Consider the following 60,463-nt stretch of genomic DNA (forward strand, 5'->3'; position numbering starts at 1 on the left):
CCCAGATTCATTGTCCTGACATTCCAAGTCGCAATCTTCAATGTTGATTTCCAGAGGTTACGTCTGGCATTCTCCTTGGGATTATCAGCTTTCACGCCTCCTTGCGGCTTTAACGTGACAGCGTCATTGATGCCCAGGCAGATGCCATCTGTTCTCTCTTCCCCAGTAGCTTTTGAGACACCTTCAGGCCTGGGGGTCTCACTATCCAGTGTCATATCTCTCTTTACGTTAGTTGTACTCATCATCATAGGTTTACTTGGCAATTAGTCGGTGGTGGTTTGCCGTTGCCTTCCACCATTGCGCAGTAGAAAGGAGACCATTCCCTAGACTCCAGCTAGTAGCTCTCCAATCTCTAGAAAAACCTGCCAGTAAGACCAGTCATTGACTTCATCTTCTGCCTAGTATCTCCTAATGAAATCTGCTGCTGCCCAGATCCAGTTGTGGATGCCGGTGGGCTATTCCCCAAGAAAAGCTCATTTGGCTCTAGCTGACATTTCCTTCATCAGGGGTCCCACTACCCCATAACAATGTAAATACGAGCAAAGTCTGGATTTGGCCTCCTATCAGCTTTACTGATAAGATGGCTAATTGAAAATTGCTATTAATGAAATAATTAATATATTAAACATATATTTTGTTTTGTCAGCAATGAAAATCCGTCCACAAATAAGGTTTTTAGGAACCATTCGACATTAAACATTTTGAAAAATTTTGCTCAACGAAAAAGGATACCCCTGCTGATCCAGACTTCTGATAAGCTGTCAACAAGCATTGACAAGTAAAGTGTGACCACTAATTCAACAATAATAATGAGCATTATCTGACCATTCCCTGATCTGACCAGAGCTGGGGATAAATAGTGCAGGTGCCTACTACCAACACTAATTGATGTTGGGAGTGACACTAGTCGTCGGGGGGGGTACCAGTAAATTGGGGTAGATAGTGGCTTTGGTTGAGTAATCAGTCTTTTTGGTTTAATATAATGTGATTGTAACTACCAGTAAACTATACATTGCGAATAAATATATCTAAAATTAATTACCATGCTTTTAATGGATTTTATACTAAATATTGGTAAATGGTAAAACACAGAAAAGGTAAAAGGACAGAAATTTGGAGTAATATATGAATAAAATATTTGAGAGGAATTCGAAGGAGTTAGATTGTTATGAACATGGTGGGTTAGTAAGCGGAAAATGTTGAAGGTCAGGTCAAGGTCATCCGAGGTGAATTGAGTATAGATTGTCAGATTGTGGATAACAATTCTGCCCAAAATTGTTAAAGGTCATTTGAGGTCGACTAAGTATATATTGTGTTGGATTGTCAGAATGTTCAAAGTGGTGTCAAGCGCATTTTATGTCAACTGAGCATCGATAGTCTGATTTTCATAAAACGTGGTGCATGTAATCACAATTAGGCCCTAAGCGTCAAAACCATCAAGGTCATATCAAGGTTAACAGTTACTGATAATAGATAGTTGAATTGTCATGAAACTTGGTTGATATGAAATCCCTTAAGCAGCAAACATTCTGAAGGTTATCTGAATATAGATTGTTGGATTGTTGTAAAACTCAGAGGATGTGATTTCAATTTGTTTGTTTGTTTGTTACAAGTATGAATTAAATGTAGACCTATTTAGCACACATTTTCCAATTCAGCTTTCGACATAAAAATTTTGAGTATTTCCTAGTATGTCATTGGTGGTATTTACCAATAAATGCCAATATTTCGCATCCGGTTAGTTGTGCCAAACATTCAAATTTACTAACATTCCAAGTACTTGCAATGCAAAATTATGAAACATGATCTTCATCCATGGCGTTGTCTTTTTAAAGACATTTCTTGTTCTATGATCAAATCTTATTTACAATTTACCAGGCTATTCTCACTAGCCTAACCCTAACCATCAATCAATATGAAAGTTTGTCATAAACATGATAAAAGGGTTTATTTATGGCTGATTGGTGACAGTAGAGAGCTTGCGATTAGCCAGTTTTGAAGATTTTGCACGTACAAAATGTGCCCATTTAAAAATATATTAAAGAGAGTCAAGGATTATGAACAAAACGATTAACATGATCCTTTTGTTTGTAAGAAATCATTATAATAAAGCAATATTAAGGTGTGAAAATTGATTTCATTCATACCCGCGGTTTATAAGTACAGATTGTTCATTAAAATGCGTTTGAGATTGGCCTTATTGAAACTAGTAATACGCACGGTCCACGTTGATATTGATGTTTTTACGGTGTCACGACAGTTCATGCAACGCGCCCAACATTCTCCACGAAAAAGTCTCATTTTGAAAGTAAAGTCAAGATATATGGATCGATGCAGTGGTCCTTAATCTAACAAAATATTTGATTTTGGCAACATTAATATTTGGTAAGCACTAAAATACAATTAATTTTAAGCAGCATGTTAACCTTGGTTTTTAGTCAAAATAAAAAGCATGCTGTATTGAAGAAGACATAAGACCTGATGACCATTACATTTCAAGCACTTCGCCCTCTAGTGACCAGATCAGACGTTAGTTGTTTGTTCACCTTGTTCTCCTTCGTGATGAATGAGCACAATCCAGAGTTTTTCGGAACTAGAGATAGATGCCGTTGGTGGCGTCTGGCCAGATGAAGGGGGCTATACCCGGCTGCGATAATTTTTTTCGTACATCATTTTTGTAAATTTTGATTTTTTTTTCCCGGTTTTCATAATCAAACACGGAATAAAGCAAAACTAACTGAAACAAATAATATTTTCTGAAAAATCAATTGATTTTACACGTATGCGTTACAAATATGATGTACGAACAAATTAATCGCTACCCGGCTACCTGTACATGTATAGATCCGTGACGTCACGCGCTACAATGTCAAAATTGTGGCTACATCATAGATATCTCGGGCATCTCAGAGCATTACCTGGTTTTTCCATATGAAAGTAATTGAGGTGTTCCATCAAACCTTTTGTCGTGTGCTGCCACCTAGCGGTGGTTCCGGGAAGGTTGCGTCCAGCCGTTTTGTACGCCGTATAACGCACGGTTCATTTATGGAACATCGCAATCTCTCTAGGAAAAATATACAACACTTGTACATTGAACTTTAAGGCCCGGTCACACTGTGACGAATAGGGGTGAACGGCAAGCGACGTTAAGCTGCGAATTGCAATTTTGAATTTACCGCCACTCATCGTGTGTTGCCGTTAGTTGTCGCTGACGAATCCGTTAGCGACCGCAGACGGCCGAAATTATTCGTCGAGTTCGTCGGCAAATTTTCAACATGTTGACAATTTTGTGACAGCAAAATAAGTAGTTGTGATTCCGTTCAGATTTCGTTGGAGACCGCAACCCTCATTTCTTTGACGTCTCCATACCGTGCGAAGCCGTCTTTAGTCGTTTTGAGGTCGTCACAATTTCGTTGGTAGTCGTTGTCAACGACCATTGACGAAAAAACAACGGCAAGTGACTTCACATCTCGAACCCTGACGACACATTGTGGCAAGTAACGAAATTGTAACGTTCTTGGTGCGGCAGTGACTTGCGAATTTTGTCCGGAGGGTGACGGATGTTGACTGTTGATGGCGGGTCATTTGCGAGTACCTGCGGCATTGAAACGGTGGTCTGCGATGGGTTACGATTTTTAAACGATGGTCCACGATTTAAAACTTTTGTGCCATTTTTTATACATTTTTGACGTCAGTCCGATTTCAATAGACTGTCCGGCACGATGCAATTTTGAATTTCATATCAAAGAAATATCAATAATAATAAAAAATATTAATATTTTTTATTGTTATTGATATTGATGTTAATATTTTTTATTATTATTGATATTGATATTTTATTATTATTGATATTGATATTTTATTATTATTGATATTGATGATAATATTTTTTATTATTGATATGTTGATGTTAATATTTTTGATTATTATTGATATTGATATAACAGTGTGGATTTTTAATGATATTGATTTTAATATTTTGATTATTATTGATATTTATATTTATATCTTTGATTATGATAATTGATATTGATGTTAATATTTTTGATTATTATTGATATAGATATTAATAGTTTAGATTATTATTGATATTGATTTTACTATTTTGATTATTATTGATATTTATATTATTTTTATTGTTATTATTGATATGTATAATATTTTTGATTATTATTGATATTGATGTTAATTTTTTTGATTATTATTGATATAGATATTAATAGTTTGGATTATTATTGATATTGATTTTAATATTTTTGATTATTGTTGATATTGATGCTAATAATTATTTTTGATTATTATTGATATTGAGGTAAATATTTTTTATTATTATTGATATTGATATTTTTGAGTGGATAACCAGAACGCTGTAAATAGTGGGAACGCTAAAGTGGACTATACGACCCGCACACACACAGGCTTTGATGTCGGCCGCTGTCAGCTGCCGTTCCTTGCCGCAAGCAAATCCGCTGCCAGCCGTCTGACCTCGTTGCTTGTTGTCGGGCTCCGTCGAGACATCGTCACTCGCCGCCCAGACAACGTCCGGTTTCGGTCGATAGTCTCCGTTTCCTGTCGCAGCCTTTCGTCCCATGCCGTCGTGTTGTCGCTGAAGGTCGTTCCCACTCGTCGGCGAATCTTGTTTTTCCTCTTTTTGTCGTCGCTTTGCCGTCAACATTTTGTGATTTTCACGTTCGTCACCTTTCGTTGGTTATCGTCCGTCATAGTGTGACCGGGCCTTAAAGTACATATGTTACGTTCCTTAACACGCTTTCCCTTCCATTTACTTCCGTATAAAATAGAGTAGGTGTTGTTGTGTTGGGGGTGTTTACAAAGTGAACTGAATCTGAACAGGGTTAATACGAAGAGATACCTGGTTATTCAAGATATTTATACTGATAATCAGAGATCTACTGCACACAATTTGCTGGACCAGATCAACGAGTATAAATAAGTGAATTTGATTGCAATAGTTATAATGCTTATTTATATATGATTTAATAAATGACTATCCCTGATCCTCGACTACTCGTGTAGTTCCATGTGAACCATTTTCGTACGTACTATTACCCAACCTTCATATTAAATATCAGATTCTGCCTTTATTAAATCTTGTGTGACAATTGCACGGTTTCATGTAAGATTTTAAGTAAAAAACTACTTTTCTGATTAAAGCTAATGTGAAAAAATCTATATAATAATAATTGATGGTTTTTCATGCAATGTTTCCTTCAAATTGGAGAATTATTAGAATAGAATGCATATATGCACATGAATGTTATGTAAAGGATATGCCAATCATTTGCGGCAGTGTGAATTATATTGTTTTAATTTTTACTAATTAATACGACATAAAGAAGCATGCCAAAAGGAAATCTCAAGATTAAAGTAGTAAATGTTTGTGACAAACGAAATGAAAGAAATAAGATATGACCGTTTATATTAAAGGAAGGTGACCTGATATATTTGGAAAATCAAAAACTTATGTATAACATAAAATACTGTCCCTTTCAAGCATTCATGCAACAAGTTCATGTAAATGTTCCTTGTAAATGTGACTAATTCTTTATGGAATTACTAACTTTTTTATACAACGTAAAACTGGTAGTCTATAGTGCACACAAACATCGCCTGGTTAATAATTACATTGTACAGCAGAGACACTAAAATGAATACCCGGGATCGATACATGTGAATGTGCTATGCACGATTTGATATTCTGACGATAAATCTTTGGACACCGGGGTAGAAAATGATGAATATCTCCCGTAATTTATTTATTCTAAAGAAGCCATATTTGTATGCTTGCACTTGAATATATGTGTTGAAAGGATATGATAGTCGTTAGCTTGCGTATTGAGAAAGAACCGTGCGTATTGAGCTCAAAAACTGACAAAAATGCTGATTTTATATGTGCCGAACTATAGCGCAGCGTAGGCAACTCGTGGAGGCAGTCTAAAAACAGATGACCTCATGGCGTATACCATGCTCACTGACCGTACAGAGGTCAGTCACCAGGCTATTCAATAGCCTTAGTCGGATGTCCCTCGGCCCATTATGCGTCTGAAAACTATTAAACAGGTCGGAACAAAATGGCCATGCGTGGCTGTGGATTCAACCTACCATGGCGATTTCTGCCATGAATATATCGGGGCGATGACACTGTGCAGTGTTTACATTATCATGTAATAAATTGATATCAAATGAGAGATCATATTTTTCTCATTAACATACTGAAATTAGGGTTCCAAATCGGTGTATTTCGAAGATATCATCAAAAATGCTGAATTAGTCGAAAACGTGGTATACCACAGTTGAGACTAATTCGACAGTTTTGATGATTTCTTCGGAAATATCGATTTGGAACACCTAATTTCAATATGTTATCTGCATTTTTATAGGGTCAAGTTGGAGATGAGTCTGTCAATATGCAATCAGGTTACCTACCTTTACGTCTAGACTTCTGTGTAATATAATATAAATATCTGTTTTTTACTCAGTGGCCATTGTGGTTCTTTACTTGTGAGTTTACAACGAGAAATCGACCAAAAAGTTTGATTGGTAATCATCATGCTTTTGTGTATTTAATGATGGAAAAAAATGGCCGTTGTTGGCCGAAAATTTGGTTAAAGATCGGTAGTGTGCAGGTTCATTAGTCCACAAACCCAATGACTTGGTTATAAACCCTAAGCCTTGCCCTAACCCTAATGCTAACCCTAAACTTCACCCTAAACCTAACCTATAACTCAACCCTAATGCTAACCTAATGCTAAACCTAACCTTATCCCTAACCCAACTCCTAACCTAAAACGCCTAATCCCTAACTTTGACCCTGTACGAACTACGAACTAATTTTGGATCAATGGGCTGTTCCCGAAAATTCGTATAACCTTTTTCCGACTAATGGGCTATATCTTCAATTATACACTCTGATATCAATTATTTTTCTCATTATGCTTTATAACGATTTAATGTACTGTTTACTCTCAGAAATACATTTATTAAAACGTGATACAAGATGTTAGTTATAAAACAATATCTTAATATGAAACAATGTTTTTCGGACATGTGGATTAACAAAAATGTTATGTTCTCAGTACATGTATACTTTTTGAGAACCTGGTAATCATACATAATTATCTTTATTTTTATCCATGACCATTTTGTTTAAAAATACATTTCACCATTGATGGCGCTATTTGTTTAAAGACTTCTAGCATTGGTGTTATGTCCAGTATAATGCCAAAGGGTGACGGAAAGGCTTAGGGCATTGACCAAATCTATAGCTGGACGTGTTTATTAAAAATGGCAAACCAAAGCTCTTATTAGAATCCGTATATTGCGCCATCTATTGGCATGTAAAGAACATTGAGTTGGAACCACAGCGGCATTCGCCATGTACATAAATTCGCCCAGTCCCATTTCCCAAATATGAAATTTTTAAAAAAAAGGGAATTTCAGTTTGGCAGAAGTAGGCCTCGAACCCACGCCCGCAGCTACATATAGAATCTCCAAGTCCAGCGCGCTAATCCATTGGACCACATGAGTTGTTGGTAGCCGGATTGAATTCGGGTATAGAATAGAAATACAAAAATACATAATATCGATTTTGACTGCATCGTGCATGGTATATCGGTCCGTACAATGTATAGGTGATTCTGCCATTTTCTTGTAGGCCTATAGGTTAAATACCACTAATTATGGATTACATGGGTTTCAATGGGAAAATGCCTAATTTCGGGTGGAATTTTCTCATATTCAGAACTCTCACAGTTCAATGCCACTAATATCAGGTGAAACTATATGATTTAGATGCCAAATGATCAAAAAATTCAACATAGGTTGACCTGAGACTTTTCTTGTTTTAACGCACTGAACCGTAAACACCTTAAAAATGACAGTGCGCCCTCGAAGCTGAAAGTTACAATATGATAGGGCGAATATTTACTAAAAACCGAAGCCGTGCGTATGAATCTTGGTACTATTACAACAAAAATGTCATATAATGAGAGAAAATGTACCATTTTGAAGCATCAAACTTTTTTGGCTATATAACTTGATCAATTTCAGCGATTTTAATGCAGTCTTTTCGAATTCCATGAAAACAAATAGTTACTCGTCGTATTTCAATGTATCGCCCAGGCCTATTAGTGGTATTTAACCTATAGTCCCCGGAGTATAGACGTTGGGTCCCCCCCAGTTTATTTAAGATTTTCACATAGAACCCCCAAGATGTTTTTAGAAAATGGAAGATTAGATTACCATAAAACGATACAGTAATCTTTATCACGGGGTTCTATGTAAAAAATTATAATAGAGTAAGTTCAAAAAATATTTTGACGTATTTTGAAATAAAATTCTCTCCCCTCCTAAACAACATAACACAACTGTACAATCATTTTTTTATTCCTATATTTCTTCTATACATGAATGCTTCAGTTTTTACACAAAAAAATATTTCCTAGAACATGCAATAATTAGAGCGCAAAATTTGAGTTGGAACTTGATTACAATTCTCAAGACCGATTAAAACAATCTCAAAAGTATGCAAATTGCAAGCCTCAGTAAATTCAGTAATCTTTACAAAAAATAGATTTCCCTCATCATGTATTGAGCTGTCTATTTTCAGTAAATTCTAAAAAATATTTTGACGTATATAAAATTGAAATAAAATTCTCCCTCCTAAACAACACCAACTGTACCATAATTGGGTATCACGAATCGTTCTATATGTTGTGCAGTTAATATTCCTATATTCCTTTATACATAGAATGCTTCAGTTTTTACACAAAAAATATTTCCTAGAACATGCAATAATTAGTAAAAAACCAAGTTGTTTTTTACGCATTTTAAAAACACTTTGCCTGATGTAAAAGCGAAGGCCGCTGTGAGTTGGAAATTGTTGCTTGGTTTAATAGTGTGTGCAATCTAAATAAGGGACCGTTTAATATTTACAACCGAGGTCAAAAGTATGCAAATTCAGAAGTCATAATCATGAACGTTGTACAATTATCATCATGCGGTGTTGGTTTTGTTTGCTACTTATAGCTTACTTGGTTTTGATTGCTTTCAAGATAGTTTCATTTCGTACATTAATAGCCTATGTGGCGAATTTTATATGTTTATGAGTTAAATATTATCATTTTGATTGAACGGATTGAATGGGGTTTTTGTTCCGTGTTAACGATATGCTCAGATTGGATCAATACACCCAGTACCCCCTCATTTTATCCTGTTTGTAAACTTAGAATTGTGAATGATAAAGAGATAAAGAGGTAAAATCGGGGTGCCTCTCGTAACTAGGTTGTCAAATTTTGCATTGGATTTTGAGGTTCATTGTGTAAACCAAAAAATATTTTGACGTATAAATAATTGAAATAAAATTCTCCCCTCCTAAACAACACCAACCAAGCGGAAACGAGAGTTGCTAAGTACCATTCATACCATTGATCAGACAACAAGTGGTACATTCCCACCGCACATGTCAGTCGAAATGGCTAACATGTTGGTTTGTTTGTGCTCCAAGTTATAGCATTATTCACCTTTGTTGAACATTGCATACGTGGGAATCACTGTAATAACTCAAAGTTTAACTGTGATCATCATTTCAAATTTCCCCACTCTCATCTGCATACTACTAATTAAAGCATTAAACAACCAATTGGAGGTATTTTTGCATGAGCAATCACATTTTAAAATACTTTGGCCTGCATTTAAAGGCCAGGCTTCATGTAGCAGAGACAAAAATCACCTGATCAGTTTAGTCTTTGGAATATCAAATTTAATTCTACAATTCCTAAATCACAATGGCCAGATCAGTTCATTGTACTCTTACGATCTGTATTCAAAAAGTTATTGGATATTGGGAAGTCATCCAGCAAAGTACATGAATCGCATACAATTATCATCATGGTCCCCAACAAGCTAATTTTCTTACTTGGTTTTGATTGCGTGTTTCTACACCAAGTAGTTTCATTTAATTTATACAATAATAGCCTGGATGTGGCGAAAGATATATTTATGATTTATTTTATCATTTTAAATTGAACAGGATTGAATGGGGTTTTTTTCGTTTGCTGTCTTTCTGCATCCCAATAAAAGTAAATCAGTTAATTTTTTAAGAGTTGAAGTGAATTGTAAGCTATAAGAATGTCTGAAGAATGCAAACACATCACGAGGCATAAATATAATTATTGTCTATTCTTGCAAAATTGCATTCTCTGACAAAAAATATAATTGCAATTAGAGCCCAAGAATTGTGATTATGTAATTAAGTAAATATCAAAAACTATGTTTTTCCAAACTTTGATACAAAAAGTGTTTCAGTTAACAAAAAGTTTTACTGAATTTCCCCCAAGTCTTCCACAAAATATATCAAATTTAATTCTACTAATTTGCCAGCATTCAGTATAGACAGTTCTCTTTGTTTGTCTACTGGATATGCATTCAGCTAAAAAGACCATCCTCAAGTTCATAACGTTGTCCGAACTTTCTGATATACGTTGTCCAACTAATGGATTCTACCACTTGTTTGTTGCCAGTAATGCCAGTTTGTCCCACAACATGCCATTTAACAACTGTTTTTTATTGCGTAGTTTTAACTATGCCTGGTTCAGCTATTATATCAAGGAATAGTCGCATGAGTCAAGATAGAGTAGATATTGATTTATTTTCAATACAGTATGTATGGCTTTTTGATTGTTTAGACTGTCTTTTGCATCAATAAAAGTAAATCAGTTAATCATTTGAATTGTAAGCTATGAATGTCTGAAAATGCAAAACACATAGTGTTTCCATAAATATAATTAATCCATCTATTGTAAAATTGCATTCTCAGGATCAACTTCTGGAAGAATTAATAATGATAACAGGTTATTATCTTCTCGAAATAACCCATGGTTGGACTTTTGATTCATGTATTCCGCTTATTGTTACATACAAAAGCTATGTCCAAATTGCATTAGGCATTGGGAATTTTAACGATTAAAACCTTCTTTGAACCAATTATTTGTGATTATGTATTTCTAAAAGTTTAAAAAGCCACAGTCCATACTTTGGCCAAATTGACGGCTGTTTTCAATGCAATCAGCTCAACTTCCTAAAAGAACAGGAAGAAAATCTCAAATCATTGGGCAGTGAAAATAGCATGTATGAAAGAATTACCCAATTCCATGATTTGAGCTCAGTCAATTATTGAAATCATCCCTGATTTTCTGTAACACATTTGATGATATTTTTGAATATCATAAAATGGGTCATATTTTTCTCATTACCATTGCAATGGCAGAATGCTTTCAAAGGACTCTGTGTGCTTTTCGTGACATTTTACAGTAGATATCTCACGTTAACAAAGTTTCAGTTGATTCCGTTTTTAAAAAAAACCACGTTTGCAAAAGTTCTGCATGATTATGTGTGTTACTAACTGCTCCACAGGGCCACTGTTTTCACGTCGTTCCATATTGTATACCAGTAAAACGAAATTAAATTTTGACGATATTTTTTGCAAGAATATTAATTTGCAAGAATTTTTTGGTACATAAACATTATTGTAGCCAGAGGTAGGTTTTCCAGTGGTATAAAACAATCTCAATTTTTGTGAATTTAAAGAAAAGTTCTTTGGGGAGGATCACGAAATGCCCTTACATTTTTTTAAATCAAGTTACACACGGCACCAGTTTCTAAGACTAATCTTTTTTAAAATGCATGTTGGTGGTTACTGGTTGTAACACTTTATCAAAAATTTGTCTACGGGGAGTTTCTGGGCAGTCTAAGAATGAAAATAAAATCGGTATGATTTGAAGATTGTTTCACTCTAATTGCCAGTTCGCATGCAAAAATACATCAAACTATAAATAAAATCATTAGATAAAAGATAAATTGATGGATTTATAAAGCGCCTTCTCCAGATCATTAGAGGACTAAAGCTCTGTAATTTCGCTGCAATGGTGAATCATCACAATCAGATCGACATCAACTATAGATTTCGCTATCATGATATAAAAAAAAATTAAAGAAATGCATGTTATTCCTTCATGTAATTTTACTTACGAAATTAGGGTTAGGTTAGTTGCAAAGGTTAGGGGTTAGTTTAGGGTTAGGTTAGGGTTCAAGCAGGATTAGGGTTAGGGTTAGGATTAGTTGTTGGTTATGATTAGGATTAGGCTTAGTTCGCCTGGTTAGGGTTAGATTTAAAAGGTTAGGATTAGGGTTGATGGTTAGGATTAGTTTAATGCACGAAATAATTACATGAAGGATCGACCGAAATGCATAAGGGCAAAATAAACATTTTTATGAAATTAATCGTACATGAACTATATTGTCAAGCATGATACGAGGAACATGAAAACAAATATTTAAGAGTAATCCCATACTAAAGAATTAGTAAAAATGAAAATAAGAAAAATCATAAAAATATGAAAATGTGCATGATACCCAAAAAATAAAGAAATACCGTTTTTCTCACAACATTGATGCATAAAGGAGACAAGATTTGTCATTGTATGTAAGTTTAAAAACAATCCATATCTTAAACCGATAGCCCCCTCCCCTTTAACCTTTTTATTAAAATATATTCGTTTAGGCTCATTTAAAGACGAGATGGAGCGGGTTCCCCAAAAATGTGCATGTGGAGTCCAACATGTACGAATAGGATATTCTTAGATTGTGAATTTCATAAAACGCAGCGTCAGGCTTTTTTTTTTTAAATGTGTTTATTTAATAATATGCTCTGTAGCCATTTGAGAACAGTAAAACCATCTGAGAAAATGCGGCTCTAATATGTAGCCACCAGAGTTCGCACTGATTGCAATTATGTGGAAATTTGCCAAATGCCTACTGAAAATCACTGATAACGGATCAATGAAATAAATTAAATAAATAAATAAATAAATAAATAAATAAATAAATAAATAAATAAATAAATAACAATCTGCAACTGTTGCGCAGGTACTGTCAGCCGATTTATAATGTGTTTACCCTTAACAGCTCCCAATTTACAACTGAGTGGAGTGAACTAATTTAGAATTAAGCCGTTTTGCCCATGAACGCAGCATATTGGCCGTGGCAGGGCTCGAATTAGCCACAACCTTTCGATTTATGAAGCGCCCGCCCTAGCTACAGGGTGAGTCAAAAAAAGTGCAATAGAGAAAAGAATCCATTTTTATTTAAGAACCGGTTTAAACCTTACAGGTTTTAAAACATTTTATGAATGATATATCCATTAGTGACCTTGTGTGAAAAACCAAGGAATTAGCATTTACCGTTTTGTTTTTATGACACATTTTATAGCGATAAATAATTTTAATGTTTGTCCAAGAAACATCTAAAATTTGAAAGTCAGCCCACTCTGTGTAAGGTAGATTTCACAAACAACTGCTACTTTTAACATCACTGGCATTGAAATAAAATGGAGCACCCAAATTGTTATTGTCCTTGGTCTTGTTTAAGGAAAAGAAACATTATTTGTTGTTATTTTCATTTTACCTTTACTTTAAAGATGTTTATCTCTAAAAAAAACATACAAATTTGCAGGCGGATTTTTTCAAATGTCGAAATGAAATGCGCGTCAATTGAAGTGGAGTGAATTATAAAATATCCACTAAGTTGGTCATACTGGGATTAAAAAACCTGCAGTTGGAGGCGAGTGAGGTATGAAGAACTTAAAGTAATGTTAAAAGTTTGATTGAATGTAGCCACCAGAGAAAAAGAAATGAAAATAACGCCTAAAAATCAACCTTATTTAAGTTAAAGTAAATTTCAGAGCTGGTGCCTTTATAAATGCATAAATGTGCTCTCATTCAAAATACATGGTACCTCGTGGACAAATAATGAAATTGGGTATCGTAGCAAAAGGACTCATAAAAATTAAACGGTAGATGTGATTGACTTCAGTTTTTCACAGAAAGTGCCTATTGAGTGTGGCATTTATAGAAACTTTCAATAATTGGAAAGTTCAAAGTAATTCTTACGTAATTATCGATTCTTTGCTCTATTGCACTTTTTTTTTGACTCACCCTGTATTAATAGGCCACCGTGTTTTAAGGTAGCATACTGTATCCAAGCTTATGGAATGCTGACCAGCCTAAGATTATACGCCTTACCTCGGACGTCTGAGATGCATCTTATATAGATGACCAAGAAATTTGTTGTACACTTAATTCGTCGAATCACGAATCACATGGCCAGAAATCACAAACAGCTTGGTCAATGAAATCTTAAACGCCTAAGATTTTCTTGGACGTCTAAGATTGTCAATTGCCATTTTATTAAGATGGATGACATTACCCTTGTGAGAGTTCGATGACATCTTGACGACTGTTAGCCTCTTCCTTAGGCTATCTCAAGTAATCTACAAACAGGTGACTGGTTATTATCAGTACTATGGAACTGGGTTTATTCAGCACCAAATTTTCAATGTGTAAATGGTCCGGAAATTATTAGCCTACTGAATTGAACTGCATAGAACTACAGGGAGCACGGTGGTCGAGCGGAACGAGCTCCGACTCATAATCGGAAGGTTGCGGGTTCGAGCCCCGGCGACGCCATCGTGTTGTGCCCTTGGGTAAGGCACTTTATCTCCATTACTCCTCTCCACCCAGGTGTATAAATGGGTACCGGCATTCTTAAATGCTGGGAAGGTAACAGACTCGCTGTGGAGGAGGTGTAGCGATCCCCTATAGCAACATTACATGGAGGAGTCTGGCCCAATCGCCAATGAAAGAGAGATGGGCACTCCGATTACTGTTTATACAGGATCGTCTCCTTTACCTTTACCTTTACCTAGAACTACAGAAAAAATTAACATCCCACATATGTCCCAACCAAGCAATTTTACTTGAGCCTTATATAACTGTCTATTGCACACTGTGTATAGTTGTATATATTTTGATAGAAAATTTCGATACCGTCCATCACTAAGTTTTGGTAAATGGTTAATCTTGGATGTCCAAGAAATCCGAGGCGTCTAAGATTTCATTGGTCAATTATTGAGTACGCTTAAAGGGCATATATTGCACGGACAACATCATATCATTGGCTAGCTAATATTATGAGGACAATTAAAATGACTCCTTTTTTGAGAAAATAAAATTGACATTTTGCAAAAACCAACTGTAAGCGGTGAGTTCCTTCGAACGAAACAGATTTGACCTAGCAACTACAGTGATGTCATGGAATGAATATTGCCAGCTTTGAGATAATGGACTGTCAACACTCTTAATGCACAGAACGTATACTGTTTTTTGTTATCAGAAAAAAACACATATGGATAAAATCAAGCCGCTTCTTTATTATATATTTGTAAATTGTGATATTCATATGTATATCAATTTGATGAGAAGTACTTGGACTAAAATAAAGAAAAACAAGAATAGTCTTTAAAAAAAGACAATCATCGCTAAGGCAGCTGTAATGTGAAGTGGAGTGGGGAGTCATGAAGGTCGTCACAAGTGTGACAAGAAGATCTGGTGTCACGAAATCATCTGAAATAGGATGTGTACAGGCGGAAGACACAGTAAGGCAATAAAGATATACAGACTAGTATTAGGGCCTATCATTTTACTAGCCCTCCATACATTCATTCTTGCCACACTTACGAGGAAGATCGACGAAGTCCTATAAACGTAATTTCGTTTTTCGGCCGACCCCCGTCCAGAAACAATCCTGAAATATTGAAATATTTTACACCAAAATGGAATCTGCCAAATTTGTTGTGTTTGTAGGTCAACAGGGCAATTTTGACAAAGTCATAATTATGACTTTAAGTCGGTTCAGGCTCTTTGATCCGCAATTTGACGTTTCATTGTTGTTTTCCTTTGATGTTATGTCGAAATAACAAAATAATGTAGATTTGTTAAGATCTGTAAATTTCCCGTTAAAAATGGACAGGAACTCTTCCCGGCGGTTAGGCCTATTACTATAAATATTATTTCAGCATTTGGGGGTAAACAATAACAAAATTGCGTCATGATTAGGACTTTAAGTCGGTCATAGAACTCCATTTTAAACATGTTAAACGGACAAAATAGCCAGTGGGTTTCTTTCACTTTACCTTGTTATTCCCGTTAGTTAAGCTTATTACTATAAATATTTGGATAAACAATAACAAAATTACGTAAATCGTACATTAAGGCTTTAAGCTGCCCGACCCCGACCCGGCTAAACAACGATGAACCATGAGTCAAAATAATCGCCTAATTGGGTGACCAAATCGCGGGTTGGCAACCTTGGTTGAAGCTATACACTTCGAATCTTCAACAGCTAGTGTCTTCCGAATTATCCCTTTCTTTGCTGACCAAAATTGAATAACTCACGACAAATCGACCAATCACAGCTGTCGATAGTTTCTATAGTTCCGCCACTTCTTATTCGCCACATCGTGAAGTCTAATTACACTGTCGTACACTGTCATAGCTCTGCTGAACTGAATCACGATTTCTATGCATGAGACAATTACTCGAAAAGAACAGACTCTGTAACTGGTGATGAGACATCACTACAGTGTAACATGACGGTAAACAGTGAGTGCCATTCACGCACCGGGCATATCATTGAAATGAAAGAATTCATCTTGCGATGAAAAATTAGATCAATTTCGCCGTACTACGAGCTTAGAATTTGAGCTTGACATTTCAATATTGTATTTATTATGAAAATAACCACTTTCCATGGCTTTTGTTGTCCCTTCCTAATTTCTTGTGTACAAGGTCGCGCATTAGGCATTTATCAATGAGCTCTCTCTGAGAGCTAATGTGTATACTGCTTTTGAACATAAAGTGTACCACCTTGGTCTGGGGCGGACATTTTAAAAATGAATTTAGAAGAGCAGCAACGACATCACTTGCATTACATTCCAGATGTTAAATCTACATCATATGCAAAATTTGAGGAAATTCGCACGAGTCAGTTTTATTTTAGGGCCATTTGTCTACTGGTCTTTACATGTAGCCCTATGGAGAGAGTGCCCGTTGAGGGGCTATAACCCCATTTTAGGAACAAAATGATTTAAAAAAACGGACTCGTGCGAATTTTCTAAAATTTTCAGAGTATGTAGTATAAACATGTAGAAATATAATCAAGTACTCTCTAAATGTAAAAGAGTGAAAATTTCACTCGGAACTTGGAGTGATTTCATTCTCACTCTATTCGAGTGGTTAGTCATTCTTTTAGAGTGAAAAAGCTTCTACTCGGTCAATCTAGATTCACTCCTTACAGAGTGATCCAAAATTACCGCTCAATTTCAGAGTGAAATCAGAATCACTCTTTGCGGAGTGAATCCACAGTTCGTACAGCCAATCAGAAAGCCGGAAAAAAAAAAGAAAAAATTGTGATTATTCATTCGGCGAATTAATCGTTGCAGCAATGGCGGTGGAGTTGTCAGTAGTCAGGAATGGGCGAGGCAGTTTGGTGAAGAAATAGCCAATATTTTCGTCGGTAAGTATACTTTGAACTATTTTATTTATATGTTGAATCATTGCAGATTGTAATCGACAACTAAAAATCTGATGTTACTGTCTCAAAGGTGATAATTGTACCCATGAAGCTTCTTCATTTGTTGAACACATTGATTCACATTGTCCGTCCGGCATTACGGTGGCACACTCTTGTACTGCTATGCATACCTGGTACATGTATTACTTCATAAACCTGTAAATGATTGAGTGTACTTGTGTAATAATTGTAATGTTTGTTATACTGCGTCAGCCTTTTTATTGTTAGTATGTACCCGATCACATCTCCGAGTCCGATGCGCTAGTCATGCTATACATACCAGTAGCCACAGGATCACATGCAGCAAGGCCAGGCCATACCTAGCTAGGCTTAGGCCATAGGGCCAGGCATGTTATCTCTGACCAGTCTCTAATTTATCATGTTTATACTGCAGCATGTTATATATATCTGCATGTGTGATGCCAAAAGTCACAGAGGACTATAGGCCTCTATGTCTGACCAGTCTCCAAAAGGCTTTACTATAGTACAGCACGTCTACCTGCATGTGTGATGCTAGGCCTATATAGTCCTACATCACTAAGCTTTTAAGCATGCCAAAATTACCATTTTAATCTTAATAACATGTAAAAATACTTATTGTGTTGTAATTCCTTTGCTCACAAAAATACATGAATGAATGAACATTTTGTGCCTATTTCTGTGATTATTTTTTTGTCAGTCTCATTCACTTCTTTATTTCAGAGCTATTAACTCAAAAGAGGTTTTTCCCTCCTCTTTGGAGCTGTATGAGTGACCACTCCTTTTGGAGTGAAATTCACTCTCCCTAAAGAGTGATTTTATTCACTCTTTTTTTTCGAGTGAATTTCCTCACTCTTTTTGAAGAGTGAATTTCACTCTAAAAGGAGTGGTCACTCATACAGCTCAAGGAGGAGTGGAAAACCACTCTTTGAGCTGTTTTTCACTCTTTCACATTTAGAGAGTAGTTGCCCTACCTGTTCTTCTCCGAAAAAATAAAAAGTCCTATACCTCAATGATAATGAAACCTATGTGTGTCCTATACAGCCAGTTTGGTTACGCGTGCAGAGGAGACTATTCTTCATATTGTACGTCATCAGTCTGCTGCATTTGAAATCGATTTCGCTTGGAACGGGGGGGAGGACCGTACGAGCCAGCATTTTACCCACACAATTTGTCTTTTTTTCAAAAGAAATACGAATAAAAAAATTGCAACGAGTGTCAACTTGTAATGTAATAATTATTCTCTTCGAATGGAGTTAAACTTGTTTTTGCAATAGATGTGCCCTTTAAGATGATTGGCTGATCGTAATTTCTGGCTCTGTGATTCGTCAAATCAAGTCTAACGCAAAATTATTGGACATCTTTAATGTTTTTCTCGTATCCTATGACAATCCAGTCCAAAGACCTGTACAAAGATTAATTTCAATTTATGCATTTTAATCTTTGGAAAACGCATTTTCTAATCTCCATATAACGTTATCAAAGTTAACAAAAGTACAATTTCGAGCAAACTCTTAGCTTACACTCAATATTTTGCATGCTTAGATTTACTCCACGTTTTTGAATTTTGTTACTACAATTGACTCATTGTTAGGTAAAAGTATTGAAAGTTTACTATCATTGCCAGTTAGTACTAAACTGAAGGATTCAGATTTAGGTATGATTCACAAAACCTTTTTTGAATTGAAAGTATTTTGATATTTCAAATATACAAGAATGCCGCAAAACATGGACCAGGAATAGAGAAGTATTTCTCAACAAATACATAACGCCATGAACATCCACCGTGAATTTAGAGAGTGTGCCAAATGACCTGCATACCTCGATATCATCCGCCAACTGTCACCATGAAACAGGATTTACAGTTCAGTTGCTCGCTATAAGTGCTTTGGGCGATGATCTATATAGATAATATTTTCCATAGAATTAGACGCCAGCGATCTATCGCTTTTGGTAGCGATTGAATCATATATATATCCAGCATAATATTTTATCTTGTGTCATCATAAATATGTTGTCACAACATATGTACTTTATTTTTATTTTTTATCCAATGTTTCTCTTATGTTTACAGGAGGAGGGAGGGGGTCAGCTACCTATCAAACTGACTTCCTAATTAACACGTATTTAAGTATAAAAGTAAATAAACAGGCTAATTTATGTCATGTCAAGTGAATGCAAATATTCTGTACTCCGGGGTACAACTCCCCGTTATAAAACATACATGTATATAGTATCCGTAGAGAGTATACAATCAATTATGAAATCATGGAATGGGTGTGTCCATTCCATGTAGATTATCGTATCCTTCTACCTTTCACAGGTTACTCTACAATCAACATGTCAATACACAGTTAAAGTATGAAATGTTTTTGTTGGCGTTGTATTATTGCTGATAATGTCTTTCAGTCATAAAACTCATTCAACATTGTTTCTTCCGCATTCTTGTCACTTTTGTTTTCTTTTATATTTACACCTCAAATGAAATCATATGGAAAACAAAATTGCTGATGAAATTTGTACACGAAATCTTAAATAATCCCATAGAATTTCTTTGTAAAATTCCAATGTGTAATAAAAACAGATAATAATGATTATTATCTGTTTTTATTACATATTCTATATTCAGGTATAGTCTGTATATCTACCTCGAGTCACCGGCGCTAGCTTTGAATTTCAGCGTGTTATGCATTACTTGGTGCGTATACATACTTTTACGCGAAAGTCACCGGCACTAGCTTTGAATTTCAGCGTGTTATGCGTTACTTGGTACGTATACATGCTTTTACCTTGCGATCAACGTGCTGCATATGTACACGCAAGAAACTACGCCATGCCAACGCAGCACACGATAAACTTCAAAGCTAGTGCTGGTGGATATACAGACTATAGTGTCTGTTTATGCAGCAGATAGTAGTGTAGAACCACTGGCTTTTTAAGGACCACAACTGCTACTGCTGTTCCTACAGCACCTACTGCGACAACACCTGCAACCACGCCCGCAATAGCCCCACCTGACATTCCAGATGCCTCGTAGTTCTGACCTGCCATAATACCGACCTCTGCTCCACCTGATGCAACTGGTTCTGCATTTGGAGCAGCACCGGCTCCGGCACCGGCTCCGGCTCCAGGTCCGGCTCCATTGTTGACATTGCCACCTGATGGATAGGCACCTGCAGCTTGATTTACAGAATTTGTACTGTCCCCTGCTCCAGCAGCTGCTTGATTACCTCCTCCCCTTGTCCTCCAAATGGAGAACCTGCGTTTTGTTGACCTCCTGACTGTGGGGGAATAGCGCCAAATCCAGTGTTTCCCCCTGCAGATGGGTAGGCACCTGCAGCTTGATCTACAGAATTGGAACTGTCCCCTGCTCCTGCAGCTGCTTGATTACCTCCTGCGTTCTGTTGACCTCCAGACTGTGGAGGTACAGCGCCAAAGCCAGTGTTATCTACAGAATTTGAACTGTCCCCTGCTCCTGCAGCTGCTTGATTACCTCCTGCGTTCTGTTGACCTCCAGACTGTGGAGGTACAGCGCCAAAGCCAGTGTTATCTACAGAATTTGAACTGTCCCCTGCTCCTGCACCTGCCTGATTACCTCCTCCACCTGCGGTTTGCTGACCACCTGATTGTGGAGGCACGTGGCCAAAGAGACTCTTAATATTATAGTCTTGTTCATTGGAATCATCACCGCTTGGAATAATCCGAGGGATTAGGTTATGGGCGAATCGTCCTCCAGCATCAAAATCATCATCCATCAGACTCAAAGCAATGCCTGGGGTCAAAGATAAAATCAACAAGTTTTTTATATATTTGTAAATCTATATATTAATATGCAAATATAAATAAACAAATAAAGACAAACGCTTAATGGTTGACCTCAATGTTTATCAACAAAGGCAAGTAACTGGTATATAGATATGCTTGAGTAAACCCCATGCAACCATTACACTGTTCAATAGCCTTATTGAGATGTGACAGGACTTTTAAAAACACGAGCCCTGAACAAAATACGATGCGCGCGCCATTGGCCAGGCAAAAAAAATGGAAATTGTGATGTTGCGTGCGCATACGCCAAACACTGACGTAAGAAGTCAACTCATCTATACCGTGCCTGGGTAAGTATACTTTATTTTGAAATATCGTGGGCACATGGAGTACTTAGGGCTTCCCTACTAGCTTTGATCTTGATTTAATGCATGCATTAAATGAGTTTTAAAGAAATTTATTTAGTTCACTTTTTATTTCATTCTTTAATTTAAATCTTTGTTCAAGGCGTCCCATCTTTATGTGGCTAATATAGCCTACATTATTAACCTTGATCGCTATCCAATAAAACAGTTTAAGCTCTGTTTTTGTTGGAGCGTAGGTGGCTAGGTACTACGCCCAACTGCGTGTACGCCATTCTATGCCAATCCAAAATGGTACGAGTCTTGCCATGTATACGTTTAACAAAGTATACGGAGCACCTTACAGAATAAAACTAGCCTATAAGACTTACCTGAGAATCAATAAAACACATTGTGGTCTCAAAAATGAGAAATGCATTAAATATTAATTATATATATGCAATAAAGACGAGTGTCTATCAGGTCAATCAACATGATCAATATCTTTGTGTAAATTACATTTACTTTATATATATCTGATATATCTATGAATATGACATAACAAAATGTATCTTTACCCTTGCTCTGTATATAGAACCTCTCATTATGCATACATAATAATTCTCCAAACTCACACAAACAATCTACAAACTTACCAAATATGGCAGGCAAAACTAGCAGTACACGCATTTTGGCTTTGTAGCTCCTTCAGACCGTGATGGTTTGCAACGAATACGAGACAGAAATGCACAGAAACCTTCGGAAACGAGCCAAATTTATAAGCTGTCTGACGTGACGTTCAAATCCACAACATTTGAATCCTATATTAAAGGTACATTCGTTATGACTCAGAGATTTCTCCAAAGACACGGCTGCTAGATTTGAATATATGTTCATCTAGATGATATTGTGTGACGCCCTTGTGTGTTCGGTTCAAAGATATAGATGGTAATAAACGAGGTTTTCGATTCAGATGCTGACAATTCGTATAGACATATTAGCATTTCCTTATGTGTGACAAGAATCTCAACTACTATTTGAAGAAGAAACATAATCACGCGGTCGTTGTTATTTCAAAATATTCAGATTTACATGTTGTTCTCCCAGCTTTGAAGTAAAAACATAAAAGAGCAGACCAGAAATTTCAAGGCCTTTTCGACTTTCGAAAATCCGGGCTTTGGGCATTATAAAGATCCCAGGATCTTTGGTCATTAGCAAATAGAAAATCAACTAGAAGGCTATATATTTGTACACAAATACGGCTATACCCGCATGTTATCGGTGTACCCAAACTTACAGTCCTTATTTGCTGAGGACTTAAAATAAAGAAATTGTAAAAGTCGCCCACAGAAAATGTGTAAAAAGTGCAAGTCACAAGCTTTAATTGAATGTAGGTTGCACTGTCGTAGCACTTGAAATAAAGAAATTGTAAAAAGTCCCCTCCCAGGGGAGTCGTCTCTCTTACTCTCCATAGGTTGCTGTTGTCAGTCTCTCTTACTCACAGTGAGGCTATGCAATATGATTAGGGGGAAATTATTCCAGATGGAGTATGTAAATTAAATGGAACAGCCATTTATGGGGAGTATGTAAATTAAACGGAACAGCCTTTTGGGGGGGCCATTTCAGAGGGAGTATGTAAATTAAATGGAACAGCCAAGGGGTATGTAATTTAACTGGAACAGCCTTAACGCTTCACGCTGGTATTTCCAATTATGATATAATACGATATGTCTGTTTAGTCCTACGTGTGTGGGGTGGATGTGTGTGGGTGTTAGTAACAATATAATTCTCAGGTGCTATCTGTGTACAAATTCTGAGCCCAGAAGCTGCTTTCTTAGATGAGAAACGGCCCGCCCTTGGTTTTAACATTTGGGGCCCTGGGGCCCATAATATTTGACTTATGAGGCCCATGTACATAATTATGTTGAAGTATAATACTCTAGTGCTATCCGTAGACTAAAGCTGGCCACTGTAGCTATTTTATTTACTGAGTAACGACCGGCCCTATGTTTTAGCGTTTGGGGCCCTCACCTTGGTCTGGGGCGGACATTTTAAAAATGAATTTAGAAGAGCAGCAACGACATCACTTGCATTACATTCCAGATGTTAAATCTACATCATATGCAAAATTTGAGGAAATTCGCACGAGTCCGTTTTATTTTAGGGCCATTTGTCTATAACTGGTCTTTACATGTATCCCTATAGAGAGAGTGCCCGTTGAGGGCGCTATAACCCCCATTTTAGGAATAAATATGTGATTTAAAAAAAACGGACTCGTGCGAATTTTCTTAAATTTTCAGAGTATGTAGTATGAACATGTAGAAATATAATCAAGTAGTTGCCTTACCTGCTCTTCTCCGAAAAAATAAAAAGTCCTATACCTCAATGATAATGAAACCTAGGGGCCAATATTATGTGATATATTGGGCTCATATGTACATATAACAATGTAATTCTCAGGTGCAATCTGTGTACAAACTCTGAGCCATAAAGCTGGTTTATATGATGAGAAACGGCCGGCCTTTTGTTTTAATATTTGGGGCCCTGGGGCCCAATATATATGACTTATGGGGCTCATGTATATATGTTGAAGTATGATTCTCAAGTGCTATCAGTAGACTCAAGCTGGGCATTGTAGCTGCTTTATTTACTGAGTAACGGTCGGCCCTATGTTTTAGCGTTTGGGGCTCTGGGGCCCATATTATGTGACATATAGGGGTTTATATATACATACGACAATATAATACTAAAGACATATCTGTGTACCAAATCTGAACCATGTAGCTACTTTATTTGCTGAGAAACGGCCGGCCATTTGTTTTAACATTTTGGCCCCTGGGGCCCCAGCCTAGTACATCTGGGGCCAAAATTTGCAAAAGGCACATCTACAACTTAGGGCCCATACATATGCCACATATGAGCCCTAGTGATCTTGTACTTTTAGAGCTAGGCTTGTCAATCTGTTGCACCATATCTTAACATTTGGGCCCCTGGGGCCCATAATATATAACATATGGGGCTCTTTTATATTTGTAAATATAGAGCACCCCTAGGGCTATCAGTGTACCAACTCAGGGCCCTGAGGCTGCTTCATGTGATGAGAAATGGCGTGCTTTGTATTTTCACATTTGGGCCCCTGGGGCCCGTGACCTTTGACCTCTGGGGCCAAGATGGGCAAAAGGCACTTCTACGGGGTAGGGCCCATAAGTGTCCCACATATGGGCCCTGGGGCCCTTGTAGTTTTAGCGCTAGCCTTGACAGAATGATGTGTTTGATGGAGAAGGAGGAGGAGGAGAAGGAGGAGGAGGAGGAGAAGAAACCCGAGGATAAGAAGATACCCTGCATGCTCTGCATGCGGGTATAAAAGTAATGATTCTTGTGTAGTAATGTGTAAATTCGCCTTTTTCCTGCGCTATTAGTAGAGTCCGGACTCTTTGAAAGGAGTTTTTGTGATTTTAGCATTCTCTTTAAAGGGCAGGTCTATTGCAAAAACAACATCATATCATTGGCAAGCTAATATTATAAGGACAATGAAAATGACTCCTTTTTTGAGAAAATAAGAAATTACAGAGGCATCTGCTTATCATCCATAGTGGCAAAGACCTACAACAGACTACTACTCAACAGAATTCGTCCCTTCCTGGATCCTGTACCACGAGTGAATCAAAATGGCTTCCGCCCTGGAAGGTCTACAGTGTCACAAATACTGGCCTTGAGAAGAATTATTGAAGAGATAAACAACAACACTCTGCAAGCAGCACTGGTTTTCATCGATTTTAAAAATGCATTTGACATCATACATCGAAGGAAAATGTTAGACATTCTAAGAGCATATGGAGTACCAGAGAAACTCGTTGCGGCTATTGGAAACACCTATGAGAACACTGTTGCCCATGTTACCACACCAGATGGAATCACCGACGACTTCGTAATTCAGGCAGGAGTTACTGCAGGGGACACACTTGCACCAATCCTATTTGTAACAGTCCTCGACTATGCTCTCAGGAAAGCACTCCATGGAATGAAGATCGTCTAGGGCTCACACTAAAAACAAGAAAAAGTCGGAGGATAGGACCCCAAACAATTACAGACCTCGACTTCGCTGACGACATAGCATTATTGGCCGACAGTCTCAGTGATGCCGAAGAGCTACTCCATCTTGTTGAGACTGCAGCACTAACAGTCGGTCTCCACGGTTGTTGATGTGATCATTTATTATTTATTCTCACAAAACATTATATAATGTTCAATTCTAGACCTGAATAATGCCAGCATTTATCACACTAATAAACTGTATATACACATGTATTTTGTAGCAATTTTTAACATAGATTTTTGTTTCTATATCATATTATTCATCTTTTTCTGTTTTTTTGTGGTAATTTTTATTCTATAAACTGTACATTTTTGTGTAAATTGAGGGCGCTATTTACATGCATTTTAAATTTAAATTAGCCAAATAATATAAGTTATACCTTACATTTCATGATTTTAAGTTTTTGAAAATTCCCATGTCATTTGGAAGTCTTTTTGCTGATGTTCTAATACCATTTTACAATTGTCTACCCCTTCTAAAGATGCAAACAGGATTTAAGATAAATGGCGCCATCATTGTTCAACTTTTCTTAAAAATGATTCCGTTTTACATGCCATCAAACAACCGTGTCTCAGCATAAACGCCAAGAAAACCAAGGCAATGGTTTGCAATATAGCCGCATCCCCAATCCAAACACTTGATGGAAGTGAGCTTGAAGTAGTTGACGATTTCAAATACCTTGGGGCCTGGATTGGCAGCGGTGAAAAGGATTTTAGCATCAGGAAAGGCCAGGCATGGAGGGCCTGCAACAGCATGAACAAGATGTGGAAGACCAGCCTGTCTAGAAATCTTAAAACCAAGCTATTCACTACCACAGTCGAATCAGTTCTGATGTATGGCGCAGAAACCTGGACAATTACATCAAAGTTTAGAAAGGCGCTTGATGGTTGCTACACCAGACTACTGAGAAAGGCACTCAATGTTACCTGGCAGTCGCACACCACCAATAAGGAGCTGTGCGGCAATCTCTCCCCAATTTCCGAAAGGCTGAAAGCTAAAAGGATGAGATTTGCTGGACACTGTGCCAGAAGTGAAACAGAGACAGCTTCCAGAGTTCTGCTGTGGCAGCCTACGCATGGCAAAGGATCAAGAGGACAACCACGGAAAGATTACATTAAGCAACTAATCGAGGACACTGGGATAGAGAGACAAGACATTAGGAACTGCATGCAGAACAGAGTTGCGTGGAGGGCCATCAGCGGAGTCCGACTAGACAAGTCGACATAAGCAAGTAAGTAAGCAATGTCTCATTTTCGTAATATAACATGGTTTCAACTTTGAGATAATACTACTCTTTGGTCTCAATCGTCATTTCACTGATTTCAACCCATCTACATTCCATCTATATTAAAGGCAGAATTCGCGAATCCTCTTTGAATATATAGCAGCTAAAGCACGGGTAGTTCTGACCTTGGCCGATGGGCTGCATAGTGAGCAACTCTGTGCTAAGTGTGAATAGCTACGAGGTGGGTGGGGGGCAATAAGTTCATAGAACAAGGTACTTGAAAGAGTACTAGCCAAATTCTTTCTATATCAATCTTGAACATGATCATTGCATACCTCTGTGCACCTGTCGCAATTTTTCTTGAAACCTCCTATATCAACAAAATTGTCTTCCGATTGCTCCATGAGCCACTCTTCAGTGAAGCCTTACCAGTGTGTGACTAATCTATTGGGAATCAAGGGAATAATCTAAAGCAATTGTACATTGGTACATTTCATGTGAGTTTTCCCCACCATCGGAAGACATTTCCATGATGACCATGTGTTCACTTATGGTAGTACCTGTGAATTCAAGGAGGTAGGCTTCCTCTGCAGAGTGTCCTGCCCATATACGGTGATGCAGAATTTCTGCTGATTTTTTTCGCAGTAATCTTTTGAAGGAACAAGCTTTCAAATGAGATCAAATCCATTACCGTGCGATAAAGTAGCATACCTTGTTCTACTTTTTGACCGCCCCTCTTGTTTGATTACTTTTTCTAAATCACTAAATTGGAAAACTGTGCAATGTGTCCAGTAGGATTAGTTTCTTATGACCATCCTTTAAAGGAAGGTAGTTTGGTTTATTTTCATTTGCCCAATAGATGATGTGACACCAATGTTATAAACCCCAGCAAGGGACTAATCTATCGATGGAATAGACAGAATGAAACAGCAAACGACCATATCAGTATTTTTGCCCTTTGTCTGATTTTGTGCTAATTTTGTTTAAAACCATACCAATGTCTTGCTCTCATCATAAGGATTCAGAAAAAGTATAGATTGACCAGTCTCCGACATCCAGTTCTTGAGTTGTGGGCAAAAAAGTCAAAGGTCAAATTTTAGGTTCCACGGTCGTTTACAATTGAAATATTCTCTAATTTTAATCCAACTGGTCTCAAATTGTTTCTTTAGCAAAAATAAATCAAAACGAGAAAATTGCATTGTTATTGATGTTTTGTTACATCACAAAATAGGTCAAGGTGAACAGGGCTCAATTCTTCTTTGCCCTGTTACCAAGGAAGGTAACAAACCACCTGAGATATTCTTTTTTTTTAATGTTTCTGCAAGCGGAGCAAAATGAAACCATTTTGTCCCCCTGTGGAATCTAAATTTTGACATTTGACCTTTTCCCCATACCTCAAGAAATGTATATCGGAGATAGGTTAAACTATACTTTTTTTAATCCTTCTGACGAAACAATTGACCAAATTTAAGATTTCACCCCTGCATAAGCGGCCATTTTGGATTTATGCAAATTAGGCACTGTTCCACAACTTGGATTTTTTGGGGGGACTTTTAATATGTTCTTTAATACACATTTCTGAAATGAATGGTAATTAATTGGGTTCTGTTACAATTAGTGGTGATTGATTGGCGCAACGCTCTGCAGGGTCTATTGTTCTATTGTTTCCGAATAGAGCGCTGACATATTGGAAAATGTTGCCAATCAATATTCATGAGAGTGTACATTCAACGTCCAGTTTGCGAAATTGGGTGAGTTGTGTTTGGTAGGTGTGAAATACATCTGACTGGGCGTTTTAATTACGTAACGAATAAAGGCATTGACATCATCGAATGGCTGCCCAGTGCTGTAATGTGTTTAGTTATTATATAGGCCTAATACTTATTATTAAATGTATTCATCATTCTTTTCCCTTCTCTGTACTTATTCTTTCCTAGGTCTACAGTTTATCACTCCCTCGCTCTCATTGTCCCCTCTCACCCTCCCTCTCTCATTCCCATAATTGTCCTTATATTTCTATGTATCTACTTGTCTTTATTATATCTTTTTATTTCTACCTTCCTCCAGCCCTCTCTCATTCTCCATATCCCCTCCGCCCCCTCTTCCTCCCTCCTCCCCTCCCAAGACTTCTCACAGAGGTGAATCTGCCCCTCGATCCCCAACCCCTCCCCTCTTTGGGTACGCCACTATTTCTATACCAATCTCCTTCTTAAAATAAAATTAAATGGACATTTCTTAAAAACAACCTTTATAGGCCTATACTTACATGTATACGTATAGCGATTACCATTATAGTGTAATATAGATATATGGACTGTACATGGCAGCCTCATACATTCTAATGTGTAATGGATCAGCAAGAGCATTCAATTTATTTAAATGAAACGCCTAACGTCAGGTGGGTGGTAAAGATGATTGCATCGACAGCTAAAGCCTCCTTTTGACTTCAGACCCACACAAGCACACATTTGGGATACGCGAGTACAATGGTACCACTTTACACATGACTGCCCTTACACATGACTGTAGTGTGGTCACTTATTGATACTCGCCTGTTGTGTAGAGCGTTAATATGATGCCGGATCAGTGACCAATTTAATGGCGGAACCCCTTTATTCGAAACAATGGTACCACTTTTATGAATAGCCTGTCGCAACCAACGCTCTGCAGGGTCTATTGTTCTATTGTTTCCGAATAGAGCGCTGACATATTGGAAAATGTTGCCAATCAATATTCATGAGAGTGTACATTCAACGTCCAGTTTGCGAAATTGGGTGAGTTGTGTTTGGTAGGTGTGAAATACATCTGACTGGGCGTTTTAATTACGTAACGAATAAAGGCATTGACATCATCGAATGGCTGCCCAGTGCTGTTATGTGTTTAGTTATTATATAGGCCTAATAATTATTATTAATTGTATTCATCATTCCTTTCTTTTCCCTTCTCTGTACTTATTCTTTCCTAGGCCTACACTTTATCACTCCCTCGCTCTCGTTGTCCCCTCTCACCCTCCCTCTCTCATTCCCATCATTTTCCTTATATTTCTATTTATCTACTTGTCTTTATTATATCTTTTTATTTCTCCCTTCCTCCAGCCCTCTCTCATTCTCCATATCCCCTGCTCCCCTCTTCCTCCCCCCTCCCCTCCCCAGACTTCTCACAGAGGTGAATCTGCCCCTCCCCAACCCCCTCCCCTCTTTGGGTACGCCACTTTTTCTATACCAATCTCCTTCTTAAAATAAAATTAAATGGAATTTTTTTTAAACAACCTTTATAGGCCTATACTTATACTTACATGTATACGTATAGCGATTACCATTATAGTGTAATATAGATATATGGACTGGACATGGCAGCCTTCATACATTCTAATGTGTAATCGACCAGCAAGAGCATTCAATTTATTTAAATGAAACGCCTAACGTCAGGTGGGTGGTAAAGATGATTGCATCGACAGATAAAGCCTCCTTATAGATTTCAGACCCACACAAGCACACATTTGGGATACGTGAATACAATGGTACCACTTTACACATGACTGCCCTTACACATGACTGTAGTGTGGTCACTTATTGATACTCGCCTGTTGTGTAGAGCGTTAATATGATGCCGGATCAGTGACCAATTTAATGGCGGAACCCTTTATTCGAAACAATGGTACCACTTTTATGAATAGCCTGTCGCAACTTCTAATCGGCATCAAACGAACAAAAGATTATATAATCTATTGCGACTCTATTTCTATATAAAAGCTCTTTGGTCGCAACTTCTAATCGGCATCAAACGAACAAAAGATTATATAATCTATTGCGACTCTATTTCTATTTAAAAGCTCTTTGGTAGTGGATATATTAGAAAATGACATCGACTGAAGTTGTATCATTTTATACAAGATGCCAAAATATGGGCCAAGAATAGAGCAATTGACATGATAATACAAAACGCTATAGATATCCACCGAGAATTTTGAGAAAGTGACAAATGACCTGCACCCCTCGATGTCAATCTGCCATGCGTCACCTTGAAACGGGATCTATAGTTCAATTGCATTGCTCACTGTAAGTGCGTTTGCGCCGATGATCTGGATAGATCTAATTATAGGCCAGCGATATATCACTATAATTTAAGAAGAAACAATTTGAGATCATTTTATTCAAATCGGAGGATTCTCTATTTTGTACCACCGCAGATCCTAAAATCTGATATTTAACAGATATTTGAAGGTTTCTATGTACAAATCCAAATATTTGGGTTGATGTTACGTACCTCAATGACAGTTTCGTGCTACGACTTAGCACTTTTTCTCAAATTGATGACCAATTTGCACATCGTCGGCTGCTACCGGATGGAGCTGGCGTAGATGGCGCTGTTAGGACTTGGTCGTAAATATGCGGCAGAAAGTAATTCCCCTCGTCTCTGTTGAGTGTCTTGGCCCCCTCTTTCTAATCAAGATGGCTTCTTTTATGTGTCTCCTCTTCCTGTTCTGTTCTCTGTCTTTGATTTGGGACTCCTCCCAACCGATTACATGGTTATGATCGGCCACGTGATCTGTGATAGCAGATTTATTCTCCTCCCCCGTAACGGAGGCCTGTCTTTGCGCTCTGGTATAAGCTTTCTTGGAAGCTTTGTCGGCTTCTGTTTTGTGTTCTTTGAGCCGTGTACCAAAGAGTCTCGATGTTTCTCCACTCAACAGAGACGAGGGGAATTACTTTCTGCCGCATATTTACGACCAAGTCCTAACAGCGCCATCTACGCCAGCTCCATCCGGTAGCAGCCGACGATGTGCAGGAATTGGTCAGTCAATTTGAGAAAGTGCTAAGTCGTAGCACGAAACTGTCATTGAGGTACGTAACATCAACCCAAATATTTGGATTTGTACAAAGAAACCTTCAAATATCTATTTTACCAACAATCCTGATGAACTTATTTGCGGATCTGATATTTAACCTTTTGTATATAACTCGAAAAGAGAGATATGTCAAACTATACTTTTTTCTGAATACTTATGACTTGGGGAATAAGTTGGTGTGATTTTTAACACAATCTATTTTTTGATAGACAAGGCATATATGAACAGATCAATAATAATTTTTTCTAACAAAGGCTACAACGTCCACTAAATTTAAGTATAAAAATAAACAAAAACATTTAATTTATCTCATGCCAAGTGAATGCAAATATCCTGCACGTTGGAGTACAACACCCCGTTGTAAAGTATAGTTTATACCATATAGAGTATAGAATCAATCGTGCAATCATGCGATGGTTGTGTCCATTCCATGTAGATTATCGTATCCTTCACATGCCTTGGATGTCACAGGTCTTGAGTATAAAATGGTTTTTGTTTGCGTTTTATTATGCTCATAATGTGTGTCAGTCGTAAAACTTATTCAACAATTTATCAGCAATGGTTATTTTAGTTTTCTTTTACATTTACACCTAAAATGAAATCAGGTCGAAAAGCAAATTAACTTCGTTTGTAATACACATTTAATGTTCACAAATTCTTTAATAATCTCAATCCTGTAGAATTTCATGATTATAGTTGGGTAGTGTTTGACTATGCAACAGATAGTGTAAAAGCACTCATAGCACCAACGGCGATAACACCCACAACCACACCAACTGCTCGAGCTGCATTCGCCAACTGAGCAGCAGGAGATTTAACAGCGGCTCCGGTTCCAGCTTGATCTACAGAGTTTGAACTATCCCCTGCGCCTGCAGCTCCTGGATTACCTCCTCCAACTGCGTTCTGATTAGCACCTACAGCTTGATCTACTTGATCTACAGAATTTGAACTATCCCCTGCTCCTGCAGCTCCTGGATTACCTCCTCCAATTTGTCCAGCACCTGCTGCCTGCTGGCCGCCTGACTGTGGAGGCACATGACCATAGAGAGCCTTATCATTATAGTCTTGATCATTGGAATCACCACCACTTGGAATAATTGGAGGGTTCAGGTTGGTGGCAAGTTGTCCTCCAGCATCATCATCATCATTCGAAAGACTCAAAGCAATGCCTGGGGTTAATGGGAAAATCAACAGTTTTATATAATTTTTTTGTAAATGTATTATGGAAATAAATAAATAAATAAATAAATAAATAAATAAATAAATAAATAAATAAATAAATAAATAAATAAATAAATAAATAAATAAATAAATAAATAAATAAATAAATAAATAAATTAATTAATTAATAATAATTTGATTATTTAATTAATCAATTAATTAATTAATCATTCATTCATTTATTAACTATTAATTAATCAATTAATTAATTAATTAATTAGTAAACAAACAAATAAAATAAATAAATAAATAAATAAATAAATAAATAAATAAATAAATAAATAAATAAATACAAAATACCTTCCTCCCTCCTCACTTTTCCAAAACTGTGAGGACGTGAAACGATTTTACCTAAGGGGTGTCAGGAATTAAAATGACACGTGTTTTTTTTCGAATATTCAAACAAGTATGTTGCAAATAGATTTAAAAGTAAGAGACATACAATACCCTCCTTTTGCCCAAATCTTGTTACTGCGTGCATCAACAAAATGCAAACTATCGCCCGCATAAATTCACCAGTCACACACTATACCAACGCGCAATTAGCATATATTGCTATAATAGGTAGCCTATAGCGCCCAAATGCGTGAACGCTATGACGTTATGAGTCTTGCCATTAAAGGTTGAACATAATATACAAGAGTACCTTACGGATGAGTCCTAAAACGAAGACTTATGTAAATCGAACACAGTGTTGAATCTCAAAAATGAGAAATGCATCAAATATTTCCTACGATTTTATAATGCGCATTTACGACAAGTGTCTATCAAACCTGATCAAAATTGGTAATTTTCACAACTTACTCTTATTATGTATGAATATTACACAACAGAATGTATACGTATCCTTGCGCTATCATTACTTCTCATTATGTCTATTATGCCTAAAAAACCTAAAGACATACACAACCAATCAAATAAACTTACCAAATATGGCCGGCAATATTAGCAGCATACGCATCTTGGGTTTGTTTCTCTTAGCTCCTTTGGACCGTGGTGTTATTCAACGAATACAAGTCAAATTATGTTCTGAAATATTCGGAAATGTGTCATATGTATGAATAAGTCTCACGTGACTTTTATTCTACATCATCTGACATCATGTACATTAAAGTTACAATTGCAGGGATGTCATCAAAAAGACGGCTGTTTGATTTGAATAGTGGGTTCATGCCAAATTGTGTGTTAATAACGTCCTTGGTATTTGGTTCAAAGATATTGAGGGTAACAAATGATGTTGTTACGTAGTCTTTCGATTCATGTCCTGAAAATTCATAAGACAGATTTTACTTGTTTTGTTATCTGAAATACAACTACCTTTGTCAGCATTTCCGTGTGTTGACAAGAATCTCAACTACATATATCATGAATTGAAGTGCTCTAATCATTCGGATCAGTATTATTTTAAGAAATTCAGAACTACAAAACCATCTTGTTATCACAGCAATGAAGTAAAAGATCAAAAGAACAGATTAGAAAGTAATATCGAAATTTTGAAAATCCGGGCTTTTGGTCATTAAAGAAAAAGCGAAATGCCATGCGTGATGCACAGTAATTGTCTTTGCTACAATAGTGTCCCCACTCCTTGAACTCTTTCAAGGGGTATTTCGTGATTTTAGCATCCTCTTTGAAGGTTGTGTTGTATAGATTCACGAAAAAGGTTATTTCTAAAAATTCATTTGATCGGCATGGCCGGATTTACCATAGGGCCAGAGGGGTCAGGCCCAGAGCTCGTTATAGAGCAAAATTTACCTTCATTTTGGGTTAAAATAGTTTGAAATTGACAGGTTTTCCCGAGCTTTGCGCACAAATGTCCTAAAAAAATCTATGCTTGTATCCCTCTAAATTGTAATACTCTAGCCGCCATGTCAATCTTTTATCTAAACCAAAACTTAGCCACTTGAGTGCACATGCCTTCCTCAAGGTGAGTTTGGGGGCCTCCAAATTTTGGCGGGGCCCAGGGCCTCCAAAATGGTAAATCCGGCCCTGTTGATCGGACATTGAATTTGCGAGTTACAGTGCGCCACATGAGCCATTGCGTTACAAATTCTCTCTATCGACAGACAGAAACTACAAAGTTATCATCTTTGTGAAACAACCGAATCTACAGGAATGGTTATCCATCCAAACATTATGTATTCCTAAGTTTTGGATCTAAAATTCTAAACCTAAGTATCTCAAATTTTGTAAGTAAGTAGGGGAGATTATTCTGTGGATCATTATAAAGTGTTTCTTTCAATCAGCCTCTTTAATAATTTGGCACCAGTAACGTGGACGGAATATAACGGACATTATTTTGATATAACAAAAACTCGGCAAAATGTGATGGAAAACACGGTATTGGGGAAACGATATTTTTGGTATTAGATATTCATATTTTTCATCCAGGAGATACTAATTGAGTTGCTGCCAAGAATCGTGAAGCCATTCTTAAAAGAATGGTGGTTTGATTAATATAACCTTATTTGCATTTGAAGCTTTTTTTAATATATGATGTGACACTAACTAGCTCATCAGCTAATTCTTATTCAGAATTTGCTACAAAATTCAAAAATTATTTCTTACTCGCCATGTTGGCCATGGGGTTATAATTTCACTTTTTACCAAAAATCTCCATTTTAAATGGAAAATCCTAAAATTAGTATTTTGATCATTTTATCGGTATTTGGTAAGCTATTGATGACTTTTGGTGTCAAATAAAAGTATACATAATAGTTCCTGACAATCAATTTGTAATCGTTTTTATATAAAGTAATTTTAATGTTGAAAAAGGACAAAACTTACCTTTTTTTTTTTAATTATTGGTTTTTCAAATGTTCTGTATGGTCGGTCTAAGAGACCATATTCTTCCGATTACAAACATGTCTTTTGTTTATGAAAATAGTAAATTTAAAGGTAAGAAATGCATTTTTGCACTCATGACCTGTGTATGGAACCTGGTCTCCCCCCACTAAACTGCCGTATATAGTCAGTTTACAAATGATCTTAAACTGATCGTATGCGGCAGTTTATGATACCTAAAGAGTGGTAGCGCTCTCTGTTGTTGTTAATTACTTTTAGTTTGTATACGAAACATTTTGAAGCTAAATTGACTCCAAAGGTCTGCGGAGGTTGCGGAGGTATTGGCCGTAAAAACAACGGCGTTCAAAGACAATTCGAATTATGGGAAGGGAATTGGAATTATGTCACGATTTAAGAACATGTATCCTTGGTCTACACAATAGGCGCCATTAGCGGCCATTTTGGTTCCTACATGATGTTATTTACGTTCATAAGTTGTGCATACATTATATTCGGTAGTAAATCGATGGAATATGACGGTGATCAACGCACAGAATGGTCTATTGTTCTATTGTGTCCGATTTGAGCGCTGACATATTGGAAAATGTTGCCAATCAATATTCATGAGAGTGTACATTCAACGTTCAATTTTCGAAATTGGGTGACTTGTGCTTGGCAGATGTAAAATACATCTGACTGGGCGTTTTAAATACGTAACGCATAAAGGCATTGACATCATCGAATGGCTGCCTATAGTGCTGTTAGTGTTAGGCCTATGTGGGGGCTGTGTTTAGTTTCTATAATAATTATCATAAGGCCTACATTTACTTGTCATTCCTTTCTTTTCCATTCTCTGTACTTATTCTTTCCTTGCTAAAGTATCGCTCCCTCTTCTTATCTCCCTTCCCTTCTCCACGCCCTCTTACTTTTTGTCCCCTCTCATTCCTATCATTTTCCTTACCTTTCTATTTATTTACTTCTATATATTTATTTCTCTTCATTTCTTCCTCTTTCTCTCTTCTTCCAGTCCCCTCTCATTCTTCATATCCCCTCCTCCACCTCTTCCTCCCTCATCCCTCCCCAGACCTCTCACAGAAGAGCTGCCCCCCCTTCAGTACGCCACTGTTTATGACATTCTCCTTCTTAAAATAAAATAAAATAAAATAAAATAAAATGTTAATTAGCAAAACAACTTTTATATAGGCCTATGCCGGTATACTTATTATAGCCTATGTTACATGTATACGTAGCTATTTTCATTATCTCTAGACATGCAGACATGGCAGCCTTGATGTGTAATCATTCAACAAGCGCATTCAATTTATTTAAATGAAGCACCTGAAGTCAGTGGGGGTGACAACGAACTGTACATCAGCGGCTAATGTGTGCCTTTTGTGCTTACGGCTACTTAATCACACCCTTGGGTTTTATGGTAACAATAGGTACTTTTCGTTCCAGTAGGCGCTTTCACGCGAATTTCGTTTGATCCCTTATTGACAGTAGCCTGCTAGGTAAAGCGTTAATACACTGTCGGGTCAGCTTACCGATTTAATGGCGGAAGCCCTTTGTCCCAAACAAAAGGTACCTTTCGATGAATAGCTTGTCAGATTTCAAATCGGCACAAGGTTTCAATGAGTTACATAATCTATTTCTTCTTAAGGTTATTATTTGCTCGGTATAATTAAACCAGTTACGCATCTATTTGACCCCGCAAGAAAACCTCATTTGAACCCATCTCGCTCAAGACAGTGTTACCGATACCTTACAAGCAGTGAAACAAGCACAACGGCGTGACGAATCAACAATTGACCTCCCAGTCCGAGCCAATGGAAAGACACTTCATTAATAACCCATCCAATACTTATTGATACTTTCAAACAATATCCAAAACGGGATCTAAAGTTAAATATTCATATGAAGAGTCTGTGAAGCCGTAGTAAATGATCTTATGTAAAGCACAATTTGGCCCTTTAACCGCAGTTAGACAAACACGCATGCGTTAGTAACATCTTATGTCCAGCATTCCCTCCATTCAAATTATAAATTTTGGTTTCTCTTTTGTTCAGAAACTTTGTTCAAGGGATTAAAAATGGAGCAGTTCTGGTCTGTAATCATAACACTATTGTGCTATAACGCTATTGTACTATAACCATAAGTATATAATAGCCTATTGCTAACACAATCATTATCGGATATTTATCAACGTGGGCGACAGTTGATGCGCTTTGTCGTAGGTGGCATACTCTCATAACACCGTATAATTACACCCGATTCTAGAAATCGTGCGCATTGAGAGGAGCGCTTTGTTTGTTTGTATGAAACATAAACGATGCATGCATGATTTGATTATGAATTGGTTTATTGTCCCGGTTTATTGTCCACAGTAAGCACAACCCATACCTCATCTCCTCCCCTACATTAGATATCTCCTCTATCTCGAGCTCCCCTCCCCACTTCCCTTTCCACTTCCAATGCTCTCTCCCATCTGTTTCTCTTTCTACCTCTCCCTACCTCCCCCTACCACACACATGACACACATGAGAGGTGCCCCCTCTCTTTCTTCTCTCTCTCTCTCTCTCTCTCTCTCTTCTCTGACGTCAATAAATAACTCAGTTGAATAAACCTAGGATTTGAACTGGTATCCTTCACCATATGATACGTCATATTATGCAATCTTCAATCGATCCACATGTGTGCGATGTACATATCTATTATGCGTTATGCTTCAAGTGCCTATTCTTTGATAATCTGGGTTGAAATATTTCGATGTTATATATTCGTTCACAGAGAAATAAGGTATGATTAACCTGGAAATCGAACACACGCTTTCTATTGTACATTGACTTGTTCGACTTCTCTACTGGTGAATATTGCACTGCGAAATTTAAAAACTTCTTTTGTATACTATACCGTGTGTCGAAAGTCCGTTCCGCCTATATTCCGACTTCCTCTATTTTTTATCTGGCAATTAACAACAAAATTGAGACAAAACAACAAATGGGGTCAACTGAGCTGCCGGGGAACACTGAAAGCACAAAAGAGCACTGTCACCACAAGGCGCAGCGCTCCCAACTCAGAAGACAACACACATACAAATCATATTGGAAAAAAAATACAAAAAGGCATCAATACAAATTAAGGGCGTACTACACCCATATATTGGTTTGATTGGTCTAAAAAATATTTTATCATTTCAAGCTAGGCGATATATGCACTGATCATGTGAAATAAAAAAAATATGAAAAAACATCGTGAAAGTGTCCCTTTTCACCTATTTGTCTTAAAGTTGACTGGTTGTTAAGGACGCTACCACGTAGTCTCCGTTTCATCTGCCGTTTCTAACATTCATCGATATTCACATACAGTATTAGACTTGCTACCAGTCCAAAATACGACCTGCCTATGTATGTTTAGGGCTGACACGTCAATTTGTATTACCAATAGGAAATACACAGGTCAGACATTTGAGAATAATTCTTTAAGATTTGGTAAAAAAGTTGTAGCCGCCTCATTATGCTACCTAATCAAAAATTGTGTTGAAATAAAATTAAGGATCGAATGCGTTTTAGTGTCAAAAAAGGCAAAATTACCGTCAAACTTTCGCCGAATTCTGCACCCTTGCGAAGCCCTCCGGCGGGTGCACAGTTAAATCGGGAATAAAAATATCCGACCTTTGCGATCAAAAACAACAAATTACAACATTGGACCATGTTTGGACATACTATAGCAAAAAAACACTATTGCCAAATAATATAGAATAGAACATTTGACATCAACTTGACAAACTAATGAAGAAAATGTGCTCCATAAACATTAGGTAAGTGCGCAAAACAATTCCTATTCAAATGCGTGTATAAAACTGAACAGGGCCGGACGGCTACAAGACTACCGCATAAGTTCAAAGTTGCCAGATTCAAACATGAGCATGTATGCCTAGCACCTTCTCTTGGTAAAATCCCTGATAAAATCAAGATTGTGACCGTCGTGTTATTAAAAGATTAAAATTGAATTTTAAGCGTTGGAACTTAACACAAAAGACCATACGGGTATGCTCTCCGGAAAGACCCCCCCTCCATTTTTTGGATTCCGCAGCTCCAAAAGACCCGTGACCAAAATAGAGCTATAGGCGCAGGCGCAGGCATACGTAAACACGGAAACTTGACAATTTCAGCTCTAAGACCTACATCGCTCGATCATTCTTCACATGTCTGGTTTTTTCAGGCGTTATTCACCCAGAAAGCCAAGAAAGACCCAATTTTGACTATTCGCAGCTCCAAAAGACCACCTTTTATATTTATTGGCAGCTCAAAATGATCCCTTTCCGGCATGTAGGCCTACCCGGTACGCCGTCACCCGGGAGCTCAGTCCCCGGACCCTACTAAATTCTGGGGAGCATACCCCAGGAGCATACCCACCAGAAATGTATGCCCCCTTCTCCCCGTGAAGTGGCGTCATGGAGGATCATGGGCGTAGCTAGGACTTTTTAAGGGGGGGGAAAGGAGTGAAAGGGAACCCTCATTCAAGGGGAAATCTTAACGAAACAAAATAGGCTCAAAGTACAAAAAGACCCTAGTAAATTTTTCAGGGCGACCGCATCCAAAGGGGGGCGGACTTCCCACAGGGGGAAGGGGGTAGCTTTCCCCATTGCCCCCTTATGTACGGCACTGGACGTATGAGAAATTTGCTCATTTCCGCAAATTAAGACATTTTAACTCAATTTTAGACATTTTAAATGGTAGGCCCTATAAAGTGAGTAGAAAAAGTGAATAATAAATAATAGTAGACCTATTACATCCCATAGATATTGGCCAATGTCAATGCACATGTGCACGTGGCATCACTCTGCTACCGTAAAATGGGGTAATTGGGCACTTTTCAGAGTTTTTAAACCACTGCTTCCAAACAAAACCAATTGTATTTCTAATTAACTCTTTTTTGTGACATTAGGGTTCCCTTCTACACTTTGAAGTTGAAAAAGATTTTTAAATAATTTTGTAAGGGTGCCCTATGGGTTAAAAATTACATGACCAAAGTTACCCCGCCTTTGGGGCAACTTTGATTTGTTGGCATGGGAAAGAAATTCACCACCCAGATGGCGAGTTGCGATAATATAAACTTAATCAGCGGTGAAAAGCACGAGTAGGCCTATAGGCCTACAATTCCGCAAAATAATAAGGCCTACATTTTAAAGGTAACACGGAAAAATGAAAGTTAAAGGTTATAGCACGGGCAGTCATATAGCCTAATTAAAATATTAGATGATGAAATAAGCATGATAAAGGGGCACACTGGGGATTTCAAATAGGCCTACCAACTGAATTTCTTACCCCTTCCCCGGCCTTCATAATCGCCTTTGTTGTCCCTGTTTGTTGTTATAGTAGGCCTATTAGTGGTTTAGCCAAACGCTGAGTATTAAAGATAAAATCTCATCCCGGGAAAAAATCATCAGACATTTTACACGAATCTGATTACTAGCCGGGATAAGCCTATGATAGGCCACCTACATTATATCGGGCTTCAACTTTGTCAATTGGCCTACTGCTGTTAGGATCCTATGCCAAATACATTTCAAAAATATTAAATGACAATTTAAATGACTTATCCTTCACTTTTAGACATTATAAACAATTTTAATTTTTCACACTTTGCTGGGATCACTGGTAGGCCTTTAAAAATAGATGGGAATGTCTAAATTCGAGCGTAGGGCCTACGTTAAGGCCTGAGCGTGCCGGATATATTAAACGTGCAGGAATTTTTTCATGAACTGCGTTTCTATTCTGTAGGCATACCCGTGACGTGATTCCCGGGCGTGATTCCAAAGCCTTGTGCGTGTTATTTAAAAATCAGTCGTGTCCCATTTAATGTGCGCCAAAAATTCCCCCCTTCGATCTGCCAAATTTTCCCAAATTCCTGTGCCCCGGCCCGGCCGTCTTGGCTTGTCTAAAATTTGTTTTTTCCTTCTCCATGGCTCCGTATTGGGATTGCCCCATACGCCGGAATTTGATCTTAAAAATACCTAAATATAATATCAAAACTCGGCAACTCGTATAACGCAATGGATTGTGGGTGAACACTTGTCAAAATTGTCGTGTGTCAAAATTCGGCTACCGTATATCGTGCAGAACTCTATGGAAATATACACAATATTTGATTTTTTGCCTTGGATAGCGACAATCATAGGTAAGTTACAAATGATATGACTCGCTTAAAATATGCTATCACTGTATCAATTTTGGAGTTCCTAGTTGAAATGGGTTAGCAAACACAAGGTAAAATAGTTACCAAAATCGCAAATTTAAGCTTAACGCACTTACGAAATATAGCTAAATATGGTGGGTATAGGTGACGAGAAATGCAATTTTTTCAACATTGCTGTAGTATGGTTGTGGTAACCTGTTACCTATGGCTTAATTAAGTTTCAGTGAAATAATGTCGCTAGTTAAAAATACAAAATATAGCTCAACATTGAAAATAGAAGCATTTTAACCAGTTCGTTTTTGATAGATGTGGAGCACTGAAAATCAAGTTCATGAAGCCATCAGGAACCACTTATTCCCATTTTACATATCAACATTATTTCTCTAATGCGTTAGCAACACAAAATTTTAACGAAATCCGTTGATAGCAAGCTTTCCAAAATGAAGTGAATTTAAAACATCAGTGATACCTTTTGGCTTCTACCTTCAAAAAAACATTGATACCGATGCCACCAATAGAACGAGAAGATCTGCCCTTCATTTTGCATACCACTACAATTTTTTTTCTCATTTCTTCACAAAATCGTAAAAAATCGATGGGTGTAGTACCCCCTTAATCATCATGCTCCGTATAGTGAGATTTGAGTTGAGATTTAAAAGTAGACTTGCTACAGGTGAGATATGTGTCTCTGATATCGGATGGAATTGGGAAATTAACTGGGAAAAACTAAACAGTTTTTGTAAGCATCTGTTTTAGGAGTGATTGATTGTTTAAAATAAAAAGCTTCATGTCTCGTATTAACACACCACCTGGAAAAAAGAAAGGGATTGGCATTAGTAAGACATGAACAAGCGAATGAAACAGACAAATAAGTTCATCTAGTTTTCAAAGTTGGAAGATTTAGAGTTCTGAGTCTGTCCTCGTATGATTGATCCCCCCCTACGTTGACAAAGAATTGACCTAGTAGCACGACGCTGTATTCGTTCCAATTTATCATTTCTTATAAACATTCCAAACAGGCGAGCAGTAATCTAGTATTGGCAAAATGAGCGACTGGTAAAGTTTGAGTAGAAAATAATTATGAGTTCTTACTTCCCGCGACAATTCTGGTAAAACCAAGTAATTTATTGCACTTTTTGACAATGTTGTTGACTGTTACACCCAGGAGACGAAGGTTATCAGTAGTAGCAAGACTAGTGTTATTGACGTGGTAGACAGGAACAGGTTTGTTTTTGCGCCTAATATGCACATGACTTGAGATTTAGATGGGTTTAATTGAAGAGCGTTATTGTTTGACCACCAGTTTAATTTGTCCAGATCAGATTGCAATATAGTAATATCCGTGTCATCTTTAATGATCCTAAAAATCCTCTGGAGCATAACCTCAATATGGAAGTACCCCTCTGTTTATTTGCCTTTGGGCTACTAGCTGCAATGAACCTTAAGGCTCATTGCAGCCAAAAAAATATGTCGGCCGTTGTTATAGAATTTTAGAGCTAATTTTGTATGTTATTGGAGATTTTAAGGTCTGCAAACCTTGATTTTCAATGGAAAAACAACAATAACCGAGGTTTGCAGACTTTCGGAGGTTATCGACCATAAAAAGACAACAACTTCAAATATATTGCTAAGTGACATTTATATTAATCCAAAATAATAACCAGTAACAAATTAATATCAAATTAATTGTGTAAGTTTAATTTAAAGCATGTTAAAATGGTTTTCCTATGGGGAGGAACAGACTTATACACGGTATATGATCAAGGTATCTTCAAACCCTAGTTTTACTATTATGTAATAAACTGAAATGAAAACCGAAATGGCTTGCTACAAATTTTAAGTTTCTAACAAAGGATACAAACAAAAGTATTGATAAACATGCCAGTCAAGAGCTTCGGCAGGATAATAGGAATCCACGTGACCAAAACCAGAACTAAAACTAAAACTCAATATTTGAAATGACCGATTGTTGTGACCGACTGACCGAACTGTCGCCCTCATGGGTTACCCCGCAGGGCTAAACAGAAACAATAGCCATCAAGGTTCGCACGCAGGACTACAAAGAAAAAATAGCGATCAAGCTATGAAAAACTATCAATTTAGCCAAAAATGAGGGAAATTAAGGGTACAAACTATTATAATTATATTGGAACTCCATTGGAACCTCGCTACCGGGCTTGCGGTCTTCATGTTTTTAATCCCTGACGGGCTGGGGGGCCAGTATCAAAAAAACAACATCAAGGCCGTAAGCCCGGTTGGACTGAGATCGGAAACGCAAAATCATGTGTAACCTTAATGTAACGATGACCAACAGAGGGGGTCAATATAGTCATCTTAAACTGTTCTATACAGTCAGTTTAAAGCCATATGCAAACTGACTCTATAGACGAATCCAACGAGCCAAGTGATGGTCAGAATTCAGTCGACCATTGCTGGGTCACGTCAGTACAAAACTGGTGTTGTTACTGCCCAATTGGGTGGATTAAATGTTGAATTGTATTTTGTTGTAAACTTTCATCATTCTTTTGTCTACATGTAACACTGTTGATAGAATGCAGTTTAATATCCCCGCCCAGGCCACATCATTTGTGATGCGATCAAGCAAAATCAGTCGGAACTCGGAAATATTACATTTTCAGTTTTTTATAGGATAGTAAAAAGTATTTACAAAGCTGCAATTAGCAGAAAACCCCATTGAAATTGAACAACCAGTTCCACAGATATGGGCAATTAAAGAGTTTCCAAAACAGTAAGAAACAAAAGGAAATATTTCCTTTGTTTGGCTATATCTCAAAATCAATATTTCCGAGTTCCGACTGATTTTGCTTGATCGCATCACATTTCACATTTTAGGTGGAATAGGCCAAAGGGGGGACCCAGTTATGGCGGCTATTGAGGTGTAGGAATGCGTGAAATTGGATTCGTCTATACGACAGTTTAGTGAGGAGACAGGTTTGTCAAAGACACTAATCTTGCTAGTGTGCTAGTGAAACATACTTGGACTCGCATAATGTGAAATATCTATATCTTTGGTAATCTATGGTGCAATGCAGAGTACAGCCATAGTGTAGTGCAGGACAATACATTAAAAATAGTGTAGACCCATCACTATGGTAATTAGTCCTGCTACATCACTTTTTCTTCGACGATATCATTACAAGACCACTCTACTATAGTGTGATCAGCTCGTAATCGGCGGGCTTTATAACATCACAGATTAATATCAATATATTTTATTTCGAGAATTGTCTCGTAATACCTCGCCAGAAACATCACAAATTATAATAAGTCCTCTAATTTGTCTACTTTATTCAATACGTGCAATACAGACCATGCAGGTCAGCTTTAAAACTCGCAACGGGTCTACTTTTCGGCGTAGTGGTAAAAGCCTAACAATTCCCGCCAATTACGAGCTGATCAAACTATAGTATCGTATCCGTCACCTGGTACATTAGGCTAATTCTACAAATTGACAATTCAATACACTCAAGCATAAAATGTTTTTGTTTGCGTTTTATTATTGCTGATATAAATTTATGTTTGTCAGTCGTAAAATTCATCCAAATTGTTAATTTTGTTTTCTTTTATATTTACACCTTAAATTCAATCATGTCGAAAACAAAACTGTTGATGAAATTACTTTGTATGACTCATTAATCGTCAGGAAGTCATAAATAATCCTGTAGAATTTCTTTGTAAAATTTCAATATGTAAAAAAACACGCAGATATTTATCATGTTTATAGTCAGGTAGTGTCTGTCTATGCAGCTGATGACGCAGAAGCACTAGATTTTAGAGCCACAACTGCCACTGCTGCTCCCACAGCACCAACTGCGACAACACCTGCAACCACACCCGCAACAGCTGCACCTGACATTCCTGGTGCCTCATTATTCTGATGTGCCATTATACCAGTATCTAGTTCTGCACCAACTGGTGCCGCATTTGGAGCAGCACCAGCACCGGCTCCATTGTTGACATTACCACCTGATGGATTGCCACCTACAGCTTGATCTACAGAATTTGAACTATCCCCTGCTACAGCAGCACCTGTATTAACTCCTCCCCCGTGTCCTCCAAATGCAGAACCTGCGTTCTTTTGACCTCCTGACTGTGGAGGAATAGCGCCAAAGCCAGCGTTATAATTAAAGTCTTGATCATTTGAATGGCCACCGCTTGGAATAATCGGAGGGTTTAGGTTAGTGGCAAGTTGTCCTCCCGCATCATCATCATTCGAAAGACTCAAAGCAATGCCTGGGGTAAAAAATAAAATCAACAAGTTTTATAAATTTAGTGCACCTATATGTGATATTAAATATACATATATAAATGAATAGATAAATGAATAAATAAATAAATATAAATAAATAAATAAATAAATAAATAAATAAATAAATAAATAAATAAATAAATAAATAAATAAATAAATAAATAAATAAATAAATAAATAATCAATCAATCAATCAATTTAAATAAATAAATAAATAAATAAATAAATAAATAAATAAATAAATAAATAAATAAATAAATAATCAATCAATCAATCAATCAATCAATCAATCAATCAATCAATCAATCAATTTAAATAAATAAATAAATAAATAAATAAATAAATAAATAAATAAATAAATAAATAAATAAATAAAGCCACGCGGAATAAAATTAAGTGACATTAAGTCGCATCTCTCCATTATTTTCATTATTTTTGTGTTTTGTCTTTAATCTTGGCTAGTATGGGACAGTAATTACCAACAACCCTAAGCTTTTTTAAACACGATGTATTCATCAAATCTAACTCTGGCCTTAATATAAACCCTACCTGAAACAGTGGCAAAGTTTTAAGATGTAACAAACTATAAAAAAAAAACTAACATCTCAAGACAGTTCATTAAACCCTGGATTGGGAAGTCGTATCTTTACTATAGCTGACTAACAGTGACTAATATCCACAAAACTTAAGATAATCATTTCAGACCTACATCCTTTTCTTGCTATGAACAGATAAAAGAAGGAGTTGAATGACAGGATGACAGGAGATTCTTGTTTCATTTAATTGATGTTAAAAGGGGCCTTCATATGGAGTTACTGGTAAAAACTTCTCTAAAATGAATTTTGCGATACATGAAATAATTCCCTGAGGAAGAAGGTTATTTATTATGAATACCCATATTTTGCTTCATTCGAGTAATAAGTCATTGCGAGGCTTACATAATGTAGGCACAGTCAATTTTATACTCATTTTGTTGTTTTACTTTGTCAAATACGTATTAAGAATACACTGGGTTGTACTTTAGGCTAAAATATTGGTAGGCGATGATGAGACAAGAAAGCGTGTCTGTGACAAACCAATTTAATTTAATGTTCAATGTTTCCATTCACGGTAAAGGTATAGTAGTCAACTTATCGGTTCTTTTGATCTTGTTAGTAAAATGGAAAACCTAAAGAAAGTGGTTATATGTAGCCAAGACATTATAGCCTTCACATGGGCCAATCAATTTCTTCCTAACCTTATTTGTCTTATCCCAGCATACAGCATAACAGACAAATTTCGAATGTTTGTATTTCAGTCATTTTAGGAGATGTTTAATACATTTGATATTAATCATGGTCAACTTAAGGTCAATCTGGTCATTCACTAATCAGCTGGGATTTTAGAATTTTATTCTGTATCTACACCTACAAAAAAGTTATGATCAGTAGGGTCTACGATGCAAGTTTTTGAATTCAAACGTATTGATATTCGGAGCTCAAACGACCGATATAATACCATTGCCTGATATTCCATGAAAATACAAATAATCTGGTGGTGTGAAATATTGAACAATGTTTGCAGGAATGTATGATATTATATTTAATATTTTATGGGTAAATATATTGTAAAACTGTCAGAGCACTACAGCCTAACGAAAATAGTTTGCTAAAAGGAACTAACGGATGTCAAGAATTTGAACCATATTTTCTTTGCGGTGACTATCGTTTTCCTTCACGTACTTTTATTTCAAATATTAAAACTAGTGGTTGAATTATTTTAAATATGTTGAAAAATATAATTTAATACAGTTTCAGAGTATAATGCACACTAGTTATATTCTGTTCAACTGATTGTTAAACATTACTCGGCTTTAATACCGAGCGCATTAATAAAATCCCAACTTACTGTCGCGTAAATTTACACACACACGATCCAGTCATGTATATACAGGGTGTCCCAGAATGATTTATACCGGGAAAATTGTATTTTTTTAGGTATGAAGGGCATTACTATTGGTAGTATTGTTTTAGATTCTAAAATTTATATATATTTAGCTTTCTTAGACATTTTAGATTTTATTTACAGGATATTGCGTATTGACAAAACTACCTATTTTTGAAAACCTGTAAAATTACTAACCGAAAATGTTATGCAGAATATTCGTTGTGTCCTGTTCTTACTTCTACTAAATAGTCGATATCCATCGATTATTTAGGATGTTACGAAACAATCCTTGTATGGAATAAAGGATTTGTTACGCTTGAGTGACCATAAACTATTCTTTCTTTGGCGGCAGTTTTGAAGATAAATATTGAGGTGTCATCATTTAAAATGCCGGCAGAGATGGATGGTATAGAGAAGGTTCATCCTTAGTGTCACAGCAGGTATTATGTCCACAGTATATTGGTTAACCAACAGCTACGTAACAGAGAAGATTACAATTTACTGCGGAGGATCCTTGAGGAAGTTATATCCTCTGTAATAATGACATTTTGGGGTAAAAATTGTGGTAAAAATCATATAAAAAGTACGTTTTTCAACCTTAATATCTGAAGTCATATTGGAATATTTCACTTAATCCCATATCAAGAATTATTCAGCGTTGTAAGCTCTACATCCGTGCCAACTTTGGTGTATTTCCTATAAAAGAATGTTGGATTTCTCCAATATATTGCACAATGCGACTGGACGATGGTGATATAGGATCTATGTGTTATGAAGCCTTGCGCTGAAAATTACACACATGCAGTTTTCGTCCATTTTCAGTGACAGCAATGTCACGCCAAAACGAATCAAGCTATTTCCATGAAAGTCACATAATATAAAGTAGGAGATATATGTGCACTTATTGAAATTAGATACACTGTTGACTATATATTTTTGATATTTTGTTCAAACACGGTATAAATCATTCTGTGACACCCTGTAGTACGCAAAGCGTACTAGACCTCGCCATTCTGCAGCAATGCAAGATCTGTACGAGTCTTGCCGTTTTATATAAGTTGAACAAAATATATAAAAGTACTTTACGTATGAGTCACGAACTTTAAGACTTGCCTGGGAATCAATCCAACACATTGTGGTCTCAAAAATGAGAAATGCATTAAATATTGGCTATTTACCTTATGCGCATTGAGCAATCACACGTAATAATAATTTGTAATTTCCAAAACTTCATCTAATTATATAATATATCTATGAATTTATTAAAAACATAGCAGGATTATTATCTGTATCCATGTTCTATAGTACATCTCACTATACACTAAAAATGATTGCAACCTATCACACATCTTCACATAATTATTCAAACATACAAAACAATCCATAAACTTACCAAAAATTGCAGACAAAATTAGCAATACACGCATCTTGTTTCTCTCAGCTGCTTCAGGCCGTGGTAATGCTCAACGAAATCAAATCAGAAATGATGAGAAATGCGCAAAAATGTATACCACTTTGTAACACACTTTGAAATCTAGGAGTCAGCTGTTGGCTGATGGGACATCCTGCATCGACGTGACTTTCGATGAGTGAACACAAACTAACACAAGATGTTATAAACATTCGTTATGACGCAGGGATTTCATCAAAGAGGAGGCCTAGGGGCACTCACACTTTAGAGGTGACGCGTATGTATGGCTGTTAAGACCTCCTTTTTCAGCATCACTGTCACCAAAAGACACTATTGCAAACACATGCTCTGGCACCCCAAAACCCCATATTTGTCCGTTCGATATGTCACACAACATGCCCAAAACCCCTGCTGTTGAATTTGAACAGTAACTCTCATTTACCACTAATTTTGTTGCTTATTTTGAAAAAACAAATCCATTTGAAGACAGAATTCAAAGTTCAAGGCATCTGTGGTTTTGTTTTTGTCCTTACACATTAAAAAATGTCATTTTCTCACCCAATGCCCCCTAATTTAGGTCAAAACGGTCCGTCTCTCACCCAAGTAAACCCTATTATATTGAAGTACCTCCTTTACCCCCTTAAAGTCTGCCGGAGAGAAGTATGCTAAATTTAAACAGATGGTTCATACTAAGTATTAAAGACGTCCGTTTGGTCCAATTATATTGAGAGCAATAAAATAGTACTGCAGATTGAGTGAATCAATCAATCCTGTATAACTCATACAAAGTTTCTTGTAATTCGATTGGCCAATTACTATTAATTATATCTGCTATTTTTAGCAGCCAGCAGCAAAAGGACTATTACACTTCGCGCGAGTGCAATAGTAATTTTTCCATTGCACCGACGCGGAGGTATCATAGCAACGCTGACAGACGCGCGAGTGTATATCGCGAGGTTTCCACCTCGACTCGCCAATTATTAAATCCAAAATGGCCGCTTATGCAGGGGGTAAAATTTGGAAGTTGGACATAATTATGGGCATAAAGGTCAAAGGTTAAATTTTGAGACGTTTAAAATATATTATGCTCCAATTTCAATCCAACAGATCTTAAATTGTTCCCTTGGCAAAAATAAATCAAAATGAGAAAGGTTGCATTATTTTAGATGTTTTGTTACATAGGTAACATCACAAAATAGGTAAAGGTCAAAATCGGATTTGTTTTTCAATTTTGTCCCATGAGAAACCCAAATTTTGACATTTGACCTTTTCCCTTATAACTAAAGGAATGTTCTTCGGATATAGGTCAAATTATATACTTCATTAATATATTCTTGTTCATTGATTGGTTAAAAGTGGATCACATGACCAAAAATAGTTCTACCATCAGTACTCCTATCCGTAAATAGTACCTCTAAGCCGTAAATAGTATTTTCAATGTCCCGGATGAGCCGTAAATAGTACCTCCAAGCCGTAAATAATACTTTTGACCATGCCTTCCGCGTGCGCGCATTCGATGCGACGGAACAGTTCACGCACGCGAAACTGCCATAGCGTGATTTCTCGCTACTGTAATTGGTTAGCCCGATTTTAGCCTATTCGATTTTTTTGAAGGGCAAAATATATAGGTTGTGCTTAAATTGGTCGTGCTGTTCACTCAGGATAGAAGCTGGAGAGTCAAAACGTCAAATAATTTACTTTTAACCAATCACTGAACAAAGAACATATTAATGAAGTATATAAAACAAATATATACTGCCTTTATTCGAAGTTCTGGTTAAAACTATGGTCCCTCGTTGAGATCAATTAATACTATTGATCTCACCTCGGGCCCATAGTTTTAACCAGAACCTCTCATGGCAGTACATATTTGTATACTGTACTTTTTCTGAATCCTCATGAAAAAGAGGATTGGTATGTAGAAACAATTAGCGCTCAAAACAATAGCGATCAAGCTCAGACTATAAATTAGCCCCGAACCAGGAATCAGCTGAACTGGTTACTAGTTTAGGGTGACTATATTGACGCCCTTTGTTGATCAACGTTACATTATCATGATTAAAGTTACGCATAGTTATAACATACCCTGTGGGATCGTTATTTATTTGATTACTAGTATTTGCAAGTCCTCACTATGGTACACATCGTCATCATCCCTATATCTTCGTGTCAAAAATTGCCGTGATAGTACAGCGAATCCTCTCGTTTTTCAACAGCTACGCATGGCGATTTTGTTCGAGATAGGCCGAGCGACTCAGACTAAGCATACCATGACTATCATATGAGATACCACAGAGTTTCTATATTCTACACATTATTACGATGTGTGCATGCTCTAGTGCCCCATATGATGTTTCTATTACAAGAAAAATCGATTTGTTTTCAGATAAAACCAGGGTTTTGTTTCCAGTACGCTAACTCGAAAAGCAATACACTAATTAGCGGGGCCTTGCAGCTTGCTGTGGATATCTTTTACTGCATTTTATAAGTAAAGATTTTGAAATCCAAAGTAAAAATTGTGATATATTTAATTTTGAGAATTACTATTATACTTTATAGGTATAAAGGAACACGTTTAGCCAATTCAGTTAAGTTCCAGGTGCAAGTCCTATAACACAATGCATATGTTAACTTTCTTTATCTGTGTCAATAATAGAATATTGATTTCAACGGAGTATGGACGTGTATGGAAAAATATTTATAATACAGGGTGTTGACACTGTGTGGTAGTTTCCGGTCGCAACCCTGCCGGGCTTGCGACCTTAATAATTTTTGTTGAAATTGATATATTTAAAACATCAAGGCTGCAAGCCCGGCAGGGCTGAGGCCAGAAACTACCATTGTGAGGACTTGCAAATACTAGTAATCAATCAATAACGACCCCACAGGGTATGTTATAACCATGCGTAACCTTAATGTAACGTTGACCAACAGAGGGCGTCTATATAGTCATCCTAAACTAGTAACCAGTTCAGCTGGCACTTTGCACTAAAAACGACGATTTACATTTACAATTGTTTTTAGATTAAGGCGTGGGGTGTGAGCGACCTTGAAGTACTGGTATCTGGAGAAGCGAAGTAACGAGTTACCCCAAATCACAGCGACAGGTAGTGACTTTTTATTTTTCGATTGATTATTTGATTCTTGAGTGAGCAAATTTATCGATTGCTACTTTAGTTGTGGGATTTCTATTTGATTTTGAATGACATCGTACATTAGTATTGATTTTTTCCGTTAAGCATTATCAAGAATTAATATCAAAGGTTTTAGAAAGTTGGCTTAGTGATACTATCCGTTGATTCAGAACCGGAAGGTGGCGGGTTCGATTCCCACCTATGCCTTTTTTTTTTTTTTTTAAAGACTTGGACAATTTCTGCAGTTAGTTTATTTGGCGCGCGATCTCAGTTATTCATTTTCTGATGGCTGTGCCTCTTACAGACACCCTCCCTCTGGAATCCAAACCACGGTTTGCTCATAACACCTCCCCTAAATCTTGCAACCAAGTTATAACTCTGTTGGAGACCTTGAAGTGCCAGAATAACCTCCGTGGTGGTCCAATTCCAAAATTGTTCTCAAATCCTGTTTTAATAAAGGCACGGCGTTTTCTTGCTGCTCGATTAATATGGGATGTGGGCATGAGCCTAACATACAGGAAGTAAGTGGTTGGTAAAGATGTACCTGGAAATGTATCCCCCCCCCCCTTTCAAACTGTGCCCTGCGATTATACTGAAAATGTTGTTTCAGATGGAATGTGATGATAACAAGAAAAAACTGATTCTTCAAAAATCAGCTAGACCAACGAAATTATTTATTACGATTTCAAAAATACAATTATTGTTTTTCCATTTATAAAGAGGACGATAGAAGCGATAGGTGGCGTTATGACATTATTACCTACATAGGACCAACTTGGAAAATAAATGCATGCAATAAACAGACAAAAAGGGAAGAATCATGAAGAGGGTTATGACCAACAATGGTCGAACACAGATTAGCTTTCTGCAAGTGAGGTGAGATGAGGTAAGAAGCAAAAAACAATATTGTTTTTATATTTATAAAAAAGGATCGTGAAAAGGGTTCATGATCATTAAAGAGTAAATGAGTACATTTTTTCTTTATCTTTAGAATGTCTAGATTTCAGCTGTTTCATTTGGCACAACTTGATCATATTTTTTAACCCCCAAAAATTAATGCTGTATTCTTTTTGGAATGGGAGTACGTTTATAACATTAAACTTAAATGATTTAATTTAAAAAGTACACTAGTAATATATAATTAAAAAACAAGATTTTGTGTATATTTTGTAAATCGTAATAAATAATCATGGCACATCAAAATCCTTTTTATCCATCAAATACGTGGATCCTAGACTTGTCAGTCGGGAGTCAATTTACACCGAAATTCCTTCCACAATACCACATGCGTATTCAAGCTGTATCTAACGTTAATGCAATACCCCTATAACCTTGTGGAAATGAATTTCGGTACCAAATGCCTTCAGCAGAGAAACCCAGGCTATTGAATTTGATGTCATCGCAAGTATCTTATTGTCGCAACGTTATGTACCTTTTTCCCTCAGAGCTCTAGTCAACCGATGGCTGTTGTTGTACAAGGCTCAGGCAATACGAACGATCGAATTTGGTGTGGAAATTAGCAAAATTTTGAGTTACACCTTTTCACTCTAAAATTAATTTTCTCGGCCTAATAAAAAGCAATATTTTTCATTTTTTCAGTAAATGTCACGGGAAAATTATAATATTTAATACTGTATATTTTTTTCAAATCCTGTTGTTAAACTTAGGTATGACATTAAGGCTTCTGGTGTCAGATTTTCGATTTTCACAGGCTTCAACTTACCCCGCGAGCTTTTGGGATCAACGTTTTTGCTTTTCAAAGTAACATAATTCGCTAATGAAAGATATTTCCCAACTTTCTAAAGCATATCATAATGGACTATATATCATAGTTTTTTCAGAATTTCGGTTTTGATTGCACCATTTTCAATTCCGACTACCAAATTTGTCAAAATCAACTCACAAATGCACCCATGGATGGATGATTTTGCCACAATAGAAATATCGATTATTTCTGCTGGTTATATTAGAAATGAAGTACTGAGTTAGACATTTTGGCAGTCGCAATTGGAAAAGGGGAAATCAAAACGGATATTCTGACAAAACAGAGATGGGAAGTATCTTTCTTTAGCGAACTATAATAGTTTAAAACGCTAAAAATTGAATTCTGAAAAAGCTCGCGGGCGAAGTTAAGGCCTAAAAAATAAAAAATCTTACACTAAAACGCACAATTTCATGCCTAATTTTAATACCAGAATTTCAACAAAAAAAACGTATATCCAAGCACTATGTTTTTAACTGACATTACTGAAGAAAAAAATAATTGTTTTATATTTGACAGAGAAAATTAATTTCATAGCAAAAAAGTGCATCGCTGAAATGTGCTGATTTTAACATGTATCGATTGACTTTTAGCGCGACTATGCATAACAATAGAAGTTGTTGACTAGAGTTCTGAGTTGTTTGTGTGTTTTCATTTTTTATGTTGTATAAGTGGGGTATTTTGAACACTTTGGATTTTTAAAAATCTCACACATGGAAATAAAAATAGTACACACTAGTTTGATCGTCTAAACTTTTATGCCAATAAATCGCTGTTTTAAAACTTGCTGTTGAGCTCAACATGAGCAACAAGGAGATTGTATTAATTTTCTTTAAAGGAACTCAATATTATTATTATAATGTTGTGATATTTTAAATGTTCTGTTTTCTTATACGATCAACACAACACGTAAACAAATCCAGAAGCAAATCTAACACGTGTTTCTAACATCCACCTAATATAAGTATAAAATATGGTAGAATTAAGTGAAACCAAGTAAGGCATGTATCCAGTACACACCGTTATAAAAATATGCTTATGTGAATATTCAATGAAGCGATGGAGGTGCCCGTTTCATGTATATTATCGTATCATTCAAATAATCACAGGCCTTCTATGAGAAATCGATCATATCAATATAAAGTATAAAATGTTTTATTTGATTTTCATTATTGCCGATAATGTCTGTCAGTCGTAAAACTCATTCAACATTTTTCAGCAATTGTTAATTTTGTTTTCTTTTAAATTTACACCTCAAATCAATTCATGTCGAAAACAAAATTGTTGATGAAATTAGTTTCCATTGTAAGAGTCATTAATGTTCACGACGTTTAAAATAATCTTAGATTTTCTTTGTGTCATTCCCATTTGATAATAAAATAGATAATAACTATGTCTATAGTCAGTTAGTGTCTGTCTATGCAGGCGAAAATCCAGAAGCACTGGATTTGAGGACCACAACTGCTACTGCTGTTCCAACAGCACCTACTGCTACAACACCTGCAACCACACCCGCAATAGCTGCACCTGACATTCCTGATGATGCCTCGTAGTTTTGATGTGCCATAACACCGGCCTCTGCTCCCCCTGATGCAACTGGTGCCGCATTTGGAGCAGCACCAGCTCCGCCGGTGCCGGCTCCATTGTTGCCATTACCACCTGATGGATAGAAACCTGCATCTACAGAATTTGAACTATCCCCTGCTGCTGCTGCTGCTCCTACTCCTCCAAATCCAGCGCCTGCGTTTTGTTGACCTCCTGACTGTGGAGGAATATTGCCAAAGCCAGCGTTATAATTAAAGTCCTGATCCTGAGAATCACCACCGCTTGGGATAATCGGAGGATTTAGATTAGCAGCTCCAGCTCCAGCATCATTACTTTGCGAAGATCCTCCTGTACCTGTATTTTGACCCACTTGTGGAGCGGCTCCTTGAGCGGCTCCTGTTCCAGCTGCGTCGTTTCCTTGAGAAGATCCACCATTAGCCATGTTTATCTGGGGATTACCTTTATAACCATGTTGTTGACCAACTTGTGGACCATGAGCGCCAGATGGGAAATCAAACGGGGTATTGCCACTTGAACCACCAGTTTGTCCAGTACCAGTATTAACCGGATTTCCAACTGCTCCGTGATTTTGCACTACGGCTGGGCCGTGTGCTCCTTGTATATGACCTTGTAGAGGGTTATAACCTTTGTACACTTCACCACTACTTTGGCTCAAAGCAATGCCTGGGGTAAAAAGAGAAAAATAAAGTTTTATAGAATTTGTAATCACATCTACATTGCATAAATAAATAAAACATAGTGACTTTGATTTTGAATTATACTAATCCAATTAGTATGGGACAGTTATCACCAAATATACTACTTATTAAACCCGTTTTGTCTGTATCAATAACCCTATGTGCTCATCAAATCTAACTCAAGCCTTAAACCCAATCCCAATCTAGTTGCATAATCTTATATATAAAAATGCAACCCCCTAAAAACTTAATTCTCAAGACAATTAGTTATTAACCCGGTATGGGTCAGTCTTATCTGTATATCTGACGTGACTAACAGAAGTAGTCATGCTAATCCACACTAGACTTAATACAACCATCAAAGGTGCAGTGCAATGACAGGTGAATTTCTCTTTCAAATAACGTCACTGGTGTAAACTTCTACAAATATATTTTGCAATGCATGAAGTAATTCCATCAGGAAGAAGGTAATTACAGGAATACCTAAGTCTCTTTATTCGAAGGATAAGTCACTGGGAGGCTTACATATTGGTACAGTCATTTATATGTACAGTCATTTCTATATTCGGTTCTTTTTTCCTTTGCCAAATACGCACGGGAAGGTTTGGGAATACACTGGGGGATAGTGTACGGTTAAATTTGAACATATTGGTAGACCAAAGTGGATGAATAAGAAAGCTTATAATCAACATGGAAGTGTCCATTTGCTTCTCTTTGGCATGTTTCCAATCACAGTAAAGGTTATCATGGTTATTGTCCGTATGGCTTCCTCGAGTCAGTAAAGTAAAATCAAATGTTTTGATTTTCTCAAATAGTGCTTATTTTTATAATCTGTTATATTAGTTGGATTCCTTGCGTCATTTCCTTTCTAAAATTGTGCACCTTTATTTACTTAAAAATCATTACTTTTAGAGATGACAAGACAACTGCATAAGAAATTAATTTCAAAATGACGATTATTTTGGTCAATAACCAATTCATGCTGCATCACAATGATTGGTTTCCGCTGATCACGTGATGGTACGTACAAAGCTGCTGCATCAGAATGCATCACTTTGTAGATCAACGTTACAAAAGGTCATTGTACTATATAGTTATGTTTTGGTCACTAGATTTGCATCTGGAAAAAGCAATCTTCCTGAATTCCCATTAAAAATTACATAAGAAGCAGGTAATTAACTTCAGAACTGGTTAACACCAATCATTTTGATACAACCTGGACATGTCATAAATTGTAAATAAATGTAACGAAAGGTCATACATCTGTAAATTCTGGTCCTTTCAAGAGGATAGATTAGATAGATTCCAATAAGTATACCCGTATCAAGTGAATGAATTGACACCAATAATTTCGATACATCAGGTATTTATTAACATGGTAGGTCATGGTAAGTGCATTGAGCTTAAAAATTCTATAAAAAGTAGAGAATCTAACTGAATAGAGCATGTGTTGATAATTCCTGTAAACTGCTACTTATAGACGGAATGTTAGTCATCACGTGATTGGATTAACTCGAGGTTTAACAGAATTCCTCCATAAAATACGTAATGGTTACACCTTATTGAGTCACATCTTAACCCAACAGTCAATTTAAAATGCTTACATTACATCTATTATATAAGTGATATGATAAGACTACTGGTTTCGAAAACCTAAAAAGTTCTAAAATGTGCAATCAAACTCTATTTTCTTAACTCATTTCTATTAGGCTCCTGCATGAACATACTAAAAGTCTGAAAGAACAACCCGTGCGAAATATGAGCAATTTTTTTTATTGTAATATAACTTAATACCGAAGTCAAATCTTGTTATCAACGTATTCTCCTTATAAAACTACAGAAAAAGCATAGTTTGACCTATCTGTGATGAACCATTCTCGGGTTATAGACGAAAAGGTCAAACATTATATTTTGGGTTCTACAGGTGTCAGTATCTTAAAAATTGTCCAATATTATTTATTCTAAACTTTTAGCATATATTTATACAGGGACTTAATAGAACAGTGAAAACATTAATTTAGATAGCAATTATTCTGACCTTTTGAGCTATCCTATCCTATTATGGTCGATCTAAGTTTGATTCGAAATTGTTATTTCCCGCCAAATTGATGTACCTATACACTGGTTACATCGACAATAATCGAAATGAATGCAAACTTATTGATATTCGGAGCTCAAACGAACAAGAAATGTAGCACATAATTATAATAAATTGGCTGATATTCTTGTAAAAAAATAACAGAATCAAGTGACATTGTGCTTGGTCTCATCATTGTTAAATATTGAAAACTTGCTTATAGGAATGAGTGATATTATTAATTTTGTAATAGCTGTATTTTAAGTTTAAATATATTGTAAAACTGTGAGTGCATTACCGCTTATTCATTTATCTCGATATCTAAGTCAAATTTCCTGATATATTTTGCTTAAAGACACCAAAGGAAGTCAAAAATTAAAATTATACTTTCTTTGCGATTGCTATCTATTGCCTGTACGTGTTTTATTTCAAATATTAAAACAAACGGGTGGATTGTTATAGACGTAACACGAGGTATACATCAGACATTGATTATGCCCAAACTAACAAGAATACCGATGTGTCATAAAACTAACACTTACCTGGGAATATAACAATCTCAAAATAAGAAACGCTTTAAATTATTTTAAACAATTACCGACAATAATGACAAGTGTCAATCAAACTTTATCGGAACTTTTCAACTTGATACTATTATGTAATACAATTTATATGACGCAATCAAACTTTATCAAAACTTTCACATTTGATACTATTATGTAATACAATGAAGATGACGCAACAGGATTTATTTATATCCTTTTTCTCTACATCTCATTATGCAACAAATTCTAAAAATACACACAACATATCAAACAGTTTCGCACAATTCTCAAAAACTTATAAAAACTCTGTAAACTTACCAAAAATGGCAGGCAAAATTAGTAGCACACGCATCTTGCTTTTGTTTCGTTCAGCTGTTTCAGACCGTGGTGATGTTCAGCGAATACAAGTCAGCAATGGTCTTTTGCCAAGAGCAAAATTATATCCCATAATGCACTTTGATATCTGGGAATCAGCCGTTGGTGGGTTCGAGACGTAATCAGGACATCCTGCAACGACGTTACTTTTGATGAGTGAATAGTTCTTGGCACAATATGTCAACAAAAACTTATATATATAGATACATATGTGTATAATTCCTACATTAAAACTACATTCGCAATTACGCAAGGATTGAATCACAGAGGAGGCTGCTATTAATGGTTAATGCGAAATGATACTTTAAAGTCGTCCTTGGTGTTTAATTGGTTCAAATATCGTTTGAACCATTTGAAATTCTCTTGATTCAAATGATAAAAATTTCTATAGAAAGCGTATGTCTAATTTATTATTTGAAAATAAGATTGATAATATGGTATTTGAAATTAAGATTGATAATAATCTCATCTGAGAAACCTAATCATTCGGGTCACTTTTATTTCAAGAAAGTGTTGCAAAACTGGTTATCTCAACAAAAATTATAAAAGAGCAGTATATTTGCTAGTCATGCTTTGGTCATTAGCAAATTCCAAATGATTATGTTCCAGTCGGTTCAATTGGTAAAGCGCTCAACTTAAGCGTGACAGTACAAGTTAAGAGTGCAGAGTTAAGTTCTGTGGAAAAATGGAGCTAGCTTGTAATTCCCATGAACAATGAACTTATTGTTCATTGTCCCGTTCTACCCATGCGAATCTCGGGGAGCTGATTAGAGCGCATTAT

The 60,463-nt window shown here is 36.6% G+C and overlaps 5 protein-coding genes across 5 annotated transcripts; 1 reads left to right on the plus strand and 4 right to left on the minus strand.

The window, feature by feature from the left end:
* Positions 1 to 20,192: 20,192 nt before the first annotated feature.
* LOC140152926 (uncharacterized) lies at positions 20,193 to 22,383 on the minus strand. Its single transcript, XM_072175466.1, has 2 exons — positions 22,226 to 22,383; positions 20,193 to 21,235 (listed from the first exon to the last, which is right to left on the minus strand). The coding sequence occupies exons 1-2, from the start codon at positions 22,257 to 22,259 to the stop codon at positions 20,649 to 20,651; spliced, it is 621 nt and encodes a 206-aa protein (XP_072031567.1). The 5' UTR covers positions 22,260 to 22,383; the 3' UTR covers positions 20,193 to 20,648.
* Positions 22,384 to 26,265: 3,882 nt separating this feature from the next.
* On the plus strand, positions 26,266 to 27,124 carry LOC140152118 (uncharacterized). The gene is made up of 2 exons (XM_072174414.1): positions 26,266 to 26,849; positions 27,019 to 27,124. Exons 1-2 carry the CDS (start codon positions 26,266 to 26,268, stop codon positions 27,122 to 27,124), a joined length of 690 nt encoding a protein of 229 aa, XP_072030515.1.
* A 4,887-nt stretch (positions 27,125 to 32,011) lies between these two features.
* On the minus strand, positions 32,012 to 34,026 carry LOC140152927 (uncharacterized). Its single transcript, XM_072175467.1, has 2 exons — positions 33,888 to 34,026; positions 32,012 to 32,908 (listed from the first exon to the last, which is right to left on the minus strand). The coding sequence occupies exons 1-2, from the start codon at positions 33,919 to 33,921 to the stop codon at positions 32,451 to 32,453; spliced, it is 492 nt and encodes a 163-aa protein (XP_072031568.1). The 5' UTR covers positions 33,922 to 34,026; the 3' UTR covers positions 32,012 to 32,450.
* Positions 34,027 to 45,432: 11,406 nt separating this feature from the next.
* On the minus strand, positions 45,433 to 49,742 carry LOC140152928 (uncharacterized). Its single transcript, XM_072175468.1, has 2 exons — positions 49,529 to 49,742; positions 45,433 to 46,193 (listed from the first exon to the last, which is right to left on the minus strand). The coding sequence occupies exons 1-2, from the start codon at positions 49,560 to 49,562 to the stop codon at positions 45,700 to 45,702; spliced, it is 528 nt and encodes a 175-aa protein (XP_072031569.1). The 5' UTR covers positions 49,563 to 49,742; the 3' UTR covers positions 45,433 to 45,699.
* A 5,439-nt stretch (positions 49,743 to 55,181) lies between these two features.
* Positions 55,182 to 59,774, minus strand: LOC140152929 (uncharacterized). The gene is made up of 2 exons (XM_072175469.1): positions 59,626 to 59,774; positions 55,182 to 56,671 (listed from the first exon to the last, which is right to left on the minus strand). The coding sequence occupies exons 1-2, from the start codon at positions 59,657 to 59,659 to the stop codon at positions 55,860 to 55,862; spliced, it is 846 nt and encodes a 281-aa protein (XP_072031570.1). The 5' UTR covers positions 59,660 to 59,774; the 3' UTR covers positions 55,182 to 55,859.
* Between the last annotated feature and the right edge of the window lie 689 nt (positions 59,775 to 60,463).

This window comes from Amphiura filiformis, chromosome 5 (genome assembly GCF_039555335.1).
Source record: "Amphiura filiformis chromosome 5, Afil_fr2py, whole genome shotgun sequence".
Classification (NCBI taxonomy): domain Eukaryota; kingdom Metazoa; phylum Echinodermata; class Ophiuroidea; order Amphilepidida; family Amphiuridae; genus Amphiura; species Amphiura filiformis.

Excerpts from the sequence above, each read along its gene's own strand:
- LOC140152928 (XM_072175468.1), bottom strand. The coding sequence starts at position 49,562 with ATGCGTGTATTGCTAATTTTGTCTGCAATTTTTG. Across the intron at positions 46,194-49,528 it reads AATTTTGTCTGCAATTTTTG|GCATTGCTTTGAGTCTTTCG; the intron begins GTAAGTTTATGG and ends TTTTTACCCCAG.
- LOC140152929 (XM_072175469.1), bottom strand. The coding sequence starts at position 59,659 with ATGCGTGTGCTACTAATTTTGCCTGCCATTTTTG. Across the intron at positions 56,672-59,625 it reads AATTTTGCCTGCCATTTTTG|GCATTGCTTTGAGCCAAAGT; the intron begins GTAAGTTTACAG and ends TTTTTACCCCAG.
- LOC140152926 (XM_072175466.1), bottom strand. The coding sequence starts at position 22,259 with ATGCGTGTACTGCTAGTTTTGCCTGCCATATTTG. Across the intron at positions 21,236-22,225 it reads AGTTTTGCCTGCCATATTTG|GCATTGCTTTGAGTCTGATG; the intron begins GTAAGTTTGTAG and ends CTTTGACCCCAG.
- LOC140152118 (XM_072174414.1), top strand. The coding sequence starts at position 26,266 with ATGGTTTGCAATATAGCCGCATCCCCAATCCAAACACTTGATGGAAGT. Across the intron at positions 26,850-27,018 it reads TGCATGCAGAACAGAGTTGC|GCAGAATTCGCGAATCCTCT; the intron begins GTGGAGGGCCAT and ends TCTATATTAAAG.
- LOC140152927 (XM_072175467.1), bottom strand. The coding sequence starts at position 33,921 with ATGCGTATGCTGCTAATATTGCCGGCCATATTTG. Across the intron at positions 32,909-33,887 it reads AATATTGCCGGCCATATTTG|GCATTGCTTTGAGTCTTTCG; the intron begins GTAAGTTTATTT and ends CATTAACCCCAG.